Consider the following 72089-nt stretch of genomic DNA (forward strand, 5'->3'; position numbering starts at 1 on the left):
TACCAGGATGCCTTTGGTGCATGCACAGATATGAAAGGACGTGGTCCAGGCAAGCTGTTACAGGGTGCAGCTCATGAGGGATGGATACCTCTGGTTATACACTGGGACATGTTAATCATCTTAACAGCACGTGGCACTGAGTACTGCCTCCCATCCACATCGCTCTCTGAATCTCTGTGCCATTAGCTAATTGAGTTTTGTAGGAATATCTCAGCAACAGTGTCATTGGCAGGCACATTTTTCAAACAAGCAAATACAGATTTGGAAAGGCTACATGTCCTGCCTGGTCAGTGGTCATCAGTGGGATCTGCAAGCCCTTAGATGGCAGGAGGCAGTGAGACCTTCAGATAGTGGTGGTGGTGGTGCCTGGGCTCACCAGGGCCACATGGGAGGCTACTGCTGGGCTTTGTCCCAGAGAGTCTCATGAACAGAGTTTAGAAACTTAGAAAAGAGGTCTGAAATTTAGACTTAGTTGGCACTTGTCCAACCATCCCCGGCCCATGTCTGTGTTGGCAAGGGACATGGCTGGCAATGGTGAACTCCACTGCCCAAAGCAGGAGGGGGACGAGAGGGGATACAAGGTTCTTGCACTGGACTAGTTTGGGGTCACCTGGGCTCTGGAGCCTCCACTAGGCACGGTGTACATACCCCTGCAGCAGGCAGGAGCACTTGTAGGGACTACTCCCCTTGGTCATGGCCAGGGCTGGCCTTCCTGCAACGCTGGCTGAGCAGTGGTAGTGACAGGCAGGTCCTCACTGAAGCAGCCCCTGCCATGGCACTTGGTGGGAAGTGCAGGGGCTTCTGTGGGGTCACAGGATGCCATGTACTGGAGCCACTGCTTGGGAGGCAATGCCCAACTTGCTGGGCTTGGGATTCACCTCACCTGGTTACAGAAGAACATGGTGCTACATTTCTGAGAGTGGCAGGTGTACAGTTAGTGAAGGCGATTTGGGACTTTTAGGTGGTGAGTCATCTAACCCATTTTAGCTATCTCCTTTAACCTGGGGTGCCCCAGACCTGCTTCTTCCCACTGTCTCAGGAGGCATGACTGGCTAACTCAGGCATAGGCATCTGCTAGAGGAAGATGTGAACCACCTCCGATGGCTCAAAAATCCTTGATGAACATCTAAATCAGCCTTGATCAGATTTTGAAGACAGAAAAGTCCAAGACCAGGAAAATGTGGATGTGGGATCCAAAGCTTTGAAGCAAGCCTGCATTATTTATCTTGTGACCCAGAAGAGCAGGGACTTCAGTCTGTTTTGCTGGGTCATTTAGATACAGCCCTCCACCTCTTCATTGCCCAGGCCCTTCTCCATGGGGGAGGCAGGAGCAGAATTACCTGGTTCAGCAGGGATTGTCTGCACACTCAGAAGCTGCTCGCACTTTCATGTGAGCACAGCAAGTCTATCTCATTCCTGCTACCTGTCTGTCCTTGGCACATCTCCGTCCATATGTCTCTGTGCCCTTTTGAAAGCAGTTGGACAAAAAAAAAACCAAAACCAAAACCCATTGTGACCCTGGCAGGCTCCTAGGGAGGCCCCCAGCATCCTGATTACAAACCAACACTGGACCTGAGAGCACACTAAGGAGATTAAAGGGTGACAATGGCGCTACCGCCACTCTGAGATGCTGACTGCCGCTTCCCTCAGTGGAGTGCAGCTCTGGGAGCGAAACACCATCCCACAGAACATGACCAGAGACAACCTCTCAGGCAGGCTCCCTGGCAAATGTGAAACTCTCCAGCCCTTAAAACCTGCTCATAATTAGAGGCTGCCTCTAAACAAGCTGCTGTCTGGGCTGTCAGCAGGAGAAAGAGCCTCCTCAATCCATCACTACTGGCTTCTGGTGCTTTTCCTCTCCAACATAAGGCGACTGAGGCGGCTATGATCCATCCACCTCCCATCTCAGTATGGCCTGGGGCAGCAGGACTCTCTGTTGGGCGCTGTGTTAGGCTGGCGATTGAAAGCAATACGTCCTTATGGTAATGTGGGCACCAGGCAGCCACTATGAATAGGAGATTATGGCAGTTACTTTATCTAGTAACAGCATGAAAATGTAAAGTGTCTTTATTGAGCTGCTGGCTTGCTGGTGAGAGTTAAAGGAGATCCTCTCCCGGGTATAACATTTGTGGAAAGAAGTGGCATGAGATATTGCCATAAACTCTCCCATTAATAAGCAAGCAGAGGAAGGGAGAGCATACCAAATGCAGCAATGTGAAGGCACGAAATTAAGAAGGTGGAGACAGCAACCTTTTTCCCCAGGCAGCAGATGTCCCCCAAGGAGAAATGAAGAATTCACCTCTTGACCTAGTGACTAGGAAACTCTTGTAGTGCTAATAATAATGTAGGAAGGATGGCTCTGAAAGGAATAAAAGAAAAACACTACTTGGCATATTAGTGTCCTTCAATACCGGAGGGAAATGTAAGTTTCTGCCGAAGGCAGATTAAAAGAAAAAGCCCAGCTCAGCAGCTGTGCATTGACAATGCTCTGCAGGTGGCCGGGGGCAGAAATGACTTTTACCCTGTGGTGGAGGGGGGAGATGTGGCCCAAGCGTGCAAATGATGGCCATGTGCATCCCCAGTTATTCGGGCAATGGTGTTGGATGTGCAGAGTTGCAAAGTAGCTCTGGGGGCAGTGACCATGCATGGTTGAAGGTCAGCTGCCCAGAGAGAGGAGGAAGGCAGCACTGTGGAAATGTTGGGAAGAACCTCAGAAATTGGTTCCAGTTCAGAAATTCCATTTTCTCCCTAGTTTTGTAAGATTATCTGTGGCATTTATCACTGATATCTTAATTGGCATGTTATTTAACTGTTTTAAAGACTGCTTTTGACAGTTTTTGCTCAATAAAAGCTGTCCTTTTGAGAAAATGAAAATTATTGAGAGGTTTAAGATCGGTTTCTGCTTAGGGCATCTGCACGATTCCAATGCAGCTATTGCTTATATTGCTGCATGGAGCCAAAACAGATTTTTGAAAACATGCTTGGCAAAATAATTCACCACAAATAAAACACTTTGATAAACACAACAACTTTTGGTAGTGCTTTGCTTTTGAAAAAAAGTAGATTGTTTTTTAAAAGAGGAAAAAAAGATTTGCTGATGTTCTCACTTCTCATCACTGTAGACATGAGAGAAGATGACAGGAGGGTGTGCCTCCGTGCATTTTCCAAGGAGGTTTGCAGTTCTCCTCCCTGCCTGCAGGCAGCTCTGGCTCCCACGTGGCTGTGCTGAAGTGGTGTGAAATCTGCCCTGCAAGTGAAGAGAAGGTGTGGGAACAGGAACGCAAGAGTGGACGTGTCACGCCTGTAACCTGTGCACCATGATGCTGTGGGCCAAATGGGTCATTATGCTTCTGCACTCATCAGGCTCAAGAAGAGAGGAAGAGGAGGTAGAGAAAATGTGTAGAGAAGCTGCAAGAGCGACCATGATCTTGGGCAAGAAAGGTGCTTTGCAAAGGAAACACTGTCTGTCTGTTGGGTTTGCTGAAAGAGATTTTAGGTAAAAACTGTGTCTTCACATGGAGAAAGCCTGGGATGGCAGAGGCTGCCCCAGCTCAGCAAGGGAAAACACAATGACTTTCTGCAGGCAGAAGCTTATGCAGGAAAATAATTCAGACTGGAAATATGATTAAAAATGCTAGTGGTGAAGATAAATAACCTTTGGAAGAACTTACCAGGAGGTGCCACCGGTCGCCTTCACAGGAAACTTCAAAGTCGGCTTTTAGGAAAGGATGTGCTCCAACCAAAGCACAAAGCAGTCAGTATGAATGGACATGTGCTTTATAGGGGGCAGGTTGGAGGGCTATAACTCTCCTCCCAGCTTCCCTAGGGGTGTGCCCTCCAATGCCCCAATACAACAGTTGTAGGTGTTGAGAATGGACAGCAGGTGGTGGCCCCTGCCTATGAGGCAGCTCGAAAAACTGTCTTCTGTAGTCACTGCTGAGGAGGGGGTGCTGGAGGAACCGTTGCACTGGGCTAGTAAGACATTTCTTGTGTTCTTGCTTAAAAGGGCTGGTGGACTACAGCAGAAAATGGCAACTAACAGTGCAAACACCTCTCCTCAAAACCTGCCATGAGACCCAGGAGAGCAGATGAAGCTTCATACATTAAGTTTGCATCCAAAAGATGTAGAAAACTGCCTGATGTCCCAGCCAGGTCAGGGGAAATGTATCCTCAACACGCCCCATTCCCCCAGGACTACAAAAGCAGCTGGGCTGATGCACTCAGATGCAGATGCTCACAGGAGAGGTGCCATATTGGCATGGATCCTTCTCCTCCAGCCCCTAGCCAGGCAGAAAATGGGCTGCTAGGAGGTGGCAGAGACCTGTTTAAATAGCCAACTATCATTCCTAGAAGGCAGGGCTGAGGGTGCAAAAGGGGTCCTTCCCTGCCCCAGGGAAATATAAGTATCAGAGACAGAGTATGTCCCAGATCAGCCAGCACTGCCAGAAATCCTACCAGCAGTCAGCAATGGTGCCGCGGAAGCAGGCTGGTAAGCTACCCAAACGGATACTAGCAATGCCCTGAACAGAGTCTGCATCTCCCATCCTTGGAATAAAGACTAGTGCTGGTTTTGTCCAAGGCAGGTGAGGTCTCCCCTACGGCTGTTGGTAATGGAAAGCAGCCTGGTGCCATCTGCGTGGGAGTCATCCCATGGATGTCAGAGAGAGGTGCTCACCCAGGTTTATGCAAGTGGGGATGATAAGGGATTTGGGTTCACTGTGGTATCTGGTGGGGCAGGAAAGGAGAGAGAGCAGCATGTAAGAAGGTCACCCCGAAAAGTGCCTGGTCAGAAAGACAAAAGAAATCCGATTGAAACCCAAGCCCTGCAATTTAATGTTGGGTTTGGACTGAGAGATGCATCTCCCAGGCTGTTGTCCTGCCAAGTCGCACAGTGCCTGGAAACCCTTGGTTTCCCATGAGCATTTCCCTTTCACCTTGGCAGCTCGGACTGAAAGCAAACTAGAAAGCTAGCATCACTGCGGCCAGTTTTTATGTCTAGCTGATCCTATTATCCTGCTAACTTGATGCAGCCGCACCAGCAGCTGAGCTGTGAGAGCATTATAATCCCGTGAGTATTATGGTGATGCCACTAGAACTACTAATTTAGCAAAATCTGATTCCTAACGAAGATTTAGCCTATGGCCTTTTGCCATGTAACATTTGCATGTTACAGAATTAACTATCTTGGAAACAGCAGCTACAGTCACCAGAAATTTGCAACCAGCAGTTAAATGTGATTCATCAAGTGTCCCTTGCACATGGACTTGTTCCTCCTCTCTCTGGCTGCATCCATGCAGCTAAATAACTCTGTCAAGGACCGCTAGATGGTTTGAGGCAAGGTAGGGCAGCAGACCTTGCATCCCCAAGCCAGGATGGGACCACCATGAACTCAAATTAATGGAGTTACACTGGTCAAGAGCCTCTGTGTGCAAATGCAGAAGACCTGGATCCATATTTACGCACCTGACCATGCTGCTGAGTTTTTGTTTGCGAGCGAAGCTGCATGCACAGCTAACTGCCACAGCTCAGTGGATGTACGGTCCCTTGTCAAGCTGGTGCTAAGTCATGTGTTGAAATGCAGTATGTGGGTCCTGGGACATGAACAATACGGGTGATAAAACATTTTCCAAAAGTGTCGCCATGAATGTGAACTCATGCACTGAGGAGTTACCTTCAGATGCACTGAGCGCTTGTTTTTGTCCTTTTCCACAAATTTTGCTGGCAGGGAGATGCTCCTCAGAACACCACATGTAGAAAGCACGATGGGCACAGATACATGCGGGGATTTGGGCACTGCAAAGGTTCCTGGCCCATCTTTGAAGACAGTCTTTTCTTAACAAGAACAACAACCCTTTTTGTATACCAGCCCAGTGGCCAGGATGGACATTTAGCTTTGAAGATGTCCCTGTGCACGTGGGACTCAGGGTGCTGCACTGCCAGAGCCCCCAGGCTAGTTGGACAACAGGGATGAGGGGGTGCCATCTGCTGCCCATGGATGTGATTGTGCCCCCCAAGCCTAGGCATTCAGTTGAGTCCATCAGTCAAACAGAAATAATCTCAGGGGATTTAGGTGGTGGTAACTTAGATAAATAGCAAGGACCTTTTCCTTGCTTAAGGTTTTGATGGCACAATACTTGCACTGATAACTTGCAGACTGAAATTTGGTGGTTTAAAATGTTTGTGCAGCTACTGACTACACATCAGGAAGAAATAAATAATAAATAGCTGGATGATCACAGTTACTTTGGGAATGGAGAAAAGGATACATTTAAGCAAATCAATTCACTCACTTGTCCTCAAGTCTGTCTGAAAATATTCTCAAAGTGTCTGTCAGCGCTGCAAAAATTATCTCCTGTTCTCATTTACAAGCAAATGTTAAGGACTGAGAGATACATATTCCTCCTGTCTTTAATTTTTTTTTTTGGGTTGGGGCGGGGGGGGGTGGCCGGGGGACGTGTCATCAGCTGTTCCAACATTCACGATTTTCCCACTTGTTTATCTACTCAGGCCTCCTTTTTTATTTTTTTTTACGCATAGGCTCTCTGCAGTCTGGCAGAGCCAGTATTGCAGTATTGATTTAGGAAGAGGCAGTTGTGACAATCTGGTCCCAGGATGAAGCCCACGCCGTATGGGGGCTGCTCTGTCCGGAGCACAAGCCTCACCCCCAGCATGGGGCTCACGTTTAAAAAGAAGCAAAAAAATAAGGAAAGAAAAGCTGCTTTTATTTGTTCTGCTTTGAAGGGAAAAAGGATTACCAAGGCTAAATAAGCCATCTGAGTACTTAGCTAGCAAGCCTAAATAGCACCCTGATAGGAAGTTCTGGCAGAGAGCTAATTAAATTAACCCTCTTTGATTTATTAACAAGCAGAGCAACATATCACACAGGATTGTCCCATGAAATGAATGTGCTTTCTGATTCCCTTGGCTGCTTCAGCGCAGTCACCTCCTGGAAAACCCGGTTATGGGGACTCAAGTTTAATGAGACTCAATGGCTCGAAAAGGATCCCTGCCCACCAGCAGAGATACGCACTGCTAATAATACGCAAAAGCATGTTATTTTCCTTGCACTTCCCTAATTCCTTTTTAATGCCTAGAAGGATCTAATGGCTAATTTGTAATTTCCTGCCCACCGATATGCAGATGAATGACAAGCAAAAGCCTTCTGCATGTTTAATTATTCTGTTGATTTAGAAGCGACTTTTCCCTCAGTGCAAGTTTCTCTCTGTGTGTGCTCTCATGCATCATGTATTTCATTATTTTTAGAAGCATGCTCCATGCCTTTTTATGCTCTCATAGTTCCAGCATCCAGTAATTGCCATGTTTTGTGTCCAACACGCCTGTAGTGTACACTTACCAGCAAGTGTAAATCAGGAAAACATCGCTGACTTTAAATGGAGTTATTCCAAGTTACACCAGACCTGAGACATGACCTCTCCTATTTTTAGTGGTGGTGGGAAACGGTATTTGTGTGCTGGGACCCTTATGGAGTAAGAGAATATAAAATTTAGAAAACTCCAGAGTGGTGAAAATCCAAATTGAAACCTGCAAATGCACAGACGTGAATCTATTTATATAGTGATCTCTACTTCTACTTAACCCCTGCAAGGAACTGTAACTCTCTTGGCATATTTGATTTTTCTTCCTCAGTACAACATAGTCTACTTAATCTATTTTTGATACTTTCTAACAGTTTAACTGGTGGGCTTCTTCCCTACACCTTACATTTAGCTTTAGTACCCAAGCGCTCTTTTGTTAAATTAAGGCAATTAATAAATGGAGACGTTAAGCAATCAATTCTGCCTGCATATCTCCACAGCCTTACGTATGACTGGCTGTAATCACAAGATAAATGCAATGTGCTGATGTATGGTAATGTTCAATAATACATTCTCCACCAGGCTCAATTCATCAGGGAGTTTCTGGAGGGGAGGCATTCGTTATTGGCTGTCTCCGGACCTCAAGGATAACATTTCTGTCCTTTCCATTGGCCGCCCCGCTGCTGCAAGCCTCTTCCCGTCTTATTTTGATGATGAATATGAAGGCATGCTAAGCTGTGCCGGAGCGTAGCTCTCGCCGACTGCACTCCCTCCCCGGGCTCAAGGACTTAGGGGCTCCCTCGCTGCTTCCCCTGCCCACCGCCAGCAGCAGCAGCAGCAGCAGCAGCAACGCCAAAAGTTGTGATGCTTTTCTTCACCCAGTGCTTTGGGGCTGTGTTAGATCTTATTCACCTGCGGTTTCAGCACTACAAGGCAAAGAGGGTTTTCTCAGCTGCCGGGCAACTTGTCTGCGTCGTCAACCCAACACACAGCCTAAAGGTGAGTTAAAAATATTTTTTCTCTTCTGACATCTTCTTGTCTTCCTCACCTCCAGCGTTTCTCCGCAGGGAATGAAATGATGCTCTGGCAGCATCGGGAGAGTGCTGTTAACACATTGCAGCCCTGGCAGAGAGGGTGTTTGCATTGTCTGGCTGCATGACTCCCTTCAGAGCAAAGGAGAAGCAACCCGCTGCTCCAGGCGATCAAGGGAAGTCGCTGCTCCCCCTCCCCAAAGTTTCCTCATCCTTTTCACCCATGTAATGAACACACATGTTGCAAGCATCTGGAAAAAATGATTGGAAAAGTTAGTTGGATGAATTAATGTCCCTTTTTGGTGGAAGGATGCTGGGTGGTGTCCCAGGATGGGACCCAAGCACAGTGGGATGCTGCCAGGCAATGGGGAGCAGGGGGAGGGGGGGTGTCAGCAAAGGCATCTCTGGCTGCTAGTCTTGTTTTCTTTCTCAGGGGGAAAAGGGCTCTTTCTATCTCATGACGGGAGTCTGAAGGCGTTCCTCTGGCACTGAAACTGTCCTTATGCTGTTTGCAAGGTGAATCTATTTTAGGCGGGAGAATACATTTGCCTTAATGCAAAACTATTTATAGTCCCCGTAAAACATTTTTCTTACTCGCATGGTTCTGGATTTTCACTGACAAAGTGTCAACAGCTCCATCTATGCCAGAGCCCTGATGTTTGTACATAGAGAAGAAGCAGCAGGGGGAGAAGGCAACTGGGAGGCTTTAATTACTTTATCACAGTAGTGAATGACCAACTTCAACGAAACGGCTCCTGTTTTGCAGGAAGTCCTTGCAGACCTGACTTGTGCTGCCACTCCACTAGCCCAATGCAAGCTCATAAACGAATTTAATTCAGGACAACTTATCTTTCACTCTGCTGGTGTCCCTGCGAGGAACTCAGAGGGGTTGCGGAGAGCATCCTTCCCAAGCTGCAGGTTGCTGGGAGGTCCACTGATGGGGTAAATCCCTCTTCAGAGCAGCATCCCCACCAAAAAAAGGCAGATTTCCCAGAGGTATATTTCCAGTCTCAGGCTGTGCTTAAGCAGGGAGAGATCATTTCTAGCAGGGCGTCAGCTCCTGGAGGATTTCCTTGCAAGGCTGTGCTCAGCCTGGCTAGCACTGCTGGCCGGGGCAGGCACTCCCAGGGGACAGACTGCTCGGTGTGGACTCGCCTCTCCCGGCATCGCGCTTCTCCGCAGACACAAGCTATTTAAAAAACCCACAGCCCTGTCATTATCTGAAAGGATCTGGCCATCCAAATAGATAAAAGAAATAGCCACGTTCCTAAGTGCATGGGGAGATTTTATAAATGAATGGTTCTGTGCTCAACTTCTTTTATGTGACTGTCTCCTGCTACTTTAATTTATAATTTTAATTATTAAAAGAAAAAATTGAGCAGGAAAAAGGTTATTGAAGGTCACAATACAATTTCAGTGCCAGTGGCACTGTCTGATGAGGTCCCATAAGCACACAGAGGGGTGTCCACTGACTGCTTCACTGGTATCTAGGACTAGACCTGAATTTATCAGTTCAGGTCCTCTCAAGCTGCAGATTTGCTGTCTTAGGAGCTGCAGCATTTTACCTTTGAGCACACCAAAGAGAGTTGATGTTTCTGTTCCTTTCTGTTAAACACATAGAACATTTCAGTCTATCAAAATCCCCCAGAGCCGAGCTCTTCAGTGCTTAGACCCAAAGCTTGGTAGAGAGACGAGCAACCTCGGTACCGTCTTGGCAGCTCTTGAAAGTAGGAACTGGATGTAAAACTCTCTTGGAAACAAATGGAAACCTCTAGGAAAAGGTCTGATGTGTAAGTGAAGCCCTGGTGAGAGTTGTCTTGACCTGGGTGGGAATCATTCCTACGATAGGGTTGCAGTGGGAACCAATTGCAAGTGCTTCCCACACAGGCCTGTTCTGACAGCAGGTAGATGGGACAAGATAACAAGAAACCTCCCTGCTCTGGAAAAAAACCCTCTGACTGTAAATTGAAATATGCGTTGAAGGTTCTCCCGAGTTACCCAGCTCACATCCAGCTGGGTAAATACGGTGGGCTTTAGCTCTGATCCGTTCTCACAGTGTTCAGTCCTGTAAGGAACGCGCAGCTGCTTTGTGCCAGCACCCAGAAGAGATGGGTGGGTCGAACCCCTTTGTGCCCAGTGAGAAGTAGGAGCCTGTGGGCCAATGCCAGCTGTCTCCAAGAGAGATGTCTTGCCCCATCTGCTCTTGCCTGGTGGTGGAGAGGTGGTCACCTCCAGCAGGCAAGGCATCTTGTCCAAATACTGGTGTCAGAGACAAACCAGATAAACCTGCTTCTTGTGGTGCCTATTTCTCCCCTGGGGATGCACAGGGAGGCTGTGGTTGCTCCTTTCAGCAATGTGGTGCAGAGACTTCTGAAGCTGGGACAGGTAAAGCCCCCTGAAACTGTCCTGTATGCCAAACAACACCTAGGGGACCACTGGAAATGAAAGGGCCAAATGTATTCCTCTGTGGTGGTTTACAGTATTGTGACTACTTTGATGTTTCATGGTCTATTATTTTTAGCTGGGTCATTTCAACGATAACATTTTGTTGACAGCCCCCAGATCTATCTTAACAATTGACAAGTGGAGCGAAAACTGTATTACGGTTCGCAGCTGATGAATACAAGCCTGCTAGGAAACAAGGGCTAGGAGCAGTGTAATTTCTCTCTTTTCCCTTCAAGGATTGAATGTTCGTGCTTACTCCAAAATTGTAAGCTCTTTGCAAAGGGTTTATTTTATTTCATATCTCCACAGCACCCAGGTGACGGGGCTCCTGGCTGACTGGTGCAAATAATAAATGACAGGCATCATGTTCTGGTGTGATCATGCACGTTGACATCCCTCACATAGGTCAGGTCCTCAATCAGTGCCGACACACATAACCCCATTAAAGTCAAATTGCAGCAGGACCTCCATTCTTGCTCCTTCCATCCAGGCAAATGCTCAGGGGTAGTGGTGGGATCCAGCCCAGCCCGAGGATCCATTGTTGGTGATCACATACGTGTGTCAGAGATTTGGCATCACATAAAGCACACGGTGAGCAGAAGAGGCCAGAGAAAGCCTGGCATCCTCCAGGGAAAAGTTGCACCAGCTTCTGCTGTCACAGACCCATAGCTAGACTAAGGGGGGGGCCTCCAGTAAAGTTATGTCAGCATGCTATCACTGCAATCACAGCCTGGACCTCTGGCTGTGACTGGAGCCTGTCACTTACCTCTTCCTTTAGGAGAGGTCCAGAGGTTGGCAAAGAAGCACGTGCTTAGAAAGAAACCCGTGTCTTTCTTCCCACTGAAAGGTTCATTAGCTGGGAAGGCTGATGAGCGATTCAGTGTATCTTAAAGGAAGGGACGATAAGAGTGTCAGCGCAGACACCTCTATTGATCTCCTGCTATTTTCTCTGTGCACAACAGGCTGACACAGGTGGCTCTAAACAAGGAAAGACAGTTTTACAACTGTCCCCCTCCGTTTCGCCTGTTTGACAGGGGTATCAATAGGGTGGGGGTGTTGTTTCAGACCCTCTTTGTCCTTCTCGCTGCATTCTGCTCTTTGTCCTCCCATGGGCTTTCCCAGGCATGGCAGCAGCACCTTATGATGCAGTGCTACATTTGGATCAAAATTCACTTGCCAAGCAGAGAAAAACCACATATTTACTGCACTTGTGTAGGTCACCTTCATTCTCGATCATATGATATGCATTACCTTGTAACCTGTCTTCCTTCAAGCGCACGGTTGCCCTGATGTCTCCCCTTGGAGAGGCACAGCCAGGCAACGGAGCTCCCCAGCCAAGTGGATGCTCCCTCCAAGGCCATATTAATTAGAGAAGAACCGCTTATGCTGCTGGCTGCAGGCCCCAGAGTGCGGGGAAAGTTTTAAGGTGTTCCACGTGCGTGGAGAAACAAGCAGGTTTTGCTGGTCCTGCGGAGATGAGGCTCAGTGAATTCCTCTGCGTTTTCCCACTGTTAATAGCAATCCTCCCCAGCACTGCTAATGGCACTCTGGGGAGAAGGTGAATGTGGGAAGTGTGTCCTCGCTCCTTAGCTGGCATCAGTCCCTGCCCTAAAATCCAGCCATACACCGTGGGGGACTGCAGTGCAATCACAGCCCAGCTAGGTGATGATGCTTTGTGAGGTGCTGTGTATGGCTGGGTAAAACAGATCTTCATTCAAGGAGTTACTAGCTTTTTACATGCAACTTTAACTTTTTGGAGAGTGTGAAAAATGTTCTTGTAAAGAGTAAAAAAGTCTGTTTACAATGCTCATGTAAAAACCACCCGTCTCCATCTCTGCAGTACTTTAAGGAACTCATTGAATTAGAAAAAGAAGCATATTTAAAGGAGGGCATAAATAGTTAACTTTTACATTCAAAAAGGGTCATAGCATGGTTTATGGGGCCAAGCTTCTTCTAGCTATTTTTTAAACCAACAAGCAAATCTGCTCTGAGTTAGGGAAGGGATTTGAATCCTGTTATAACAGTTTGGCTCTGCATACAGTGGCCAGCCAAATAGCGTTGTAATCCACTTTATCCCCAGCAGGATTTAAGTGCTACAGTGCATTACACTGTCATGAGATTTATTTATTTATTTATTTATTTGGTGCAACAGAGGAGAAGGACTCTGTTAACAACCCTCCTCGACACCGTCTCAGCCCAGACACCCTCAAATCTCCTTTGCAGGGCTGCGATTTGGGGACCCCAAGTGGCATTTGGCCCCAATGTCCAGCAAGATAGTGACAACCACAGTGAGAGGGGCTGCAAAACACTCTGCTGCCTGCAAATCCAAGTTCTTGGCAAGGTGCCTGAGTCCCATCCCAGCTGTGGGCCAGGGCTGTGTGAGCACTGGGCACCTCAGACTTTCAATCCTTTCGTAGGGATGTGGATGGCAGCAGGCAGTGCTGCTTTGCCACCTCTCCTTCAGCCCTGCCTCTGTTTGAAGGGGTTTTAGTGGGCAAAACTGGAAACCACATTGACTGTGAGCACCCCGAGAGTCTCCGTCTGTGTGCCCACAGCCGCCTGCAGACGTGACCGTCATGGTGCTCTGCAGAAGCGAGGCAGAGCACGCTCCAGCAGTTCTCCCCAGGGGCTCCCCATCCACCAACGCTGCTGCCTGGCCCCAGGAGCTCCTCTCTCCCATAACCCATTAACCTTGAGCCCACAGACCAACACACCTCCACAACCCAGGGGGCTACGGCACAGGGCTGCACAGGCTTCACTCCAAGTGCACTGCAAAGCAGGGCAGCTCCGAGCTTCAGCATGGTTTCCCAGAATAATAATCTCCTTGGCAGAGGGAGAGGGAGGGGAAGAGCTGCTGTCTCAGAAGTTTCTGTGTTAATATGCTCTGGCTTCCTTCTCCCCACCTTCCACCCCAAACCCACTGTGGAAAATTAATTATGGCTATTAACTGGCTCAGCCTGTTTGATTTTGAGGGTGAATTTCAATAATAAATCTGACATGGTTGCAGGACATTTCAAGTCAGATGTTACCAGTGGAAGATGGTGCTATTTTTTTAATATTACAGAAATGCCTCTCCCCTCCACAGGGTGTTTGACAGCAGGGTGCAGAGTAGCCATCAAACACCAACACATATCGCTTTGTAATCTATCTGCTCTGATACGGCTCAGTATAGCAAGAATTTCTCAGTGCAGCCCTGTGGGTTAGACATAACAGCCCAGATACTTCCCTCAGGAGAAATACTGCCCCAAAGCAATTGCTGTGGCTACCACAAGGGGTGTGGAGGAAAGAGGGATGTTTTAATATAAGCTTTGATTACATGAGATGAGTGGTGAGGCCTCAGTCTGTTTCTCAGCAGATATAAGTCACCCCTGGACATCCCCACAACTGACATTAATTATCACATATTGCTGCCTGCCTCAGGAGAGAAGCCGAGCACGAAGCATTGTCCTACAAGGTTCGTATGCTAAAAAGTCCCAGACCAGGTTTCCAAGCATTGTGATTTTTGCCTCAAATTCAGAATTTACAGAGTATGAATTCTTGTTTAATCATTAAGATGCTCTCCCAGTATCGAAGACCTCCCAGCACACCTAGCTGGGAGCACTTAGAAACTTCCGTTTTTTTTCTCAGCGACAATCTGAGGTTCTTAAGTAATCCAAGAAATCGAGTCTAAAGGAAGCACAGCATATCCCAAGGCCTAAAGCGAGGGAAAGGAGCTGCTCTGGCTGTGCCCTGTCTCCCCAGGCCTTCAGTGCTTCCTATGCTGTAGAAAGCCCATAATCATTGTCCTGACTGGCTCAGAGCTGAGATGTTGGGTCCCTCCCAGCACCCCCAAAGCCTTCCCATCACAACAGGCAATCAGCATCTCTCAGCTGGGTACAGAATGGGGAAAAACTGAATCCTGAAATAATTTCACAGGGTGGTGAGGGGGGAGGACAGTCTTTATCCAGCTTTACCAGGGACTAAGTAAGGCAATGAGGAGCATGGAAGGACACAGACGCGCTCTTCTGGCTGCATGAGCCTGGAGTGGTGAGGATTGCTGCTCCCCTGGAATGGTGGGAGCAATGACCATGGGAACGATGCCCATGGGAACGATGCCCATGATGGGCTGCCCTCAGCACAGTGACATTGCCACTGGCACACATGGCACAGCAAGGCAAGCACGGTGTAGAGCCATTGTCCTCCTTGAAGCTGCTGGAGGTGGGTGCCAGGAGGCACAAGAACCATCAAAAAGAAGATAATTCCTTTGGAGATCTGAACAAGATTTAGGTAATATGCTGGACCTACTTTTGGTGCTATTTTTGCAACAGAGGCAATCAGAACTGAATTACCATGTTCAGCTCATCTGGGTCCAGCTTCTGATGGAGCTAGGGAGAGCCTGGGCCTGAAGACTCCACTTGGGTCTGGCTGAATGTGGTGGCAACTTCCCAGCCCACCCCTGTATGCTCATGCTGTATTTAGAAACGAAAAGCAGGAATGTCAAGACATTAAACACCTTATCAGACTGTATTATTTTTCTTTCTTTCCATAGCTTGTCTCTTTTCATTAAGTACCTTTTCTTCTGTGCTATTATTCCTCCTCATCCAGCCCATTCCCTGCTATACTAAAGCCTTAAAGCAAAAGATTCTCCTCATCTGTCACTCAATAACCTAATTTTGGCCTTTTTTTTTCCTCCTGCTGAAAGGAAAGCATCATGAATTTAACTGCAACTTTGGATCTCTTATTTTCCTCTAAGCTCTTTCAGAAGAAATCACAATCATTCAGTCATCAGCTTGTTCAGTGCCACCAATTTACCTATTGACAGATGAAGTCCCACTTTAAAATGATTGCCAGCAAGATGAGAAGAGCTACAAAAAGCAGTGATGTGTTGCTGTCACGACCTGCTGATGCAGCTGGTGAGGAAGCCAAGTGCCTTACATACTGGCAAAACCTAATTGCCATCGTGCACTGGATCAGGGCTTGAGCAGGCAGGTCTGGCTGGAGGTGCCACAAATGCTTGTTGTCTACCCAGTGCAATGAGCCATGATCACGATCCACTCACCAGTGCTGGCAAAAGAGAGTATCTTCCCTCTGCTTTGGTGTGGTGGTGCAGATCCACTTTCAGGAGGGATTTAAGTTGGTGTGTGCACTGCTGAAGCAGGCACACATCCCTTCTGCTTCCATGGTGCAGGAGCAAGCAGCTGGGCAGGGCAGTGGCCTGAGCTGATTTTCACAACCTCCCACGAAGCTCTTACCATTAGGAATTATTGAGGGCTGTGCTGAATGGCAAAATTTCAGTTGTGCATGGAGATCTGAAAATTGCTCTGGGTGACCTGCTGCTAATAGCCACCTGCAATACTCCTGCTCAGCTCTCCCACAGCATTCTCCTCCAAAGAGGGAAGAGCATCTCAGTGCTGCCGATGAATTGCCTGACACGTACACAGTGTACAATTTGAAGCACTTTTATTTATTTAGAAGCATTTCTGTGCATCTTATATAACATTAATGGATTTATCTTTAGCTCTCCCCTTTAGTCTCAGCAACAACATGAAAGTGTCACTGGGAGACAATGGCTCTGAGTACTTTGCATCTTTAACTTGGTGTACTTTTTTTAAAAGGTAGAAATGTCTGAAACAACTTTGGAAAGGAATTGATCAGTTATTTCCATAGCAGATCTAGTGCTTTCGGTTCTAGTCTTTTCTTCTAGAACAATTTCATTCTGAGCTGATCCAAACTGAAACCCCTTTTCCTTCCAGATTGGCCTCCCCAGTAAAAAATAAATCATCTGCACAGCTTTAGTGATGTTAACAGTCTTTTACACATGGAAATATTAAGCTCCAGAGTGGCTGGCGAATTGCCCATCAGCCCCTGGGAAATGTGTAGTGGAGAAGAGGCATGGGTCCTTGTGAATATCTTAAATACAAGATCACACACTCTCTCACATCAAGTGCCAGCTGAAATGGAAAAAGAAACAGAGAAATGGAGCATAAATGAGACAGAAAAAGATGAAATCAGTAACGTCCCCTTGTGCAGAAAACAAACACCATAGATAAGCAAGGATGCAGCTGCTATGGAGAAGAAAACCACATCAGCAGAGGATGAAAATGTTCTTCCACTTTTAGGGACTGTCATGTGGAAAATAAGCAAAGCAATAAGTGTGAAAATGGAGTAAATAACTGCCACACAAGGACTACGTAGGGCAGCTGGTGTAAGAGGACAGTTAAGGTCACCTTCAGGCTTTGCAGGAACGAGAGGCTGAAATGGAAACAGCAGGATGGTGGCAAGTGGGGTGATCACAGTAGTGTCCTGAACTCAGCAAGATCACTCAGGGGTTCAGTGCCAAGCATGTACACAGATTCAAAAATACGTATGTTTTGCAGGATCAGACCTTACTCACACATATTTAATTTAAAATTTAGAAAACTTGCTCCAGCAAAAGACCATATGAAAAACCTGCTGGAGTCAAATAAACTTATCCATCTCTTTCGAAGAGCACAGGGCAGATTGAAGACATCTTCCTCTCTAATATGGAAGTGAGCCTGGATGTCTCGCTGCTGCATTGCAGCTTCCACTCAGATGAAGATGCCTGGTTGCAGGCAGGGATGTGTTATTTCTGCGGGTTGGACTCCTATAGTATGACAAAGCACATTACAGACCAGTGGGCCAGGCTTTGTTTGTGGGGCAGCACTGTGAGTTCCCTACATGTACTACCTGAGAGCTGAGGACATCTCTGAGAAGCAACATCTTTTGGAGTCTAGGGTCAGTGGGATGAATTCTCCTCAAAGAAAGACTGTCTTTCTTGTCACTGATGATCAAGGAAGCCAGAAGACTAGCTTGGGATGGATGTGTCATTTTCATCTAGCTGAAGTCAGATGAAATGAACCTCACAAATATCCTATGACTCCTTTGACTTATGCAAAAGAAAATCCAATCAGAATAGTTGACTCCTTAAGATAAATCCAGAAAGTTTGGGCACAGTAACAACGAGTATTATATTCTCTAATATTTTACACAGGTTCAGATAAGACAATCTTCTTTCCATTCCCCAAAAGCAAATTTTGAGGGAGATTTCAGATATAGCAAAAAAGGTTTGGCAACACAACTACAGGGTAAGACCTTTCAATTTATTTCTACTAGAAGGAAGTTCTCATCAAGAAAAAGGTAGGGAATAACTTTTTGGACTGACAACAGAGAATTTCAGGCAAAGCAAGTAAACAGACCATGGATGCTGTCACCATTGCCAGGCAAGGCAGAGGGATAAAGGTAAATGTAGGGTCATGTATCAGGGACAGAATAACCCCATGCAACAGGGCAGGCTGGAGGCTGAGTGGATAGCAAGAAGCTTTGCAGGAAAGGCCTTAGGGGTCCTGGCTGACAAGCTTAAAGTGAGCTAGCAATGTGCCCTTATGGCAAAGGACAACCTCATCCAGGACTGTGTTAGCAGGAGTGTAACTGGCAGGTCCAGGTGAATGATCATTACCTTCTGCTTTGCACTTGTGAGACCACATCCAGAGTCTCGAGTCCCATTTGGGGTTCCCCACCACAAGAAAGGCATTGACACAGAGGAGCAAGGCCAGTGGGGGGCACCAAACTGGTCAGGAAGCTGGAGCAGAGCATGGAGAAGGAGAGGCAGAGGTCTGTGCTTGCTCAGCCTGGAGAAGAGAAGGGAATTGCTGCTTACAATTAACTAATGGGATGTATAGAGAAAACAGAGCTGGACTCATCCCAGAGATGCAGACTGGTAGAATAGGAAGGACATAAGCCAAAACAAGGGATATTTTGATCCTAGATATGAGGCAAAAAGTCCTTCTCATGGAAGTGGTGAGGCACTAGCACAGACTTCCCAGAGAGGCCCTGCCACCTGAATCCTTGGAGATTTTAAAGACTTGATGGCACCCTGAACCACCTGACCTATATTGACAGTTGACTGTCCTTTGAGCAGGGGTTGGACAACACGATGTCCAGAGGTCCTTTCTCACTTGAATTGTTCTGACCCTGCAATCCTACATAAAAACAGATCTTGGTGTGCAAGGAGGGGTGCAGCAGTATAAGGGTCTCAAGAGCAATCATCAAACATTTGCATCAGCAACGACCAAGCCAAAGTCATATCTGAAAGATATATCTGAAAAGAGCAAAGAAGGTGGACAGACAGACATGTGGGATACACTCAGGATTCCAAGGATCAGCACAGACTGACACCAGTGAAAAAGTATGGAGCTATACAGGTTACACAAGTATCTGATAATTTAAACTCATCAGCAATGCAAATCCTTATAGTATTCCAGAGCCCAGGGATATTACCAGCTAATGAAATCAGTCCGGATTGGAAAGGAGGTCACTATGGCAGATGAGGGATGGCAAAAGAAAGCAAGACATACTTCAAAATATGCTTTGGGATGTGCATCCTTATTGGTAATTACAAGCAATATGAAATAAATTCTGAAGGGGAGAGGATAGATTGTTCAACATCTATTGGAGAAGAGTGCACTGTGGCACAAGGGTAAACACGTTCCTAAAGAGCACTGAGTGGAGCAAATAACATGGAGCAAGTCACATGGAGTAAATAATCCACTTGGACAAATCTGCCTTTCCTTCTCCTTATGAGATGGCTGCCAGCAGAACAAACTTTCCCCTGGTTTATTCAATTAACTGCTTCATGGTTACTTTCCCCCTGCAGCAGGATCCCTAATGCTTCAGACCCACTTTTTGGCATGTGAGCTGTTTTAATTAGCTATGCAAAGAGGTACAAAGCAGAGAGGCTACTTAGTGTTGTTTCTGTTCCCTGCCTGGATTCTGAGTCTGCTCCCATACTCACTGGAGTCTGTTTCTGTTTACATTTATCAGCGAAAGCCAGAGGTGCTACACAGATTTTGGTGATTTAGGATGAGACAGCATCACTAGAAGTGAGGAAATGCTGATTTACCCAGCCTTTTTAGGCCAGCTCATGGTTTGCTGTATGGAAGTCTGTGGGTGATCTGTATTTTGTTGAAGCAGCTTAAAACACTGTCATCCCACATGACTTTGTTGGTCCATTAAAAGCTGTCATTGCCCTGGTGCAGGGGCAGCGGAGGGGGAGACAATGCTTGGTCGTCATGCCACCCCCAGCCCATTTCACTGTCTTTGTGGGTTTATTAAAAGAGTTTGCATTAGTATGCCAGACTGAAGAGGCAGCTGAAATGTGGGGACACGCTCCTCTTTGCTGCCTTGGCTGTGGGACTGTGTCTCCTGGCAGTGGCCATGAAGGCACTGGGATCAGGAATGTCGTAGGCCTCCGTAGCAAGTTTCACCAGAGGATATCTGACAGGAGCCTGGGGCATCAGTCCTTGAAAAACGTTTTGCTGGTGTTTAAGGTTTGTTGGCTTGCGGGAGATGTTTGCATTTCATTTTCTCTCCTCGTATTCCTACAAAAGATTTGTGATGTGGCCAGGTGCTTCTCTGGCTCATTTAGCTTCCTGTCTGCTATCATGCTGGCTAACATTTTTTTGGGGACCTCTTTACCCCTGTAGAACCAAGCAGTACCCCACATCAAGCTGTATCCCACATAAATATTTACCTCAAGATGTGTATCCAAGTTTAGACTTCTCATTATCTGTGTTTTTGTAAGTGGGTGAAAAGACATGTTTTCCACAGCCACATGCCAGTCTCGGCAGAATGCAAACTCAGAGAAGGCAGCAACGCAGCAGGAGCACGTTCCTTACTAATAGGAGTGTGTTTACTTGCAGACAATTTTTGGCTATGCCCAGATCAAGATTTAAAGATTAAAAACAGACACAAATGCTTGCAATAATTCACCGTCGCATCATCTGGTTTCTCCCTCACAGCCAAATTAGGATCTTTCATCCAATTACAATTCATGCCTGGAATCTCAAGGGTCTAAATCATATGGGAAATAATATAACTTTAAAAATAAAACAAAACTTTTACTGTTTTTTTTTTCTGCCATATAAAATATTTCAAAAAAGAGATTCAAAATTGTTAAGGTCATGCAAGGTTGCACAAACATAAGCACTGGTTTGTAAATAACTGATTATAAAGACTGAATTTTCTTTCAGGCTGTTGGTAAAAGATGAAGGCACTATCAGAAAACAGATCTGAAACCAGCTTAATCTCCAGGAGCTTCACAAGGAAACTGGAGATAATTTAGTGTTGCAGCTAAACATGAGCTTACTGGTGAGGTATCTCTTAATAATTTTTAAGCTTTTAATGATTTTTTAATAATAAGCCAGTGATTAGAAAACATCTCAGTTCGCAGACAAATCCAGGCTGCGTCTGGGTATTTTGCTTATTTGCTGCTTTAACTAAAGCAACTCTAATTTGCCAAAGGCAAATCAACAGCCTATAGCAAGAGACTTTAGTCTGATGAAGCAGATGTTGGGGAAGGGAAGACCTTTTCTTTACGCACTCATAGGGAAAATTAATTGATGCCAGAAGCAGCCTTTCAGCATTTTTTGTAACAGTAACTTTTGCTTCTTGACTTTTACAACATAGAAGAAACCTGCAAGTCAAGTAGCTACTGAGTTGTTTTTCATAGCAGAGGACCCTGATGCTCTCTGCAGGCAAGTCATGCAGTGGGGCTGCAGCCAGCTCCAGTCCTGGCTGACCTGTAATTACAGCTGGTGTTTGCAAATAGCTGAATGTTAAAAGATGAACAAGAATCTAGTTCCGCTCTCTGCAGTCGAGAAGTCCTAGAGCACAAGTCCAGTTTTGCAGATAAGTTGTTTCCCTGGTGGGGAACAACCCTACCTCTTGGTGGGTATCTCCAGGTTTCACCAAGACCCATCCAATGAGCACCTGTTCCTGAGATCACGGGCAAAATCAAGCTGAGCTCCTTGGAGAGCACTCAGTGATGACTGACATAATGCTCTGAGCCCAGGCTACAGCTAACGGTGACAGAGAATTTGCTGTGCTTACCTCTGTACCCAAACCTGCTTTTCCCCTATGTACAAACACAGCCTTTGAGCTCACCAACAGCACTGGCAGGCTGCCTGTCTCCTGCCTCACTCGCCCCAGGAGTTGGGATGCAAGAAAGAATGGAGAGGAGATGCAGCAGAGGCTGTATGCAAGCCAGGTTGAGCCTAGCAGATAAGTAGCTGCATTAGGCGGGTGCTGTGCCTGAACTAATAGGTCCTGCAGGATACAGGATCTGTTTACTGCAGCAGCCTGCCAAGGTGTTGTGGTTTATCTGCCTCCAAACCTGATGGGCACATCCACGTGCTGCAGTGGTCCATCATGCTGCCAGAGCTGCAGTGAGGATCAGCTAGTTGGGGTGCTCTGCAGGTGTCTACACCTTTGGTTTGTCTCTCTGTAAATTAGGTGTGGGACAATGTTCTCCAACATCAGTTAGGTGATGTGGGATGGAGGCCAAAACTGCTAAATCTCCTGCTGTGGATTAAGCTGCTGTATGTATGCGAGGGACCCATCCACAAAACAAGTCTTGTTGCCATAAATAGTGAAGCTGACAGTCCTTTTGGTGTCAATAAGGCTGGGAGGCTATGCTCTTCCGATCTCACAGTCGGGCTGTAAATATGTAAGATTCAAAATGAGGATGCTGAAGCTTAATTGTAGCCACCTAAGTTTATACTTTTTTTACCTTATTCCCTTAATGATGATTATACCGTAAGTAGAAAATATAAAGCATTTTAGGAGCATTAAGTAATACTTAGAGGGCTCATTAATCCACAGTTAATATGCAGCCACCACTGAGAGGGAATGAAGCAATCATGCCGCCTCAGCATTAAGCAGCACGCCATCCCCACCTGCCTTCAGGAGGGAAGCAGAGGATGCCTGCTCCTCCTGGGTCTATGGGAGGAGGTGGATATGGACAGAAAACAATCGTCTGAGGTAGACACCATGAGGCATGCGCAGCCCCCTAACCTCCCTTGTCACTGTGCATTGGAGTTTTGAGGCAGATCTGCACCAACATCTTGACTTTTTCCCTAACAAAGACAGTAAAATTGGCACATTTTACTTTCAGCTTCCAAGCAGAGTAAAATTCAGCTGCCTAGGTCAAGGTTGAAGGTAGTGCTTTGGAAAAGTGTGTGTCAGTGCAGCAACCTCTGCTTTTCCCTGGCAAAGGCAAAACCCTTGGGAGGTCAATCATAAATCATCTAGGCTGCACCACACCAGTGACCCAATAAAAAAATAAATGTGTGGGAGTATTCGTCAGCCTTATCTTCACTGATAAACAAAAATGCTCTTCATCACATTGGGTTTTCTTGGTGGCTCCCCGTGCAGAACAGCAATTGGATGGTGCCCTATTCAGTCACAAGCATGATGAGTTCCCAGCACTGAAGCAGAGTCAGAAACCTCAGTGTCTTCACTACAGCCATCCAGCCTCTGGGCTTTAATTCCAGGGGCGGTTTAATTCTTGTAGAAAATGTTTTAATGTCACATGGCAAATAAAAAACTTGTCAGGTCAGTGATCTTCAGGAGGTTCTTAACTGGCAGAAAATTCAAGGAGGTACTGTGCAGTGCCTTAGGACAGGGTAAAACGAGAATGGAGCATGTCAGGCAATAAGAGATGAACATGTATGATGTGGTCAAAGGCCAGGTCTGCCTTCGTCCTGCCAGGGAACTTAATTTTCTAGATACCTGCCACCGTAAGAAATGAGTACTGGGGCAGTGACAATTCAGATCGGATTTTTTTCATGTATTGTCTTCACTTCCAGTCTGCGAGATAAGGCTAAGGCCACTCACATGCTGGCCAGGCTACACGACCAGCTGTATTGCATCTTGGATGCAACACAGTGTCAGGGCCAAATCTCCAAAAATGCACAAATCCCATCTACCCCGGGGTGGCTGCTCTAGTTGCAAAGTAAAGAGAGGAGCAAGAGCAGGAAGCCTGCCTTTCTGGTGTGCTTGCCTCTCAAACCCATCCCCAAAGCTGAAGAAGAAAAGAAATGCATGTGCTCAAGGGGGTAAATTCTTCTCTGGACAGGAGTGGCAGGGGTGCAGGGCTCCCCAAGGTCCCATGGCTGCAGCTGTGCCCTGCAGCTCACACGTGGGTGCTACTCTGGTGGGAAGCAACCTGTGGCGTACATGTAGCATAGGCAGCCACCCCAGACTTCATGGCCAGGAAACAGGGGCTGTGAACGGGTCATCCTCAAAATATAACAGCTTGCTGAAAATCAGCCCTCTCCTTCCTGCTCCGTGCTGCCCTCGCTGCTAATGTGGACATATCCTCTGAGCCTCCTCTAACCCAGAAGCTATGCTTGGGGAAGCAATAAATGCCATACCATGATGTGATGCTCCTGATTTTCCAGAATTTTTATCTGAGCATAATCCATTGATGTTATTTAATTACCATAAAGCAGCTGCCTTATAACATCCAAAATACATCTATTTGCCTTAATTTTACGGTATGGTAATTAACTGCCAACGACTTATTTAAAACATATTTACAGAGGGAAATGTCAGAGATGCATCACTTTTTCATGCCCAGTAAATACATCCACAATAACCAAATTGATATTTAATTAGCTTGCTTATGAGCTCACCTCTGAGAAAAATTATTTCAGAGAACACGTTAGCTATGATGCTTAAGCAGGTTCTCAGTGAGAGGATGCACCAGCTGCAGGTCAGCAATAATTTTTTGCTTTATTATTGCAGGGTGTTTTGCTGTTCATAGAGGCTTCATGTAGTTATGGCCTTCACATCATTTTTAAGTTAAACTATTAACCACACAGAAAATCAATATGCAATAGAACAACGTTCATTAAGTGAACCATAAATCAACTCTTCTGTAGACACAGCAGGTACCAAAGACTTTCATAAAACTCCTGGCCTGTCATGATCAAAGAAGACAAGACTGTTACCATGAACAACACATTTCTGTGTATCAGATCTGGGCTAAGTGATATATACGTGCTAACAAATATTAATTGGGAAGGGAATTTGTGTCTGTCAGGGCCTGGAAACAGTGTGGTCCTTCAAGGATTCCTTCTGCTGTCACTCCCTGGACAAGATGGGAATTGCACAATTTAATGGCATCATGCTTACTGATTTAGTTCTCCTGGGAAGTGCAGTGCTGGTCCCTCAAATGAGGGTTATATTCCTGTCCCATGGGGTCCCTGAGCTGACTCTTAGCCACCAACGCCAGGAACCACAGGGCATCACGCTCATGTCTTCTTTGGCCTAAATGAAGTGCAAGTCACAAGGCTGAGGATTTTCCACTGCTCCTCACTGACTTTGTGTACTCAACATGTTCATCCCTTACTGAGGACAAGCACCTGGAGAGAGCCTGCGAAGCTGGTGGCAGGGGCAGGCAAAAGGAGGGATCCCATTTTGAAACTTCACTGGCATAACACAGGATGAAGCTTTGGTGAGGGTACAGTGAAATTTTCTTGCTTCTCAGGTATAAATTTACATCCTTTAAAGCTAGAAGAGACTCTTATGGTAACCTAACCAGGCCAGCTGCACAAATCCAAAGCTAAGATTGTTTCTCAGGAGCATAAGGCCATTAACTTCATCTCCCTGATATCTTTTAGAAAGACCTCTAGTTTAGACACAATGACTTTCATCAATAGACATCACATGTCTATGGGCAACATATGATATTTTTAGAAATGGTACTGTCAGCAGAAAAAAGCGCTACATTTGATTGCCTTGGAAGGCTTTGGGGAAGCTGGGAAAATGTTGTTCAGTGTTTTCCTTTTCCTGAATGTTAACGAAATAGCAGCAACTTGAGATCCCCCACAAAAGCCTGGAAATTCAGTATCCCCTCCCTCTTGCTCAGGAGAACTTTGATAATCCCACAGAGACACTGCGTCTGTTGTAAAAAACAGAGTAACTTTGCTGGGGGTTAGAGGGGAAGCAACGAAATAACCCCAGAAAAATCAATTACAGCTGATTGACAGTAGAGGTTTGTATTGATTTGTTGAGACCCCTCTTCCTCAGGATAGTTTTGCAATTGCCTTACATTCCCTGGATGCCCACCACATCAGCCTGTTCCCTCCATGGCCGCTTCTCCCTGTCCTCCTCTCTCCACCAGCTTTTGCAGGTGCGGTTACAGCTTATCTAGACTGCTGCATCAGCGCTTTTTGCTCTCTAAGGCTTCGTGAAAGTCACCCCAGCTTGCAAAACCACTGACTTGGTGCTTCAGCACTCTGTAAAAGCCACTGATGTCTGCACACACCAATTACCCCTCACAGCAGAGTTCCAGCTCTCTCCACTGCTTTCCCACAGTAGCTGCAGCATTCTCCCCCTGCCCCATTTTGCCAGATCGCTCCTTTACTTTTCCCCCAGTCACAACCTGACCCATCCAGCTGTTTACCCCATCCAGGAGCGGGCAGAGAGCACTCTCCCTGCAGCGCATCTGCTCTTGGGGGCTCCTGAAGCAGCCCTGGTCATCCCACATCAGGGAGATCAGCTGTGGGCTTTCTGCTCCCTCAGCCTTAGGGGTACCAGCCTGGCAGTGTTACAATGCTTTAATGCCCCACTTCTACTCTAATTAAATATCGAAACTCCTGTTTCAGGGGACTGGATCTCCTTGTACTTTTTTTTTTTTTTTTTCCTGCAGTAGAGAGTCTATGGCTCATTGGTCTGGAAAATATCATGCTTGTCTTTGGCAAATAGCCAGGCTTCCATAAAATATTCCTCAAGTAGAAAGTCCCAGTCTGCTTATAAATACCATCACCTACGTTTTAAAGCTGGAAAAAACAAGGCCTTTCTGAGGTTAAAGCAAGATCTGCGAAGCAGAAAGGAGAAAGCCCCAGTCTCCTCTCTTTTCATTAAGAAGGCTTTCTCAGTAATTCTGTGGAACAAGAGATGAAACCTCTTCTGAAGTCAGGGAGAGTCTCAGGGGCTCAGCACTTACAGGTTCACTCGTCCCATCAGCAGAAAGAAGGGGCTTTTTTTGAAGTTGATCAAAATAAATTTGATTTTGAAGTTACAAAAAGCCATTAATTATGCTGTTTTCGGAGATAATCAGTCCAGGCACCTGCTACGTACAACAAACAGAAATACAGTGCTAAATAAAAAAGAACGGTAAATGTAAGCTGATGGCATTTATAGTCCAGAAAAGGTGTCTGTTGAAGGACAGACACTATTCCCTATCTCACCTCACAGTACATGAACCAGGAGTTTTGTGAGGACATTTCAGGTCGGGGCAGGGCTGTTGTGCCAGCCCCAGCAGTCTAGAAAATATTTTAAGAAAGTTACTTCCAAGTCTGTGCTGCATCGTCTCAAGATTATATTAAACTTATTATCCAAACCATAGAAAAAATGAAGACGTTGTTGAGTCACCAGGGGCACAAGTGCAAATTTCACGCAAGATGCCTTTTGTTTGTCCCTGAGGGCAGTGCCTGGGCATTGTCTGTGAGATGCTGCCTTCCAGTTATGCCTCTGCTGGTGATGGTCTTGGAGAGGAGAGCTACAGCAAATGCCTTCTGCTGGTTATTTACGAGAAAAAGGGAAGTTTTGATTGACTTAAATATGTGACAGAATTTACTTAGGACTACATTGCAGCTAAGTTTTATGTCCCTTTTTCACAACAGGAAGTGCATTGTGCTCATTTCCTTGAGATTTTATCCACCTTTGAACCAGAACTGAAGAACGGACAGTGGAAGTGGGAGGTGGTTCCAATGCCAAAAAAGGGAGATCGGTTTTGGCCCCTTCCCTTTGGATGGGTATAGTCATCTACCCTCGGGGCAGGCACAACCCTGGGCAGGAGAGGTGCGCGAGGGCACTCTGGTGTCAGCAGCTCTGAAGCTCAGCCAGAGTCTTTGGCCATTCTGCAAACTGAGGTCCCTGGAGAGTGATGGGGTAATTGTCCTGCAAGTGGTTGAATCTGCATTTTTCTGATCACTCGAATTCACTGCAAAACTGATGATAGTGCGGGGCTTGTACTTTTCTCCTGTCTTTTTCTTCCCCTTAATATAGCAAAGTGGTCCACTATTAATGGACATGCATTAAACTGCTTGGCACAGCATGTTCAGCACTGAGAGCAGGTAATGATCATTCCAGGGCCACTGCTAAGAAAACCTGTTTAAATGTCTTGGGGCAGAGTGAAAATCTAGTACTTGGACATTAATTATCTGGAATTTAATGAGGCCAAAAGCCAGGTAGCAATTAAATTTCTGAATATGGAGAAGGTAGTTTCGTAATAGACTTCAGTGGTGAGGCTGGCTTAAAAAGTTTTTGCTCTCTCATCTCAGTCTATCACCAGTATTACCATTTTTGGTGCTGTGATGTGAACCAGATTGCTGAAGTGATCTGTGTTGCAAAGTCTTTTGGGGGATTATATTTGATCTGGGACATTTCAAAACTAGGCTCAGATTTCTGCCAAACTGGAGCAACGAAGACATAGGTATGTGCATGCATGCACGTGTGCATTTATACACATCAATATAAATGCATTACAGAAGTGATGTTTGCACAGAGAAAGTACAGTATCAAAGTCCAAGATTGATGGGTTATGCCTATACTGCTAAATGAAAGAGAGATGAGAGGCAATCTCTTGCCTGAAGCTAAATGCCAATGACTTCTTCAACTGGTTAGGGTTAGCCCTTGCTATACCAATTTCACCTTGGAGAGATATAGCTGGAGTGTGCAAACAGAGCCAGGGAGTGAGCTGATAATTTGGGTATGTGGATGATCAGGAGTCCAGTGATCGGTTCACTACTTGATCTTCTTTTGCTGGACATAGCCATATACTCCTCTGCACTGAACACACCCAGCTCCAGATACTGGCTTCGTGTTGTGGGCACATCTGTCTGGTGTAATCAAGTTCAGAATATTTTGGTTTGATTTTTGACCTTCTTAGTTTTATTTATATATGTAAATATATAAACAAAATGAGGATGGGGTTTTTTCACAGTAAATTACATTTTGATTAACTCAACAGGAAGTCCTATTTTTTACTGATTTTTGTTATGAAATATGTAAATTGTTCCTATTTAGTACTTCTAAGAAAAACATGTTGCATGGTAAAACTTCTGACGACTGTATCATCTGTTGTATAGATGTCTACTTTGCATTAGCCAAAATCCAATCTTATCCTGTATTTCATCCAGTCCAGTTTTTCTGCAGAGTTCATGTTTCTCTCTGAGTACAATAACCATATCACTTCAGTTATTGCTGTCAGAGCAAGGAGATCAGACACGCTCACTGGTTTCTCCATACAATATACCAACCCTGGTTATGTAAAATATTGCAATAAATTACTACATCAAACAGGATGCAGACAACAGGATTAAAACACTATGGCATGGCATGTATAATATGAAATTACAGGTATACTACCTGACTAGGTATATGTGTATATATTAGCTTGCATATGGGCCCTAAGAAAATATTTGAGGAATTTGAGATAATTTTATTTTTTAAATCAAGAATCAGAATATAATCACTCTGGGCTTGAGCAAAGCCCCTTTTCTTGCCTCTTACAAAAAGACTGATGGTTTTCTTATAGACATGGACCAGCTCTCCATCACATGTTTTGTTTTTTAAAGCTATAATGAGATCAGCCATAGCTCAGCTTTCCATAGCTCTCTACGGGCTTGTATCAACGCAGATGTTCATGAAGAAGAGATAATGGTTTAAAAGCTCTAATTTTGTTACCCTCTCTGCTATCTAAGCTGATCCTAATGTGATTAGGAAAGTCCTTTCTTACTTAGACAGGGTCAATTTGTCTCAGAGGATGTAGGGAAAGGAGACACTGAGGGTGCCAGTGCTGGCTCCATGCTCAGAAATGTTACTGTGGCAGCTAGGAGACTTGTTAATGCAGTGCCCTTCATCACATCCAAAGGCAGGGGAGAGCAACTCACTTAAGTCATCCCTTCTTTAATTTGCATTTATCTGGAAGCAACAGGCTGCCACGTTCCCACAAGCGCACTTTATAGAAAAAAGATGCTCCCAAACCTGGTTGTTATTGCACCAGATCAGGTTCTGTTCACCACTTCTGATTTATCACACAGCTTTACCTCAGCATGGTGGAGGACCACAAGAAACACAGTGCGTTGAGCAGCAAGCTGCCAAAGTGTTGACACAATAGGTTTGGCTGCCAGACCTCATAAGCATTTCCTATCATACACAACCAGGCACAAAGAAGTTAGTGCAGTCATAAGGAAATATAGTTTAAGGTCAGAAAATACCAGGATGCTCCCCAACCATCAGGAGCTCTTGTGAAAGAATAATAGTAACTGAGACAGGAAGGAAGCCCTATGGACATGTTGCTGCAGCGTTGGCCAGTGGGCCAATATTTGGCTGTCAGCACAGGGAACATCACAGGCAGTGGGTTGCAGACTGGAGGGTCAGGGTGGCCTGTGGCGGTCATGCTGTTTTCAGAGCTACGCACAACCAGAATGGGGCATGAGCAGCAGGGAAGGAAGGGCAGAGCTGTCGGATGAAGCTCATCGGAGGAGAGACACTCGATATAAGTGATGCTGAATGTGGCTGTGGTCGGGCCACGTCGGTGCTGTGTTTTGAGACAGCTTCACACCAAGGAGGTGTATGGAAAGGTTAAAGAGATGATCCCTTTTCTTCTGCGTTCACCCAGAGCAGTCTTGGGTGGAGAGAAACACCAGTGAGCTTTTGTATTGACACTCTTCTCTGGCCACAGGGTGTAAATTACCACTTCCCTCCACTGGAGTTCTCCATCAGAGGTCACAAACAAACCAATTTTTAAAAGATGGTGTTACCCTATTCCTACAGCACCTGCTCATCCCTTGCCTTCGCCATCACACTTGAAACATGAGCAGGCTACCACAGTGTGGCTTAACCTTCATCTGCAAAGGCTGAAGACTGTGTGTCCAGTCTTCCCTACCAGCTCAGCCCGTTTCCTTGGGGGACACCTCTGACAAAGCTAGCATGCAAGTCTTGGCCTCATGCTCATATGTTGTCCTGCCCTCTCATTTCTTACGCACTTATTTTCTGATCATCCTGATGCAAATCACAAAATTGCCCTGGCAATTCTAGCTGCTGGTGCTCCACACTGCTTGCTGTCGACGTGGTTCATCCACTGCAGGTGACTGGTGTGTGGTGTGCAGCTCTTCAAACTGCATGGGCAAACGTTTCCTACTATCTTTTCCCTATAGGTCTTTCTAGCATAGGCCTGAGGGCTCTCATTTGGGCTGATTGTACACTCTGGGTTTTCTCTGCGTCGTGGTGGTGGATGCCACAGACTGGCTCATTTGCTGTTTGTCTCTTTTACCTTATCTCAGCATTGTATTGCAAGGTCTTTCCCCACTACCGGATTAAGTGCAGAGATGGCTCAGCGCTGTGGACTATCTTTTCCATAAATGGCACAAACTCAGGTTTGATTCCAAATGTGTCATTCTTGGTATTTCAAAATTTTTCATTTCCTGCTTTCTCAGTCTTAGCTTTGGGTCATGTTTCATCTTCGTTTGCTGAAATGCTCTTTCATTAAGTGTGGGTGCCCCTGCAGCTGGCATTGTTCAAACAGGATTTTCAGGATTACAGTAGTAATATTGCCAAGACCCTATGCAAAGTGGGAAGGTTTTTTTTATATGTGTGATGCAACCAGATATTATAAACAACCAGTAAAATGGCTGCTTTCAGGCTGTGGCTCCTTGCCTGCTCTGTGGCAGCAGAGCCCTGGAAGTGCTCTTCCCATTTCCTTTATGTTTCAGCGATGCTGCCACATTGGTACAGTTTGGTTTATTTCATGCAAATGTCCATTTTCTGGTTCTTTTCCTTTCAATCTTCACTAACATTTCTTGCCCTTTTGCCCTTTGTGTTGAGTTAACTCTGTCCGGCAACTAAGCACTGACCATCTGCTCACTCACTCCCTACCAGCAGGATGGGAGAAAGAACTGGAGGAGCAATAGTAAGAAAAACTCGTGAGTTAAGATAAAGATAGTTTAATAAGTGAAGGAAAGAGAGAAAACAAAGAATAAGTGATGCAAATGCAGCCACTTGCTACCTCCCACCAGCAGATTGATGTCCCACTGATCTCCAAGCAAAGACTGCGTTGGAAAGCCTACCCCCACCTAATTTACTGCTGAGCATAACATTATGGAATATACCTTTGATCAGTTGGGGTAATCTGTCCTGGCTGTGTCCCCTCCCAAATTCTCACCCACCCACAGTCAACTTGCTGTGGGGCAGAATAAGAAACAGAGACCTCGATGCTGTGCAAGCACTTCTCTAGCATCTGTGTGTTAACCATCCTGTTCTGGTCACAAATCCAAAGTCCAGCACCATATGGGCTGCTGTGAAGAAAAGTAACTTCATCCCAGCCAGACCCAGTGCTCTTTATTTTGATTTCACTCTACACCCTCAGTGACTCCTCCCTTCTTGCACACTGCTCATTTCAGATGCCAAATATAAAAGGTACCTGACTAAATGGAGGGTCCTTTTTTACCCAGTGGAGGGAAATAGGCGTGCCCAGAGCAGATGCAAAAGCAAATCAGGAAGTGAGCCCAGAGGACTACGGTATTTACTTTGACAGTTAGCACAGCCTATGTTGACTAGATCACATGCAGATGCCTGTGATGTCAGGTAAGATGTATCACACTTTTTCTCTGAGTTGTTTTTGAAAACTTTCAGTGAACTCAAAACTTTGAAACACAGAGCATAAAGCTTTAATCAGGTTTCTCTTTTTGAGATGGCAGATGCTCTAGCCCAGCAAACTGTCACTTTCCACTGTCTAAAGGGTCTACATAGTCAAAGGTATTTTATTCTGGGACTCTTACTAAAATCTGAATTTTTGTCCTTAAAAAGAGTCAACACCATGACATACTACATACATCACTTTCCACTTGTGCACAAGTGGAAATATAACTCTGGCTGTGTTTTCTACCCCATGCCTTTGTGGTAACCCCCAACACCAAGAAATCACGATGAAAGAGTTTTGTTTTCATTCGCTGGAGGGACAATAAAGATTAAAAGGAAGAACAAGAACAAAGAAACTAGGTTTTCTTCTATTGGTCATGCTGGCTTTCTATGCTGGAGAGAGGAAATTGCAACCCTCCTTTTCTAGGTCACTTTGTTCAGGCACCTTTCACTATGCACAAAGAGATTCTGTAAGCAGGATATACACAACTTTGAAGTATAACACAGTTATTTATTGGCTGACATAGACAGGAGATATCTGGAATTTACTGTGCTACCAGGCTAAGCATTAGTATGCTCAGTGTTCCTGACAAGACACCTGAAGAGTCCTTGCTAGCCAGGCAGTCAGCCATCAGGTGGGGAAAGGTTGATTTCTACTCCACTTGTGACATGTTCTCAAGCATTGCTGAGTTTCCAGTTTCCAGCTCTCTGTGTTGCCACCTAGGATTTTATATCTTCCCATGCTGGATTTTTTTCAAGCTCAATTTTGGTGTCACAGGGCAGAGTGACTCTTCTGGAGTTGATAGACTGAGATACCCAAGGTTTTCAGCGGTCACCCAGTATATAGCGGATCGGTAAGTTCCCATGATGGATGGTGTCTTAGCCAGTGTAGAGGCAGATTGTGGTTTTCCTTTACCTGTCAAAGAACATGATCTGTTTGGGACACAAGGCAAGATCCAGCTCCTCAAATATGCTTAGATGCTATTTGGTCTCTAATTCCAAAAGAGTCACCTGATGACTTAGACACTGTAAGAGCACCTGTACACCGAAGCTGGCACTGAAAATGTGTTAATGTGCCTAGTGTGCCTCCTCGCCTGCAAAGGGCTGACATCTTAGGACGCAATCTTACTCAACTCAGTGCCTCCCACTTGTACATCTCTTGGTGCAAAGTCAGGCAGTCCCATGCTCTCTGAGGGACTAGATCCTGTGTTTAATTTGAGAATGTACCCAACACAGAGTGACAGTGTAGAGGGCAGGAGAAGACGCAACTCCCTCGCAGCAGCTTTCAATCTGCATTTCATTCACTGCTTGCAGAGCAATCTAGAAGCTTGAAGTCTCTACCATAGTGGGGAAGCTGCATCTCCTGCTTCCCACAAGAGTGCCCTAATAAATAGTGGAAGGGATTGGGGCAGAGATCACCCTCCACTCCTTCCGTTGAAGCAAGGTCATCATGCAGTCAAGAACACAAGCATCTTGGGCTAGAAGAAATATGACCTATGTCTTGTAGAAACGGTAAACTGCAGCCTGGTTTCTTTTAGCTGCTGTCTCCTGTAAAACAAAATCCACAGAAACTGGGACTGAATCCTAAATTTATCTTCCCTCACGTCAGCACCCGTACTGTGAAAGCCTCTGCTGTCCCTGTGTCTCCCTGCTCCTAGCAGCACAGCTCTGTAGCAGAGGTGCAATAGCTACAAGTGGAGTTGTGCTGGCTTTGTTCGGCTAGGAATTTGTGTTTGTAGCAGTTCACCCTTTCTGTATAGTCCTTTTACAAGGTATCTGTTTTTCTCAGTGCTAGAGAAATAACAATAGCAGAAATAATAAGGGTGGCACAACGATAAAGCAGCCAAGTGAGAAATGCACCACTCCAGCACAAATGAGACCTGTTCTGGCCAGTCAGCATCTGCTCTTCTCCCTGGAGCTACAGCTCCTCTATCAGTGTTGTCACAAAAACCTTGAGGTCCCTCCACTGAAACATGATGTCACCTGCACACAGCCAAGCATGTTCAACTGAATGTGACCCTTCTTCAGGTGTCTGTAGTTGTGCTGATGGGATTTGGATGTATAATGAGAAGCCAAATTTACCTGAGATACCCTTGCTTCAGAGTGCCATTATCAGGAAACAAATGACATAAAAGGAAAGTAATGCACCCCTGTGCCCATACTATACACTTAAAATTAATTCCCTGTAACTGAAACTGATTGTTCGCATAAATCTCACCCTGCTTTTAAGCTAGGACATAACCTCAGCTTAATTGGTATTCGTGCTTGAAGACAAAGAAATCAATTTAGCACGTCTAAAGAGCCTTTAGGTTTTTCACAGAGAAAGACTTTCCCTGGTAAACGAGCTTGTCTTTTTATAGGCTCATGTTTGCGAACACAGAAGATATGCCTTCAATTGTTATACATGTAGATGTAGCTCTCCTTGGTGGGCTTGGAAACAAAAGCATCTCCTGGATCCATCCTTACCGTGGTCTCCTTGGCTTTCAAAAGCCTGGGTGCATGAAAACTTGCACAGATAGTTCCCATTCTTTCCCTCACTCTCTCACTGTTCCAGGGTAAGGTGCCCATTTATAATTATTTAGCAGCACGTACACTATCAAGCTCTGTGGAAACACGCACTGAAATGTGAGTATGCCACTTCCATTCGTGTTTTATTGTTCTGTAACCACTGCCCACCCAATAACATCTCAGATTCAGACAGAAGTGCACAAATTAGGTGGGAAAGCTCATTTTACCATCGAGTCTTCAGTGTGGGCATATCAGCATAAAAAAAATTATGTGTGAGAAAGCTCAGTCCCATGTCTGGCTGACTGGAGTTTGGACTGGGTTCACTGCACACCCTCCCTTAAAGCTCTGAACCAAGCAGGCAGAAGAGAGAGGAGTCTGTGCTAGATTTTTGAAATGAGCTTGTACAGTTTGTACAGCAGGTTCACTGCATGCTTATCATGCCTTGTAACATGCACTGCCTCCATGTCCTACAATTTATGTACTGAATATTTCTAATATAGCATCCACATTGATTTCAAGGGCAGTTTGCAGAGCAGTGTGACTCTTCAGCTGACAGGGAAGGTAAAGCCTGAATGCCCTCTTCTAGCCATAGAAGAGCTGCAGTATGGCTGAGGAGTTGAAATTGGTCCAAAAGAGATGCTGACACGATGTACACTTGAAGGAAGAGATGTTTTTTACATAGTGCCTTAGGAAAACAAACACGTACCTGACATGTAACTGCATCTTGACACAAGATGCCAAAAGAAAAAGCCTTCCACAGGAAAGCACTTATTATTTTCCCTTCCAAATGACCGAGTGCTTAGGAAAGGTGCCAAAAGGTGTCCCTGGAGGCTGACAGTCTCTATGCAACCATTAACCTTCAAGGGCTTGGGAAGCAGCACATGAACTCGCCTGGTGTGAATTTCTGCCTCTCGCCTATGCAAGCTGAGCTATCTCTGGATGTGGGAAATACGGGTACAGCTGTATCCACCAAGTCACAGCAGGGCATGACCACAGCACCAACTTGCAATCCTCCATGCTGTGTGATGGCCAGCACTCTCCCCAGGTTTGCCCTCTGCCAGCAAATGCTCTCCTTAATGGGCTCGAAGGGACCAGGGGCTGTTCCCACCATGCACGATGCAGAGGCCACGCTGTGTGAGAGGTGAATTGAACCACATGGACACAAGATGTGATGCTTGTCCTCAGGGCCAGGGAATGGCTCCTGGCCTGTTTATTGGCCTGTATAAAGGTAGCCTAGTCTATAAATTAGAGATGAAGTCTGGGTTTGAGGTCTGGACCTTGACCACATGCACTACTTTTTCCTTGGCACAGGCTGCCTTGTCTCCCCTCAACAAAGGTACGTCTGTAAGCCAGGTTGTGTCATCTGAGCTTGGCACCAGGGATCTGTCCCTAGACCTCCTCCTTTATTTGGCAGTTTTGGCCTGGCACACAAGACCTGTGTATCATTGTCCTTTAAAGGCTGCAAGCCGTGGTGAAAACAGGGGTGCTTGCTTTGTGACAAAGCAAGGGATCTTTCACATGAGAGCCCACTTGGTATAGAGTTTATCAGCTAGATGGTCAGTGTCAAGGCAGATCTTCACATGGCAAAGAGAGGGCACAGAGGTGCAGAAAGCAGTCTAAGTTTGGAGGGGGATGTTGACAGTCCTGTCTCATGGCTCAGTTAGGGCAGCATTTAGGGAAGAGCAGAGATGTTACTAGGAGAGCCTAAATTCATAAAAGCACTGACCTGAAGGAAGACATGGAGACAACAAGGGGACCATGTTTGAGGCAACATGGGGACAAACCAGTGTGTAGGGCCAGGCAGACGGATCAGGAAGAGATAGAATTAAAGGGCTTGAAGGTGACCAGGAAGCTCAGGAGCCAAGGCAGGAGCAGGGTGGGATTTGTCTCACCTGAGTGTAGGAGCTGAAAGCCAGATGTCTGCACCTGAGATCAGCTTAGTGACACTCAACTCCCCTTACAGACAGTGGAGAGAAACAGCCAAGTGATGCCAGAATCAGGACAATGTCAGACTGAACTGGGAAGGAAGTTTAGCTATAATTAAGGCCAGTAGCAAGGAACTCCAGCAAAAGGGTATTTGCAAGTCGGTTTAGGTTGATACTGCTGTCACTGATGTTCATTTTCATATCTGACTCTTTAGAAAGAGTGGTAGTTTACCTTGCTCCATATCTTAGTGAAAATTTGCTGCTTAAAACACTTTTTTACCTCAAATTATCATCCTGACACATTCACTTTCCTCTCATCTCCTGCCAGTGTCACCTTAATATCCATCACCTGGAGCTGTGACTGTGTCTCCCCTTTCCTGCTCTCTTACTCTCCGTTCTACTTCACCACCTGAGTTGCAAGGCTTGAAAAATAGTAGCCAGCCATCACTGCCACCGGGGCTTGGCACTTTCTAAGTACAAAAGGAAATAAAATATTGAGTGATAATAAGTGAAAATTAGACACGGAGCAGTATGACAGATCACCACAATGCTGGGTTCTTGAATCAATGGTTTCCCTTGAACCATTCTTGTTTCATAAGATCATCTATGTAACTACTCTAACCAAGAGCAGTACTAGGCCCACAGCTATTTAACGCAACATCGAGTTTTCTCCATAACCTATTAATTTGGATGATCTCTGGCCAGTTTAAGCCGCAGCTGATTCAGATCCTATATATCTCTGCTGCTGCTGATTGCCATTCTGATAAACAGCAACAGAGGGAAAGAAGAAAGCAGCATGGACCTGCTGCTCCATTTACTTAATGTATCCTCAATAGCATTGCCCTGTAATATATCTGTTACCAGTCAATACTTGATATAACTTTAGCGAGTGGTGCTGGAGCAAGCCCAAAAGCTAAAGCAGATCTTCATGTAAAGCAGGCAGCAGGAATAAATGAGGAGAAAGCTCATGTGGGAAGAAAAATGGAGATGTGATTTGCAGGTCTGACTTTGCAATGCTGACCTCTCAACCTCAGGTCCACCAGAAAGACAAAGCAGCTCTGGGTAAAGAGCATTCGTGATGCATGAGTTGGGACTGCAGCAATAGAGAGGGAGTGGAAGGTTTCTCACTATAACGGCATCAACACTGCTGTGGAAACAGGTTCTCCACTGCCTGCCCTGAAGTTAGCTGCTCTCGCCAGTGCTGACAAGACCCCAAGCAAGGATGAGGTTAATGCTCAGCATCCTAAGCTGGTGTGTACTGGGTCTGCTCAGGTTTGCAGCAGTGGAGGAGCTGTGTTCATACAGCCCTGTTCTGTGCTGGAGTGCACTGGCCTAAGTGGCTGCAGATGGAGGAAAGCAGTGAAGTTATTAAGTCCTTCATTGATCTTTTAGCTTCTGGGCTACGGTCTAAATCTGAAGCAGGTCTTGCCATAGAGCATCACACCACAAGTTTGCAGAGCCTCCTGTTTGTGCTTCCCTGAGGGCAGTCAGCTCTGCTGCTTTACTGTAGAAGAGAGAGTTATAGCTCTGGTTTCCTGCCATCCAGTTGAAAACCCAACGTGGAGAGGAAAGACATAACTCAACTCCACAAAATAAGGGTAGGATTCTGCTCCGAGTACTTTCTCTGCCTGTGGATGCACTAAACAGACCTCTATGAACTAAGGGCAATGGGACGGTTTTCCATCTCGTGCTAGGCTGGAAAAAGGAACAACTAGTCAGCTAAAGACTATCTAGTAGTTGATTAAGTGGAAGCCAATTCTTTCAGTTTTCTTTCCTTCAATACATGAGACAATGCCAGAGCACTGTGTCACACGATGGGAAAAGCCTGGTGAGTCAGGATAGGTTGCAGGGAGGAGCAACGCTGCTAGATCGAAATGGTTGGCAGATTTGAGGGTCCAGGGTGCAGCTGGAGCACAGGCACAGACCAGGACAGGCGCTGTGGTGCTGAGCTACATGTGCATGATATACACCCCCCACAGTCTAGGGGCAGGAGGGTCTGAGCAGAAGCCAGATACGTATGTCTTGAGCTTGAGCCTCTTCAGGACTGCTAGGGTCTAATTTTGCCTTCACACAGCTCAGAGTCGGCTTATCCATGGCATTCTTCAGTATTTCCCCTGAAACTTGAAAGCTCTTTATTTCCCAGCACTGAGGACGCTTTTGAAGGAGACCAGCTTTGTTACCTGGCAGCAGGGACTGATCTGCAATCAGCATCAGGCTAAGAGCATAGGAGTCTGCCATGGCAGCTGTTGTTGGGAGCAAATTGTCCTATTCACTTACGCCCTATTGATTCAAAACCTCTTTGGTGGGCAATTTAGCTGTGGGCAGTGGTGGAGGTAAAAGGGCCAAACAAGTACATGACTAGCTGCTCCTTTGTCTGTATGAAGTCCAACGTGAGGCAGCTAGATTGCACTTCCAGGTAGCAATGGGAGGAAGCCAGTGCAAGTGGAAAGTCGTGCTGGGCTCTGTAATTCAGGCCCATCGCTCCAGGTCCTGTCATAGCTGAGCTTTTCCTGCATGTAATTCTAGAAAGAGCCTCTGGTAAATGCAGCGTTCATCTCATTACCAATTCAATTTTTGTGGCAGCCCTGCTAGGGCTTTTAATTTCTTGTGTTAAAACAACAAATGAGATGACCCAACTGCAATCTCTAATAGGTATCATGGGTCAGTAATCATTCATTTGTTATAGTGCCTCACCCGAAGGACAGGGATGAAAATTTGTCCTCCTAATGGCAAGAGCTGTAAATTAGTTTTATTTCACTGTTAAATCTAGAGGCCTGAAAATTAAGATGACCAGCCCTTAGCTGGGAAAAAAATGTGTCAGCTCAAGGGATTTTCTGCATTAGGCAAATAGGCAGCTCATAATCACCCATTGAACAGTCACAGCGGCTGTCTCCTGACACACTTTGCTACTCTGAGTTCTGACTTTCCTGCTGCACTGAATGTGGTGAAGATTTCAAGTCAGTGTCCAACTCTGGTCCAGTGACCTCAGCTTCACTTCTGGCCAAGTAAGAGAAGTGAACATCTCCTGCAGGTGTTGCACTATAGTTTCACCTTTCCCTGAAGATGGGCATGTTCAAAATAGGGATGATGAATTACTCTGTGGAAGTTCATCTTAGCTCCATTATTAAGGGAGCTTCAGGTGAGTAGCTCAAATTTGAACATGTCTATCTTTCAGACAAGACATATCCCACCCAACATTTATCCCTTTGTTTGTCACAGGTGTTTCATCTGCTAAGTAATGCTACCCTTCTCCTTGAAGTCTTTGCAAATCCCATATGTCTAAAAGACGTTATTCTGAGTTAGCATGGACTCACTGTGGATTTGGAAATTGCAGGGTAAGCCATCACTGCATGCTCATAGGGTGGAAAGGAGGGAAATGAAGGGTTTTAAAGACAGATGGAAGGTATGTTGACAGGGACATGAAGGTGCCTAACAGGCTTCACTGAGAAAGTAGCTGCTGGTGAAGTCTCAGAAACACTTGAGTGACTCCTGGCAGTGTGGGTGTCTCTGTTGAAGTAACTATACACGCGATTCATGTCTTTGGCCTGACAGGCTGCACAAGACGCCACATGGCCATTCCCGCTTGTTAAGCCTGGTCCCAGAGGTCTGCCCCATGCTCTCGTAGCCCCAGAAGGGGGTCTAATGCCCACCCTGACTGACTCAGGTTGTCACAGGGTTGTGCAGCTCCTTTCAGCAAAGCCACGCTGTTCACCCGAGTCACATCCTGACAGGGAGCAGGGACTGCGTTTGGGAGCTCAGCGGCCTGAGCCCTGGGCGATGGAACCATGCCCTCTCTCACATGTGTGCACACAGGCCCAGGGAACAGGTAGGCAGCACTGTGTCATGAGAGATAGAGAATAGATCTTCCCTCGGTGTCCAATCCCTGAGTTGCCATGCTTCCTCCCTACAGCCCTGGAAGCCCTTCGGGAAGAAGGAGAGAGGTTTGTCCTGGGAAAGAAAGGGTGAAATGCCTTTGATGTAATGAAATGAGTGATCTGTCATCTTGTTCAACAACATGTCACATAGAAAGATCTATAAAAAGCTCTCTATAGAAAGCTGAAAGTACAAAAAAAAAAAAAAAGTCCACCCCAACTCTCAAATACTCAAAACCCATTAAGTGTATAAGAATAGTTGTACAATTACTCACTTTTATGATGTGCAAGGTGTGGGGTATTGTAGCCAGACAAGTTTATAAGAACATGTATTAGGCTGCCTCCATGGGGAGGACTTGGCTGAAGTTAAAACATAAAACCTTCCCACAAGACAAGTGAGAGTGTGAGAAGGGACATTAAAGTGCAAGAATGGCTTTAAATAAGAAATGTGGCCCCTCTGCCCCCTTTCTGTAATACTACACTTGCACTGAAATAGGAAATTTTAGGATGGAGAGCCAGAGGGACCACAACCAATAGAAAGAGCCTGTGGTGTTGCAGCCAGATATGCACAGCCTGTGTCAATGGATTTCTAGCAAGAGCCTCTCCAACTTTAAAAACAACTAGACTCCAGGAGCTATGGCTCTGCTGAGTGATGGGTCTGTCACCTCCAGATTGTTCCCAGTTTCCCCATGAAAAACGTCGTCATCCACTGGTGACATCTGACCAGTCAGCCTCACCTCAGTGCCTGGTAAGGAGCATGAAGCAGATCATGATGGAAGAGGTTGAAACATGTGGAAGACAGGGCTGTGATTAGAGACAGACAGCATGGGTTCACCAAAGACAAATCGTGGCTGGCTAATCTAGTGGCCTTCTACAATGAAGTGACTGCATCAATGGACAAGGGAAGAGCTACAGATGTTATCTACCTGGACTTCTATAATGCCTTTGGTACGGTCCCCCACAACAGTCTTACCACTAAATTGGAGAGAGGTGGGTTTGATGGAATGATAAGGAATTGACAGGATGTCAGCATCTGAAGAATTACAGTCAATGGCTCAATATCCAAGTGTAAACAATAATGAGTGGTGCCCCACAAGGGTCCATACTGGGATGAATACTATTTAATATCTTCATCAATGACACAGATAGTGAGATTAAGTGCACCTGCAGCAAGTTTGCAGAGGACACCAAGCTGAGCAGTGCAGTTGATTTGCTGGAGGGAAGGGATGCCATCCAAAGGGACCTTGGCAGGCTCGAGGAATGGGACCTTGCGAATCTCATGAAGTTCACAAGGCCAAGTGCAGGGTCCTGCAACTGGGTCAGGGTAACCCCCTGTATCAATACAGGCTGGGTGGTAAATGGATTGGGAGCAGCCTTCTGAAGAAGGACTTGGGGGTACTGGTGGATGAAAAATCAGATATGACTGAGCAATGTGCACTCACAGCCCAGAAAGCCAACCATATCCTGGGCTGCATCAAAAGAAGTGTGGCCAGCAGGTCGAGGGAGGTGATTCTGCCCCTCTATTCCACTCTGGTGAGACCGCACCTGGAGTGCTGTGCCCAGCTCTGGAGTCCTCAGGGCAAGAAAGACATGGACCTGTTGGAGCAGGTCCAGAGGAGGGCCATAAAAAATATCAGAGGGCTGGAGCACCTCTCCTGTGAGGGCAGGCTGAGAGAGTTGGGGTTGTTCAGCCTGGAGAAGTGAGACCATATTGCGGCCTTTCAATATGTAAAGGGGACTGACAAAAAAGATGAGAGACACTTTTTACCAGGGTCTGTGGTAACAGGACAAGGGGCAAGAGTTTGAAACTCAAAGAAGGTATGTTTAGATTGGACATAAGGAAAAAAAATGTTTATGATGAGGGTGGTGAGGCACTGGAACAAGTTGTTCAGAGAAGCTGTGGCTGCCCCCTCCCTGGCAGTGTTCAAGGCCAGACTGGATGGGACTTTGAGCAATCTGGTCTGGTAGAAGGTGTCCCTGCCCATGGCAGGGGGGTTGGACTAGATGATCTTCAAAGGTCCCTTCCATCCCAAATCATTCTGTGATTCTGCGATTCTATGCTCCTTGCTGGTGGCACATGAGGTCAGAGTAGAGGCTAGGCTCCAGCAAGCTAGCAGATGACAGGGGATTCCCTCTCCGAAAGAGCAGTGCTGCAGGAGGGACGGCATTGAGACTGATTCAACCTCTCCTGGCTAGGGAAGACCATTTGTCTCAGACATGAGGCATTTTGACAGGAATGTAAAAAAAATTAACAGCACTGTTCTCTGTGCTCTGCTCTTTCTGCAGGCAGAATACTGCAAACTTGGAGGCTGTCAATACAGTACATTTCCATAAGCATGAATGCTAACTTAGAAGGTTGCTGTTTGCATTTTTTTTCTTCAACAAAACCCTTTAAACTTTCACTCTATTAATAGAGATAATTTCCTTGCTCTAGGCGGAACATTGTCTTCTCTGGTTAAGCAGACCCTCCCTTTCTGTTCTTTCTTTGCACCTGCATCCTCCCCATGTGAAAAAAACTTCTAGAAGAACTATTCTTCAAGAATTTGAGGGGGAGGAAGAAGAAGGAACAGGCTATGATTTGCACAAAATTAAAAGAAGTAATTGTGACACAAGCCAAATGTTCCCACAGAAATGTCCCTTTCCTTACTGCAAAGAATATATTAATGAAGCATCAGCGTTACACAAATGAAAAAGTTTTCCCCAGATTTGCAGTTCAATTTTCATGCCCAAAGCTAATGGCTCACATTGGTTTTCTGAATTGTTTTGCATTTTTTCCCTTTTCTTAAGACTGACTGCACAAACTCAAGACACACTTTCAGCTGACAGTGGAATAATGATGAATTTTGGGTTGTCTTGTAACAGGGAGACATTTTGATTCAATGCCCCACTCACATTGCAGGTACCCAGAGGGAGGACAAGCTTAAAACTCAGGGCTAAGTCACTAGTCACAGACTCACAGGATCACAGAATGGCAGGGGTTGGAAGGGGCCTCTGGAGATCATGTAGTCCAACCCCCCTGCTAAAGCAGGTTCACCTAGAACAGATCGCACAGGATCATGTCGATGCGGGGTTTGAATCTCTCCAGTGAAGGAGAATCCACAACCTCCCTAGGCAGCCTGTTCCAGTGCTCTGTCACCCTTAATGTAAAGAAGCTTTTCCTCATGTTGAGGCGGAACTTCCTGTATGCCAGTTTGTGTCCTCTGCCCCTTGTCCTGTCACTGGGCACCGCTAAAAAGAGTCTTGCCCCCAATCTCTTGACAGCCACCCTTTAGATCAGTCTTATCTTCTCCAGGCTAAAGAGCCCCAGGTCTCTCAGTCTTTCCTTGTAGGAGAGAGCTCCAGTCCCCTCATCATCTTAGTAGCCCTCCTCTGGGCTCTCTTCCAGTAGTTCCCTGTCCTTGAACTGTGGAGCCCAGAACTGAACACAGCACTTCAGATGGGGCCTCACCAGGGCAGAGTAGAGAGGGAGGAGAAGCTCCCTCAACCTGCTGGCCACACTATTCTTAATGCACCCCAAGACACCATTGGCTTTCTCGGCCACAAGGGCACATTGCTGGCTCATGGTCAACTTGTTGTCCACCAGAACTCCCAGGTCCTTCTCTGCAGAGCTACTCTCCAGCAGGTCGACCCCCAGCTTGTACTGGTGCATGGGGTTATTCCTCCCCAGGTGCAGGACCCTACACTTGCCCTTGTTGAACCTCATTATGTTCCTCCCTGCCCAGCTCTCCAGCCTGTCCAGGTCTCACTGAATGGCAGCACAGCCTTCTGGTGTGTCAGCCACTCCTCCCAGTTTTGTGTCATCAGCAAACTTGCTGAGGGTGCAATCTGTCCCTTCATCCAGGTTGTTGATCAATATGTTGAATAAGACCCTTGGGGAACACGGATAGTCACAGGCTCCAACTAGACTCCGTACCACTGATCACAACTCTCTGAGCTCTGTCCTTCAGCCAGTTCTCAATTCACCTCACTGTCCACTCTATCCCACACTTCCTAAGCTTACCTATGAGGATGTGGTGGGAGGCAGTGTCAAAACCTTTGCGAGGAAGTCGAGGAAGTCAACATCCACTGCTTTCCCGTCGTCCACCCAGCCAGTCATGCCATCATAGAAGGATATCAGGTTGGTCAGGCATGATTTCCCTTGGTGAATCCATGCTGACTACTCCTGATAACCTTCTTTTCCTCCACCTGTTTAGAGATGACAGCCAGAATGAGCTGTTCCAGCTGAGGCTGACTGGCCTGTAGTTTCCTGGACCCTCCTTCTTGCACATTTTGAAGACTGGAGTGACATTGGATTTCCTCCAGTCCTCAGGCACCTCTCCTGTCCTCCATGACCTGTCAAAGATGATGGAGAGCCGCTTAGTGGAGAGGGGCAGAGATGTGTAGTGGAAAAGAGAGTTGCTCTGAGCCCAGCACAATTTATTTTCCCTTCTTCTCTTCCTAATGCTCCTGAAACCTGAACATAACTTTCGCCACACCAGACCATTATGGATGGGTTTGAGATGCCTGTCACCCACTGGTACCTGCGGTGCCTCAGTAGGAGGGAGACAGGCATAACTTTGAGCCACTCCTGCATTTCCCCAGACACAGGTCTCAGGAGAAAGTCTTAACGAAAAATGAGGAGTGTCTTAAGGCTCATACATTGCACAACGACTACTACAGAGATGTAGGCACAAGGCATAGCCTATGAGACAGAACAGGGAGCCGGTGTAGAGAGCATTGAATGCCCTGTGCTCTCTCTCTGCTCCACACACACGGCCCCAGCCCAGGGTCTGAACTCAGCTGTGATCTGCCTGGCATAGGTTTAGTTGTGCATTACCCTATGACAGTTACAGGAGCAATGTGACATAGACCATAGAACAAATCCTTGGCCAGGAGCTGTGTGTGGATGGGATTGGAGACATCGGTCCCACCAAGAGAGGTTACAGGCTTCCTCAACAATCACCACATCATCCCTTCTCTCCTTCCTACAGACCAGTAATGTTTGTGCCATCCTTTGGCACTCCCAGGGTGCATTTCTGAAAGAGCAGTTAGTGGATTTAAATGTCATATAATTGTGATAGCTGGAGGTTGCCTGATGGAAGGGAAGCATTTCAATTGTCACGGGGTGTCTTGGTCTAATTATCTCAGACGACACCAGCAAATCTGCTCCTCTTGGAGACATGCTGTTACTGTAGTAACTTGTAAATGAGTATTGGTTGATGAGTTATTAGAGCCAGTCTGAACTGGTAAGTTTATGAGCACAGTGGGCAATCATTTCTTCTTTTTCTTTTTTTATTTTTTTAAATTCTTTTCCATATTAATCTCTTTTTAATGTGAATGTAAAGCACAAAATCGACAGGTCAGATATAGAGCTCTTGTGAACTCTGCCTCCCCTATCAGACAGAGCAGATGCAGCTTGGAACTACTTTATCTATAGGCTTTTGATTAAAGCCTATAATGGTTTTGCACTTTGTTAGCAGGCTTTATCCAAAATACAAAGTGCATAAAGGATGAAGTGAATCTTCAGATAGTTCTACATTTTGGATTATCTCTTTTTACGTATGCGGGCTCTTCACTACATCACCCAGAGCCACAACCAGCATTGCCTCATAAGATATCTGGTGATAAACAGTGGTTACACCCTGCCCTTTTGGAGCAAAACCTGATAACGTGTGCCTTGGCTTTGGATACTTGCCTCGTGTGGCCAAAGGGGACGGCGTTTAGAGGCGTTATGCTTGCTTAGAATAAGGTATAAAATCTTCTTCCAGTCCAAAGAGAAGAGGATAAAGGTGTCCATGACCCAGTGCACCAGCAGCTGCAAAGCAACATCAAATACTCTGCAGTACGGCTTGTTGTCACTGCATTGTGCTCAGTCCTAAAAGGCAGCAAAGAGAATTCAAGTTGCAAATCAGGTCCCAAGGGCAAGTCCCACCCTCCAGCTTGGCCTCTTCCTAATCCATAATGGCTCTAGCCCTTCTGTGAGGCTGGACAATCTGCCAGGAGGAGGTTCAGGGTCTCCCAGAACTGAACCAGAGAAGGAAATGGTCAGATTATCTCTAAACTACCAGCAGAGGAGGAAAACAGTGTTTCTGACCTGCAGCTGCCCACCCTTTCCACTTCTATTGCTGACGGTAGCTGTAGCTCAGGATCCAGGATCTGTATTCACCCCCAGTAGCCATCTGCACTTCAGGGAAGCTCATGACAGAGGCAGAGTCCGTCTCCACTCCCTCCATGGTCACAGCTCCACCAAAACAGCCTCAGTTCAGCCCCTCTCAGGTGCCTCTGCAAAGGTCTTAAATGGTACTGGCAAGAGCACTCTCGTGGGCTTCTCCTTGAGGAACAGGAGCAGTTTATTGCCTTCTTCTATTGTTCCCCTTGGTTTTAAAAGCCCCTCAAGGGCTTTTCCAGGAAGCCACTGTTTCTGTCAGGGTGTCCCAAACTCAGGCAACAGAGAGAAGAAAGGCAACATGGGTGAGGATAGTGAGCACGGGTGTAGGATAAACCTGCACTGAATAAGGATGCTCTGGGCATTATGAGCATATCTGGTCCTATTTGTTCCCACAGTCATGGTCTCATACTCCGTTTACTCAAAGCTGGGATGCCTTTTTTCTGTTGTTACAGATTTAAAATCTAAGATTCATCCTTGGTTAAGCCCTTGGAGCAGGCACACAAGGATTACCCCAGAGCAGTGATGTATATCAACTTGCCAACCTGCCAGACCTCCACAGGTCTAGATGCTTCCACTTCATCCATTTCATTTCCACGCTTTTCCTTTATCTTGGCTAGCAAACAACTGTGCCAGATGCTCCACAGGAATTCCCTGTGTGCATGGTTATGCTTGTACCTACTCCATGTATTTTATTCCTCAAAGAAAGCACAGAAAGTTATCTCAGCTAAGACACAGTAGACATAGTAGCTAAACCAGGATCATTTGTCTAGGTGTCCATGACCCATCTGCAGCTTTGGCTGAGGGTCAGCAAGGTGGTGCAACTGCCTTCAGCCTGAAACACAGGAAGTTATGTGTCCTCCCACCTGGGTTTGGAATGGCCCATCAAACTTGGTTTTAAAGCGGGAAAGCTGGACAGCACGACATTGCTCCATCCTGCCATCAGCTGTGAGATTGAAATGCTTTAGTATAGATCCTGTTTATATTTAATTATAATTATGTTATTTTCAATATATTGAAGAATGACAATTTTCTTGATTTTTTTGGGCTTGCATTTCAAGTCTGCATAACAGTTTATGCTGAAAAAAATGATTTTTGAAAAGCGATCAATGGGTTTTGAGAATAATGTCTTTCTTTCCATCTGGGGTAAATTTAAAACATATTCTTGGTACACCTAACACAAAAACAGTTTGGTTTTTTTTCCAAAACACCCCTAAAAATACGTGGCCTCATCTAAAATTCAGGGTCCTCTTATACAGAGAAGTGTGGTTCTACGCTATGGACACGTACTAAAGGAGCATTTTCTCTGCATATTCAGAGGTGTGTGATTAGCATGAGGACAGACATTAACACATCCCATGTGCTGTGTCACCAAGTCGCACCTGATTATGTTGCAAAGTCAGGTTAGCAAAATGAGCTTGAAGTTGTCCTCTCGCTGCCATTTGATAGTAGGGAAAACAAATCCTTCCACTGCCAAAGCTGCGACTAATATTCAGTACTCAAGAAATTCAACTGATGCATTCATAATGAATAGGATTTAGTGTAATTAAAATTGTAAATAAATCCCCAACATGAGCCATGACTTGGACTTCTTAATTTCAGATTTAGAAGTACAGCTGTTGACAAAATATGTTGAGGGGTAGTTGGGTTTTTTTCCTTCTCTTTTCTTTCATCTGAGATATTTACAAAATCTCATTAGCATAGTAAAAAATAGCAGAAGATAAATTAAATGAAGATCAGGATTAAAAGACTCACTACTTTCTTCATGCAACCTTTGTAGTTCTTTTGAGCATCTGTCCCTGAGTGGTGGGTGTAAGTAACGTGGAGGTGGATGTTCGTGGGTGGCAAAGCTTTTATGAGGCAGAAAGAAGCTGAGAATTAGAAAATTATTTGAAGCAGTTTCCATACAGATGAGAAGGAGCAATCAGACTCTGAGAAGCCGAGGAAGAGGAGGAAGATGGTAAGAAAACTGAAAAAAATGGTACATTTCACTTTCAAAAAAATGCAAATTTGTTTCAAAAGAAAACCTGAAAGTTGCCATGGAGCTCTCGCTCAACGCATCCCACAGCTGCAGGCCTAGGTCCTTCCTTCTCTGCAGAAATCTTTAGGTCAAAGCAAAAGAATCCACCAAGTTCTTATGGCACGTTTCCAGGTTGCTCGCCTACCTACAGTGTGACTGCATCCTGTGTCACACGTAGCATAGTGGAGGAGATAAGTGACGGCACATTAGCAAGGAGGTCCTGTAGCTGCAAGGAAGACCACATTGCCTTGGAGAATTGGACTTCACTCATGCCTTTAGATGAAAAGCCCTGGGTGATACTGGCGAGTCCTTTACAGCAAGCTGTTCATGGATGGCTTCTAGTCAGTTGATCTCTGCTCCTGACTTGCTCAACCTAAAGTCTTAGACCTGATTTGCGGAGGATAGTTTAATCACTTGTAGCTGCGTCTGAGGTTAGTGGAGGCTGGATTTTGAAAACATCAAGTGCTCTACGAGGCAATCGTACTATGAAAAAAATCAGGGGTTGTGTGATATAAGCTGGAAAAATTATATGGTCAATACGCTTTCATCTTTAATCTCTCTGTGCCTAAATTCCTTGATCCTAAACTGGGAACGAATACTGCTGTGGTACTTTAGCTCAACATCATAGGAATCAGCTGACAGATGCCTGTGATGCACAGAGACAGTCACAGCAATGAGCCTTATAGAAGAAAAAACAAGTGACAAAATTAACTCTTCTCAGAGGCAGTTTTCAAAAAAATACGCAGTCTCAAATCTATGACTATTTTCACAATGACAGAAAAATAAGCTCGTCATCAAAATGCGTGGGCTTCCATTCCCCCAGGTCCCACCATTTTTTAAATAAAAAAGGTATCAGAATGGTTTAACGTGGACAAAAATGTGGTTTTCCCCACTGCATTGTTCTCAGAAACATTTGTAACAGACCTGTAAGTGTTATGAGTCTATGTATAAATGTGTGCGTATTTATGTAAGTGTATATATAATTTAATATACACTTTAAAGACAGCCTAAATCAGGTGTTATCCCAAATCACATAAGTTATACAAAGTTGTAGACAATAGGAAACTGGATCTCAGAGTGGGGTCAGCCATAGCAGGAGGCAGCATTAGCCCAGGTGGTGGCTTTGTAACAGGGAGTGTGAGCACAGCCCCTCTCAACCCCTGGCTCCCACTGAAGGTCACAGCTGCCATGAATATACACAGCTCCTACCAAATCTCCTGTAATCCAGCCAAGAAAGCTGTGGCTGAGGAGGAAAGAGTTTGGATTCATAGGAGCAGATACAAGGTCCTTCTTGGAAGGAGGATTAGGTTGCGATGTCTCAGGGTGTGCTAAAGCTGGGCCAGGGTAGAGAGGGAGCACTGTCTGCTGGTTTGGGTTGGCTGGTGTGTCCAATGGCTTTATTTTTGTCTCTGCTGTTTTCTGCACGACCCTGTTCAGAAGCCACACCGCCATAGCCTTCAGACTACACCACTGACTTCCCCAAGCAAATAGCCCAGCCCATGGGTGAATGAATTAGTGAGTGTTTGCAAAGTTGTGTGTGCTCACTGGATAAAATGCGGTTGGACAGGTGTGAAGTGTCTGGAAAAGGATGATGATTCACAGCACCTGCTTTGCTCTCAGAAAACCTTGTTGACTGGGCAGCAAAAGAGTCCTTGTCCTCACTCTTGGAGATGTTCTCAATAGGCACTGACGCTGTTCATAGGCATGTGAAAGGCTGATTTTTTGCACATCATGTGCATTACTGTAAGTAAAAGTATGAATGAGGCATCCAGGCTCCCAGTATAACACTGGGGAACACTGGAAAGTGACAAAAAGTGACATTAAATCTTCACCCTGAAGACCTGAACAGTGTTTATTCTTCTACAATGCAGTGGTGCTACTCACCTTCCTTTTATTCCACATCATCAAGGTTTGGGTCCTTTCCCATGGGGTGGGACGACTGGATTAAAACCTCCCTCACCCAGAGGGATTTGCATTGATCAAATTCCCCATTTGCAAGTCAGAACATTAATTGCAAGGCATTTGGCTGCTCAGGGCAGCAGCCACCGTTGCTCTCAGGTCTGAAGCCATGACAATGTACAGTGGAGAAGCAGGGCTTGAGGTATCACGGTGTAGCCAGTGCCTGCACCCTACAGGGCCAGGAGCTCAGCCAGCAGGGATGCAGTGTGGGTTGCTGCCTTTATTTCCACTATTTTTGCCACAATTGACTTAAAGTCTTTGCTAGTTTAAATACAAAAGGTCTGTCAGAGCATGAGGAGCAATACCAAACCCCTCTGTCCTGGGTGGATGCCTCAGCTTTGCAGCTGCAGTCTCAGAGATGTGCTTCTGTTCTTCTCTACCTCCTGGAGATCTTGGAGATCTCCAGCTCTTGGATCTATCCTTCAACCTTCCCCTGGATGTTCTATCAAATCACTGGTGACTGAAGGTGTAATGGTGGTAGGGAGCCACGGATTTACACTCTTATGTGTACAGGCATCCATTTCTCTCTCAACAAACTGGTTGTCTCCGGTGCCACAGGAGAAGCCCACAGTGGTACAACTCTTTGCTGACTGAAATAGGGGTGTCCTTCTGCTCCTTGTCTAGAAACCAGTAAAACCTCTGAGGGTCTGCCCCAAGGATGGGTTTGGTCCTGGCTGTGTAGAGAGCAGTGTCCAGGGTTGAAGTGGATTCACTCCTGGGCTCTGCGTCTGCTGTAAAAGCACCTGATGTTCTTTAGAGTTAACTACCTTCTCCTCAGACATCAACGTTAGAACAGGTGAGTCACACCTAGAGTGGTTTGTTGCATTTTTAGCAGAAAGTCTGTAGAAAGGCTGGGGCAGGACCCAGAAGCCCTGTGTTCCAGGTCCAAATATAACCTTTTTTTTTTTTTTTCCCATAAGAAAAGCGCTGTGTGTTTATAAATTGTGCTTAGCCAAATGACTTATTCTTAAAAAGAATTACACTGTAATAAGCTGCATCATTAAAAAGAAATTTTTCTGTGGGCGGCAGAGCCTGATTTCCTGAGGTTTGGTGTGTCATGGTGGGACTATCTCACATCTAACGAGGAGTGCTCTGGCTGAAGTCTTTTCTCCTGTTCATAGAGACGCTATCTCATGCGGGTTCTCTGGTATCTATAATACATTTGGGATCAAACTGCTGTTGCTTACATTCTCTCCTATCTGACAATATAATATCACCCACATGGCAAGCTGTTCCTCCCTGGAGAAGTGAAAGGGCCGTACTTCTCTATCCTGCTGCCTCTTCTCACAAAACCAGTTGAAAATTAAAGCCTTTGAGACTTCCATCATGCAGTTAAATTTGACTGAAATTGGCCAACAGGCTAAAAGAGATTTGAGAATAATACTGGACTGACACAATATAATAAACCTAATTTTATTAGGTAATCAGGGAATAAATGATGGAAAGTAAATACTGGAGCAGATTAAACATGGAAAGAAATGTTCATAAATATTTATTCAAGCATTTAAATGCACTCAAGGTGACCATTTCATGCCTGTTTTGCATTTCAATTTTAGAGGTTTGTTTCACAGCCATATGAAGGATCAACAAGGGCACAGGCACCCCAGTAGTTACATTTAGACTTTAAAAGTAAAGGAGAAAAAATAGTTTTCTGTGAGACTTTTTTTTTTCACAGAGACAGGGAGTTTTTAAACATTTCTTTCAGGATATTATAAAATTTAGAATTTAGAAACAGAAATGAGGATAAACCAGATAAATCAGAAACCAGATTTTGAACATTATTCTCACCTGGTCAGAGAATAAAAATAGATCATGTGGTTTGTGCTGGATTTCGAGAATTTTCAATAAACCTGAATTCAACAAAGTCAGACCAAAAATCCTTTGCTGAAGTGATTCATGGACATGTTTAAAAAATGTGACATGTGAAAGGGAATTCTCAATTATTTGCACACACACAAAAAAATCACAAATGAAGGAAAGAAGAAAGATACATTGAATAAATTGTTCATTATAATTTATTTTTCCAGTTTCCAAGCCACAGAAACGTGCTTGTCATAAAGGGATCAAAAATCTTGTATTTTCTTACCTTGGAAACAGTTTAGATGGATGAGCTACCATTGCTTTCCATGCTTATCAAATTAGGAGAATGCATTTCTAAATTCAATTACATCCTCAGTGGAAATGGTTTCTCTGACTCTGGTAATCTTTGGAGAAGAATTTTACACAGTCTATAAAGCTTCACATTTCAAAACCTAATTTCAAATGTTATTCAAGAGGTTAATTTAAGATTCATCTTCCTAAAGAGGAGTTAAATAAAACTGATAGAAGGCTGGAACTTGTCGAGTGGTTGAGAGGTTTATCAGCATGTGAGTATGAGTTCATTAGTTTTAATTAGTATAATCACTAATGTTGCATTAACAGTTTGGTGAGAGAAAGTAATTGCTCACACCCACTGTATTAGATTGGGAGATTAGAATTCATTTTATGAGGCAATTAGCATTTCAGGGATTTTTTAAAAGGCTTTTACGATCTGCCATTGCAGCAGCCTCCTTCACCAAAAAGAGTTTAAATTAACCATAACTTTCATCCTAATGGGATGCAAAAATTAATGTAGAATTAAGTGCGAACCAGCAATCTCCCCGCGATAAGCAGGCGGCTAAAGCCACAAACCTCAATTCGTTTATAATGACCTGTTTTATTTCCCAGACAATGATAGTCATTTATCTGTCCTCAATTCGTTATCTTCTTGGAAAGTTTATATTCTTGAATTTTATACAACAAAACAAATAAAATATGAGGAAGGAAAAAGTTGAACAGTACTACGAAGTAAAAATTCTCCAAAGAAAAAGCTGCAAGGTTCAGTAATACTGCTTAAATAGTCAATTATTCTTCACATTAAATGGCAGAGGAAGAAGAAACAGTTCCCTTTGACACCCGGTGCCTTGGAAAGAACCATGAATTTCACAGCAGTGGCAACCACAACCCTGATCTGCCCATCACATCCCTTGGCAGCTACTGACAAAATGAGAATGGACATCCAGGACTTTGTCATCCTGGTTGGTAAGGAAGCTGAAAGTTAGGGCAGTTGACCCAAGGGATTGCCTTCCAAAACATCCTGGAAAGCAAAAGTGCAAGTTCTCATGGGAAAAGCTGCTTACAGTAAGAATGCTTACTCTTACATCAAGGCTGTATTGAAAGGTATCACAGTACCCATAGACAGATGAGACAATGCACCATTCACAATGTATCTGACACCTACTATATGGGATCATGCTTGACCTCAGTTGAAACAAATCTCTGCTCAAAAATAGCTGAATAAAGCCAAAATCTGCTATGACTTGGATGTGGCATGGAGGAGAAAACTGTTAGATGTTAGAACCATATTGTTGTTCCTGTAGTTTTGGGTACATATGTTAAAATGAGCAGACATGTGGCAGTATTTGGGAAATTACATGATCTTCCTAAAACATGCGTTAAAGCAAAATGTACGTATATATGTATGTACTCTCGATTCTTACACTCCTTATGAGCATCTCCGAAGGAGTTCAGAGAGAGACAAAGTCCTCCCACTTTTAAGTATCTAAAATTTAGGTATAACTAGACAGATTGAATCTCTGCCTTAGTCACTCTCTGATGGCAGTCAGTGACACCTTTAGGAGGTGAAGTATTCCAGCTAAGATCTGAATCCACCACTCCGAAGGGCTGTCTCCCTATATTGACTGCAGAGGCTGTCCAAGGTAACCAGGTTTCTCTCTTGGGTGGCTGAAGTAAATGCTTAAAATTGGGTAGGATGAATCATGACCGGCATGCTTGTGCCTTAGGGTTTGTCTACACACAGAGTTGTTGGAGAAAGACATTACTCTTCCTGAATAGCATTACGTATGAACACACTTTTGGTTGAATAAGACTTACTCATTTCTCTTCAGCAACATCCACTTGACAGAGGCAGAGTGGTTTGCCTACTAGTCCTCACATGGAATCCTTCTACAAGAGCTGGTGCCTTTTAGCTAGCTGCCCTACCTTAATCAAAATTTACTTTAGCATAAAAATGCCCTAAGTTTGCCATTCACCCACCTTTGAGAGCCATTTAAGATCTATGGAGGTAAGCGCACCAATTAAGCAAAAATATATTAACAAAAAAAAAATAATGAAGGCATTGTATACAATAAAACCTGACTTTTATTTCATAAACTATGGGTGTTATAAAGCATATTGTTTCAGGAGAAATGCCTGTATTTGCCAGCATGTTTCATTAAAGAATAATAAAGCCATACATATTTCATTTCCTTGTTCTGAGCTGCAAGAGCCTTAACTATATAAAACGCCCCATGCTGTCCTTGCTTCGTTGGACGCTTTTTTTTTCTTTTTAATCAGATTTTTCCCCCTGAACTAATGAAATTGCTCTTTAAACACATACATCACTTTCATTTGAAGTGACTTATCTTGGCTCAAATTGTTTCTCTCTTCTCTTGGAGAACAAGGCAACTGCCAGCACCTTTTGCCGTGTAGATCCAGGTCTGGATTGCCCCCAGTCTCTGGAGTGGCGAGTTCCTGACGTCCCCACCGGTGCTGTTTTAGGTGGGGTATTAGGTGACTGATGTCTGCGGGGTCTGCACCTTACATATCTGCACCAGTTCATGGTCCACCTGCTATCACATGTCATTTCTTTCTTCTCATAGTATGCACCGACCCGCTGTGCAGCTGCACAGACATCCGTGGAGCAAGGTGTCCTTCCTCCCTGCCATCACCACGAAGCACTGCATGACCCTCAGCTGGTTCCCTGCACATGCCCGCTCTTCTCCTGCCCATGGGAAGGGCATCTGGAGGTGGTGGTGTCCCACCTGAGGCAGACCCACCGCATCAACATCCTTCAAGGGGCAGAAATTGTCTTCCTAGCCACGGACATGCACCTGCCTGCACCCACGGACTGGATCATCATGCACTCTTGCCTCGGCCACCAGTTTTTGCTGGTCCTCAGGAAGCAGGAGAAGTATGAAGGCCACCCCCAGTTCTTCGCCACGATGATGCTGATTGGCACGCCGACCCAAGCCGACAATTTCACCTACCGGCTCGAGCTCAACAGGAACCAGAGGCGCCTTAAGTGGGAGGCGACCCCCAGGTCGGTACTGGAGTGTGTTGACTCTGTCATTTCAGATGGGGATTGCCTTGTGCTGAACACTTCCCTGGCTCAGCTCTTTTCCGACAATGGAAGCCTAGCGATAGGAATTGCAATAACCACCAGCAAAGTTCACAACACCGAAGCTGAAATGTAAGGGGGAAGAGGAAGAGGAGGAGGAACAATGGTGCTCTAGCTGCATTGTGAGCTAGAACTTGTGGACTTTTCGGGGGGGTCTCAGGTCTTTTATGGTATTTAGTACTTGTCCACAGTGGGCATTATGTAAAAATCCTGTGGTTACAGTCTCTGTGTAATGTATTTACCGTTTTGTTAATACAATTTTATGAGAAATTTTAAAGAGGCTAATCAATTTATTGTCGACCTCCAGCAACACTGGAAGCAACATTTCTCTTGGTAAGTGCACCCAGGGTGACTCACAGAAACCTTTTGTCTGAGCACGTTATGCAAATGTGTTTCCTTCATTGTCTGCCTAATTGCCATATTAATGAGGCCCCTGTGCCTGGTAAAAACTAAAGTATTCCACTAAGGGACAAGAGCACCCAGGTTTGCATACCAGCAATAGTGATTTAACTCTTACACTGTGGTCACAAACAAGCCCTGGGGAGTTTGCAGTTTCAGAGCTCCCTTCAGCTTCTGAAGAAACAACCTTCACCACCCAGATAAGGACAGCTTCAGAAGAAAATGTCGGGCCTGGGAAACCTCATCCTGTGTTAAATCAGGGATGACAGCTGGTGGGTGGTCACTGTGAGGGTCGTTAATTGTATCATGATAGGCAGTGAGAGGCTTGCTAGAAGGTCTGGCTCCAGGATGGATATAATCATAACCAGCCATCGGGACATTCACCTTTTTAGTCGCTATTTCCTTAAGCATTCAAAAAGAGATTTTCAGAAAATAAAGTATCAGGACGGTCCTAGGTTGTGTACTGATCTTGCTATTGAATTCTCTGCCCCTTAGACCCACAGCATGTGCTGATAAATATTGATTTAAAACAATGCGACTGGAATGTCTGTTTGCAAATTGGCTATGGGATTCGAAATGCTCTCCTTTAAAGAAAACCTGAATTTTTTTTCTTCCATACACTTGGGGGGTGGTGATGGTCCCTTTCTTCTGCTGAGGGTGTTTCACAGACAGCGGTGGTCACAAGAAGGCACAGGCTTCTCTTAGATCTTCTCCCTTGGATGGCTCCTTATGGAGAGTTGGAGGCAGGTGCTGGCCATCTCCTAACACTCAGTCGCATCTGTAGTCAGGCATGTTTCCTCCATAGCCAACAACAGCAGTGAAATCCCACTGCAGTAGGTGACGTGTTGAAGGAGGGGACTCTACAGTGAGTGTGACACATGAGAAGCATGGGAAATGGTCTTTTCCTGTTTTCCCTTCTGCTGTGGCTTGGCTGCTCCTGAATGTTTTTTTGAGAAACATCTGGTGGATTGGGTCACTTAGTAGCTAGAGAAACTGAGGCTCATTTGCTTGAGTCCCCTGGAAAACCAAGGAAGCAGGGGGGAAGCGAACTAAGAACAGTCCTTCAGTGTTTCAAAAGACATCTCGCTGTAGCTAACTTTGTTAGACAAAAACACTGATGCTAACCTCTCCCACCTGCTGCTCTCCTGGGAATTACTATAAATGATGCGTGAAGTAAAATGAATTGCAATTTTCCTGAGATGAATGTTATGCAGGTAATGCCTTCTGAGTTGCAGATGCACCTCGCCTCCTTACCTGGGCTTTTGTAGCAGATCACTGCTCAGAGAGGAGCTAGGGTCTCTTCAACAGGCTGCTCATGACCACACAAGCTGAGGCCCAAAGAAGAAATCTCAGTCCCTGTAAGAGCATACTGGGGCATACCTTCACAGCTCTCCCACCTCTCAATTTGGGGGGCCAGGGGGGCATGCTGGTTTGCAGTACTTCACTGGAACACACAGGCTTCAGTGTGGCTTGCTTTTTCCTTGCAATGTTAAATATTCAGAACCAGCAACTGCTGCCCTTTCCCTAAATGATAGTAATAAATAAATCATTGGCGTTTTTGTGGACTGAAACTGGCTTCTCCAGCTCCTCTGGCAAATATTCTCCTCCTGAACTAAAACAATGCAAAAGCAGTAAAACACCAGTAAAAACAGTTCCTCTAGCTTAAACTTCCTGAGCTCTTTGTACACTGTGGTAGAGACCTAATACTGCTTTGTTGCCTGATCACAACCGGTTTTGTGAGGGGAAGAATATTCCTTGGGTGTTCACTTGTTACAGACTATCTACTTCTTGCTAGTTGCCACCTTTTGTTCTTGAGGTATCTACAGAAATGAAGAATGCACTGTTGCTGGTTTTGGGCATGTTCCTCGCCAAAGGACCAGTGTGTTTCTGGCAGGATGAGTATGACAGCAACAGTTCTCTGGGATGGGCATCTCCATTCCTTGCCAGAATCCTGATTTTCTGGTTTCAATGGGGCAGGAAGCAGAGTGGAAATATAACCTCCCTGACACAGACCTCCTCACATCCCACATGTCCTTCTCCCAGAGGTTTCTTATGACCACCCCAACAGTTTAGCTTTTCCATTTCCTCCCAGTCCTCCCCTCATCTGATGGTCACCCTTCCCACCCCATTTTCGGGCTCTCAACCTGGATTTCACCCTTTGGCTTGCAGCACCCATGGCACTTCTTGCCTCCTCCTGCTTTTGCTGCTTGGGTGCCGTTGCTTAAATTGTTCTTGCTGCTCTTTGCAGACAAACAAGTAACATCCTTGCCTGGCTCTATCCACAGCTGCAAAGGCCCAGATCTGGCAGGGCTTTCAGAAATCCAAATACATTGGAGTACTGATAAAAATCTGCCCAGTTAAGACTCCCAATACAGAAAAGGAGGACACATTTCAGGGAGAAAGGACATATGGGTGCCTAAAACCAGCCTTCACAAGCATCTCAACACAAAACTAAAATATTTAAGGGTATATTTAAGGACTTTCTACCATGGAAGACATTCTAATTCTGTCATAATTCAAAGCCTATGAGCAATCCTTCACTGCCATAAAGCAAAGGTGAAGAAAATATTCTGCATGGTGGGACATAAATCCTAAAATGCTGTCAAGTAGGATTAACAATGAAATTTGGTTTATATGCACTGTTTCAGTGCCCATAATATAGCACTTTTTACAGCTCTCTACTCATGTTTGAATGGCTTCTTGAATTTGGGACTTCTAGAAATCATTTCGTACTCTAGTATTTCGCATCTTTATAACTTACTATACCCAGTCACTCCAAATTCCTTCAAAAATGTGAAGAACACAGCCTTACATCTCTTTGAAGTAAGGAAATACCCTTCATTTGGTGCAGGAGAAAGTGAAGTCTTGCAGAATTGCTATGCAGCTGTTGCAAAATTCTGTTTTCCTACTAACTGAGAACAGTGTTCCCTCTTTATTTGTTTTGTTTTGTTGTTTTTTTCTTTTACATAGACAAAATGCTGGGATTTGGGGTTTTTTTAGGTTTTTTACATGTCCATCTTCATGGATGGATTTTCTTGTGCCTAGATTAGTAAATTGCAGCAAATTTCATCAGGCTGAGCCAGATGGATTGCTACCAGACCCACTAGAAAACCTACTTTGGTTCTTCTGCACTATCCATCAGACACAGTGTGAATGTTAATGTCAGATCTGCAGTAAAACAGCATTAGTGCTTTCAGCTCAAGCCTATTATGAATTAAGCTCACATCATGTATCTATGACTCCTTATAAATCAGCTGAAGCATTCCAAGTCTCATCATCTTTAAGATGACAAAGGATCTCTCTGTGCCGGTGCCAGCCGGAGGGCTTGCTGAGAAGTAGGGCAGTAGTCCTCTTCCCAGTGGACTCTGATATCACATCTTCCTTTTCATACTATCCTTTATGAATACAGTCCAGTAAGCTACCAAAGAAAGGAGGGATGGTAAATTCTGGAAAATGGAAGGGCTATAACAAAATTAATAGTTTACAATAAATTGATGGATACTGCTGCATGGGTCTTTCTTCTGGGCATCAGAGGAATGAAACCCGATTGGCAGTACTGTAGTATAGGTGATTTATCTACTTTTGTAGCCCATAATACAACTGAAAAACACTTTGATCGGAGAAGAGTCCATCAGAACAGACTCAGATGCACTTCTGCTCCAACTGGATCAGAAACACCTTCTCACGTTGAGGAGCTATAGCTTCTGAACAGTCACAAGCATCAGTTTTTAAGACTTTTTTTTTTTTTTTACTCCTATTAAGTGCATGCTCACACCATCTGAGTGAAGAGCAGAAAACAAAGATTGCCATATGTATCATGACCAGATCTATTCACACAAAAAAATATGATTCATCTTCCACAGAGATAACCCTGCAGAAAACCAGGGGGTTTCACAACAAGGTAGCACAGGGCATCACCTGCAGGCTCTGGAGGCATACACATACAACTGCGGGCAGAGCTCAACCTCCAGACAGAAATATTATTCAACAGAAACCACTGAAAGTGAGGTTGCAGCAGGGGCTGTCAGGAAAATGATCAGACCTCCTGAGAGTGGCAAACCTGTGGGGAGCTGAGGCTCTGCGCAGAGACGTGTCTCTTCACATCAGCACCTTCCACCCGGCAAAAGGGTCTGTTGTCTGCTGGGAGCCTTGTCTTTCGAGCAGTGCAGATGAGAGGATCAGCCCTTGGCACTGTAGGTCTGAGTTCAGATGACCCTGATGCTGCATGGTGAGTGCAGACATCTAGCCTTAATCCTGCCCCACATCTCCTCTGGTTTTGGTGGGTACCCAGCTACCCGCAGCTGCTAGTGGTTCCTCCAAGTCCTGGCACCTGACAGCTTTGTTTGTTGCCTCTCACCTGCATATCTCCCATGAAGACAGGAAAGTATTTGCTGAAAACCACCCAAAAATCCTTGGCAGAATGTCATATTAAAATTATACCTCACACGCTTGGTTAGGACTCATTCTTTCTCTGTTACAGCAATAGACTAATGTATGGCTTTTTTATCTCCCTTTGAGCTCTGCCCCTCCAGAAAATGCATGTGAAGGATTAGCAGGCAGTGATCATCTTCAAGAGAAGGATGAGGACCAACATTCATTGCAAAGATGGCTGTTCTCACAGTACTTTCACAAAGGGATGCCAGGCTCCAAAAAAGAGCCTGACAAACCCTAGTGGCAGGCCAAATGGGAAACACCAATTGCAAAGCCTGCTGTCCTTCAACTAGAATGAGCTTTATATCTTCCAGGTACTGACAATCCTCCTGAGACATTGCCTATCTGAATACATCACTTAATCTTATAGAAAGCTCCAGGACTGAAGGGTTCTTGCTATTAGGAATTGCATCAAGTAACCTTATTGAAGATAAATGGCTTTGAACTTTTATGGCAACAGTGATGAACTACTTCAACATCCATGCGGTGCAGGCTGAAAAAATCTGAGCTTTTAGACAAAGAAATAAACTTATTCCAATGCAAACGTGAGATTTGGGGCAGAGTTGTCAGGTGATCTCAAAAGCACTTTCCTTATTGCTACAGACTCAATGTCTGCATAGCAAGAGTAATTTCTCTGCCAGTCAGGTCCTATTGGCTCAAGTTCAAAAGAAACTCAGATATTCTTCCTTTCTCTACTAAGCAACACCACTTTAAAATGTAAAGCAAACACCATGATATATGAAACAAGTCTGGGAAGGATCTTTCTTTTCAGACTGGACTGCCTGTCCAGCAGACTGTGGGGAGAGCACTACGTTTCCCTCCTGTTCACAGCAAATCCAGTGTTGCAAGCACAACCTACACAGACACTTTCTTCATGTTACAATCCCTTCTTCAACTACTGAAGATAACAGCTGTCAGGCAGCTGGCTCGAAGCCTTTGATGACTTTAAGACTGTTCTCTCAAAACCTACTAATATTGACTTTTAGGCTGAGATGGTTTTAGGGCACGAGACAGCAAGGCTCCACTGAGGCTCTGTGAGGCTCATCGGTGTGTGTGCATGGGAGGGATGCAGGCAAGCCCTACATCTTTGCCTCTGCCTTTCAAAGCAGGAACACTAGATATACCCGCAGGGATCAGCCTGGGTCTCTCCTAATAAACTGTGGCAAATGGCTGGACCACAAAAGTGGATGCCACCGGTTCTAGAGATGTTCAGTCCATCAGCAGACAAAATCAATGTGAATACCTCCCTTAGCTTTGAGAATTCTGATTATTACCCAGAAACATTAGGTCCATTCATACCTCCATCAGATGGCTCCTATTTCAGCATACAGGTTCCTCTCTGGCTTCTGATGATGACAGTAGGCTACAAAACATAGGTAGGTGTTACCACATCTTCCACAGTAGGGTCCTGATACACATAGAGGTCTCTTTGAACTACAGTAATAGAAATGAATAATCATATAATACACTTAATAAAATAATAATGCAGTGAGGCTTTTTAGGGCTGATGATTACGTCTTTAAAAGTAGCAGCTGATACTGATAGGGATCATTGCTCAAAATGATCTTCAGGTCATGCCTGTGCTTTTGCCTTATTGAGAAGTGGAAGAAGATATCCAGAAGAATGCCAATCTCAGGGCTACCCTGATTACTCAAAGAAGTGCTGAACTAAAAAAATATTAGCTTGGAAAGTCCTGAGTCAAGCAGAAATATATTGCTGTTGCCTCTGGGCAGCAGTTTCTTGTGACATGTGTCCTTGGAAAATGTTTTCCAGCAGGCAGAGAGGGTTGAGCTTTGGCATGTCACAGCCCCTGCTCTGTCACTTCCAGAGCTTTTGCAAAGAAACACTTAATCAGGACTGAAAAAAAAAAAAAAAAAAAAAAAAAAAAAAAAAGAGTGCAAATATCCACTGAACAGTGTGACCAGTGTAAGGGCTGCCAAAAAGATTTATCCAGCCTCCTCTGAGTAACCCTCCACGAGGCTCTTCTGCTGGATTGGCAGAAGACAGGGACAGCCCCAGGTTTGAGGAGGACTGGCTGCACTCCTGACAGCCTATAAATTGTTGTTACTGTTGAACAGCTATTGCATATGATAACTCCAGTGTTGAAAACCGGCAGAGATTAAACCTGGGCCTTCCAGCAGTGTACATCTGTACCAGCTGATGTTGACAGCCAGGCTGTGGGTTATGGCAAACTCACCAGCCCTATAGCCCTGTTATGCAGGACTGACATATGTTGACCGGTGATTATGTATACACTGAGAAGTCACGTTGAAAAAAACATTTCTGGGTGAGATATGTTCCTAGTGTACTGCGGGCGAGCACTTAATCATGCTGTCTGTGGCAGATTGCATCTCACTCGTGCCTCCTGATTACTCTTCTTCTCTCAGCTGGAAACCTGGAGGAACCAGAGCTGAGTCAGCAGACATGCAGGTGTCCAGGGCACTGAGGCTAACACAGAAGCACCGCAGGGCTGTCCAGCCTGGAGGGCCCATCGCTGTGCATAGAGAGAAACTCCAGTCAGCACAGGCTCAAATAGTGACAAGTCTTTGAATATAAGGCTTAACTTCAGAGATCCTCCCATCCAGAGGGATACAGAGGATTTCTTTCTGCAAAATGCACCTATCTTCACTCAAGTTGCAACCTAAGTGAAAGTCCTACTATGACTCATGAAGTTTCCCTACGCAGTGATGGTTGCACTTCACTTTCAAACGATGGCTACCAGGTCAAATGGGCCAGACTTTGGGATTTCAGTTCCTCAGTGACTGACGTGACTGCTTTTCTGCATAGGCACAGTGCAGCTCTTCTCCAGACTTGATGATACTCCCCAGGTGCAGGCTTGCTGCAGAAACTCCATCTTCACCATTCAGCCACAAGATCAGAATGATCCTTTCCATCAGTTCCGTTCACACTGTGTTGCCATGAGGTCCATGAAACAACTACAGGTGAGCAGCATAAGCATCAGAAGCCATCCTGCCATAGTAGTCCCACCACTTTACCAGGTTAGGACATTCGCTCAGCCCATGGTGGGTCAGCTGCCCATCCTGGAGCTAGATTAACTGTACAGATTGCAGCCATTTACAAGGCTGAAATACTGTCTGACAAACCCCATTTTCTTCTCCTGATTGCCTTGAGCAGACAAAACAGCCTGTTCTAAAGACAGGTCTGAACCATCACAGCTAATTTAGGACCTATGCTGCAGGTGAAAACTGACCGTGGGACAAAACAGCACCAAAATCTAACTTGGATAGAAAGAGTGGTGGAGTTCAGCAGCAACTGAAAACAAAAAGAAATGGGAGATGCTGATAACAAGAATTATAGCAAAGTGCCCAAATGCAAATATCATAGGAAAAAGACACTCCTAGGCTACAGGTCAACAAGTTTTTCTGGAGCAACCTTTAGTTTTGGTGATAATGCCCTGGCAGAAAGCTGACATAACTTGGCTTTCAGACCTGTTGGTCTGGGAAGCAGCCAAGAACAACATTTATTCATTACATGTAAACTGAGCAAATTGCCCAGGGAAGGGAGTCAATAAACATGGAGCCTTACAGCACCATTTTCACAGAGTGACCTTTCAAAGTATAATTGCATGTTAAAAGACTCCATGGCAGTCCTTTCTGATCAGATAAGCACTAACCGAGCTAGCTTGGGGACTTATTTGTTGTCAAATGGAGTATGTTGGAAAAGGACTGTGTAGTTAGAGGCTGCTTTTGGCTATCTCCCACGCGAGGCTGTGATTAGAAGAGGTCCTTCTGACTCCTCAGTTACACAAAGTTTGGTCTTAGGAACTGTAGGGAAAGGCAGAAATAACAGTGGTGATGTTGGGGAGCATTTTCATTGTCACTAAAATGCCTATGACTTGCTGCTCCCTTTCTCATCCAGTGGTGACACCCACACTTAAATCTCTTCGTCTGGGGAAGATATGGATTTTGGTCATGGTGACACATGATCCTGAGAATGGTCCTCAGTCCCTTGGACCACAGCCTTCAGGCTGCACCTCCAGCTCAAACACTGTCATGGGGTATGGGATCATCATTCCCAAGGCAGAAGAGCTAACTTCCCTGCATCACCCCACCCCAGAGCAGTATCCTTCACTGGCAAACAGTTTTGCCTTCAGCCCAAAGACCCCACAAAACTGTCCTTATTCCTCCACAGCTATCAATCCAATCCCCTTGCAGTGCTTAAAAGCCCTCACTTTAATTCTTCTAAAAAGAACTTTCCAGCTGAAAAAGTGAACCCAAACCACCTCTATGTTATGTCAACATAATTGCACAAGACTTCATATTCCCAAAGGGTTAGGGGATCTTGGCTATCTCTTCAGCGTTGTGTTAGATGCCACATGTCATAACATAGTGTTGTTTCCCAGGACAGACACATTTAACCTTAAGGCAAACTAACGTAACACATTGCAAAGTGCGCAGTAGGCAGAAAACCAGCAAAAGGCAGTGAGACAGGCTTCCAGTTTGAGTTAGTTAGGAAAAAGCACCAAGGAGTTCAAGAATGAGTGCTTGGAGCTTGGCTGGCAAGATGGGCAGCTGTGAAGCTCAGCAGGGGACTATGGAGAACAGTAGTTTCTAGAACATGACTGCTCCATGATTTAATTACAGTTCAGGTCACCTAATCCAAATGCTTAACTTAACCTCTGAGATGCTGAGTGTGTCCATCTGTGAGCATCGATGACAGTATCTTCAAAGGCCCATTTTTTCTTTTTTATTTGAGCAGTATCACTCTGCTAATGCTTCAGGAAAATGAAACCTTTGAAAAACTGAAACTGTTCCTTTTTGGATGAGCAGTATAAGGCTGTGCCACTTGAGATTCTTATGATGGCAGAGCTCCTAGAGCAGCTGCTCATTTAAGGACCAATGCATAGCAATTTCTTCCTAGGACTTCAGTCAGGAGATCTTCACATATGCTTAAGCATTTCAATGGACAATGAAGGACTAAGCACAGACTCAAATCTAGGCACGGATAACCAAACTGAACCCAGGTGAAGTATGCCAGATTGGAATTTAAGTAAAGAAAGTGACATAGGAATAGGTAAGAAATTTACTGTACAGAACCTAAGCAGTGTTTTCTTTGATATACTTGTATTTGTTAGTGTTCATATTGCAGTGTACCCCGCAAATATTTGACATCGACTTAATATATTACATTGTATATATATATATGTATATATATATAAAGCTCTACTTTAACTTGCAATGATACCTCATAGAGAATTTCTTAATCTGAACCAATGTATATAATTTTCTAGAAATCCTCATGATGATGTGTTACATGAAAGAGCACCGATAAACCTTTCTATTGGTATCTGTAAAACATTTCACAATGTCTGCCATGAAAAATGCCATTAAATCCTATTTGGCATTCTCAGCTTGTATCAGCTGCTTGCATTAGAGGGCTACTTTTATGAAGAGAGTAGTGCATCATGACAGGGTAGAAATTAAATATTAGGAAAAAAAGAACATTTGCCAAACTGCACTGCCCGCTAAAGCTTGGCTCACAATTTGTTATTGTCTACCTTTTATCTTCTACAGTCACAACCAGTTTGAAAAGAAAAGTGTCACCATCACCAAAGGCAAAACGCAGATCCCAGTACTCCCAGCTTGGGCTATCCCCAGTTGTCCTCGTGAGCTGGATTCAGCACCACCTGCGTTTGGTGGCAGGACCTTGAAAGCCCACATGGGAATCAGAGCTTTTGTCCTGTGTCTAGCCCAAAGCTGGTCATGTGGGGAAACAAAGAAAGGGGTTCTTGGCATTTTCTACTCTTTCTAATATTTCTAATCTTTTCTAATCGTAATCTTTTATTTGTTTGGTTTTTTTCTTCTGGATAATTAAAAGGCAATATACTTTAGCACTACCACATAAGTTATCAAGGACCTTCACAGATTAATTCTTTCATTTCAAGTTGGTTATTTGCAAGATCAGAATTCGGCAGGATCTCCAACCCTGCTTCCTGTCAATTCCTTTTTACATCAATCATCTTCTTTGCTTTCTTATTGCCAGAACCTGTTTCAGGCGTTCATGAAGCTTGATAGAAATTGCTTGAAAAAAGCTGAGTGATCAAAACTGACCAGACATGCAAGATGAATATTCATGGTTTATTGGAGCAGCCTCCACCCTCTTCTCAGAGCAGGGTACCTTCAGCTGACCTGTTGTCTCTCATACAAATTACTGCCTCATTACCACTCATTCCTCTGGAACCTAGCTGCAAGGGACATCGAGCTCTTCTTAAATAATTCAGCAAAGCAGTGAAAGAAAACTGTATCTGATCCAGAGTAGAGGCACCTGAAATTCCCTGCTGTATGTGCAAATGAAAGTGGACTTGAAGGAACTACAAGAACCAACTTCTCCCCTTGGACATGAAGTATGGATGTTGTCCCCTCTGATTTTAGACATCTGGAAGATACGTGTCTGTGTCTGCACAGGTTACCAACAGTTTCCCTTGTAAAAGATGTGACCGATTTCAGCTACTTAGACACCTAGTTTGGGAGGAAAGGAATAAAGTCATCACATTGCTCACAGCAAGCTCCGCTTTGTTTGGGACTCAAATCTCCAGGAAAACCAAACTGAAATCTACCCAAAACTCCAGGCTAGAAGCAAAGGGTGCCTTGTGCTTGCACTCCTACCATATGCAAACATTGCCAGGGGAGACCATTCATTTACCAGATGGCAATAACAAAACGTTATCAAAGGAACATTCTGGGCTGTGGGTTAGCATCAATCTTCAGTTCAGCAGCAAATGGAGAATTTAGTTTCCACTGTCCTCACTTTCTCTGGCCTGCCAGCACAATCCTAGACTCTGTTTCAACAAGGTCTAAAGAGGAGGCCTCCACCTCTTTCAAGACTAGCAACTTGCTTCATGGCAGACACAAAAAGAAGAGCTGATGATGGAGGAGGGAAATCTGGCGATTTTCCTCCACTTCCCCATGAATAAATATGCTAATGGTTGCAGAGCAGTCGCTAGCTTGCAGAGAAGGATATTGTGCCTTAAAACCCAAGGCAGGAAGGAGCAGAGTGCTTTTTGCGGACCGAAATTATGTTTGGGGAAGGCAATGTGGTACTTCCTTTAATACAGCCAAATTTCATGCGCAGCAAGAACAGGGGCTAAAAATAGACCAAGATGCTAATGAAGGCCTGGTGCACACCGTCTGTACAAGATGATGATTCTTTTTGAAAATGCAATAATTTAGGCGGTCTTTTCATTTTGTTTCTTTCTACTGTTGCAAAGTGTTCAGAAACACGAGGCTGTTTGGATCTTCAATTTTTTCTCCTTAATCTTATGAAAATGAAATGTTAATGGACAAAGGAGAAGATGACTAGAAGCAAGATGTACTTTATTTTTTCCAAGGCTGCTCACACGTGATCAGCAAACAAAGTGGGTCAGAGAGGGCTTTCATAACATTACAGGTGGATTTACACACAGCCCAAGATGGGGGATCAGGGTATTTCTTACACAGAAAAACTTTAATTTCCCCCAATTTGTAGGTGCTGGAGGCTGAAGCATCCACATTCTTTTTATACTAGCCTAAAGCTTAGGCATGTGGCTTGTGCAAGAAATGGACTGTGAGTTCCAGCTGGACCTTTCCACAAGCCCAGGACATTTCTGCAGCGTCATGGCCCTTTCCCAGGCTCTACGCTGGCCCCTGGGAGTGCATGTGTGATGCAGCCTGTCCTCCGTTGCAGGCACCACTGGGAGGTCCCTGTTTTCAGCTTGGTCACCTCTCCTCCTGAAACCCACCTGGCAGCTCCCAGTTAGGCTGGGACACCCACTTTTGTCGGAAACCCAATTCCCTAGCTGTCTATACAGCTCACACATGGATTTTCCCCAGGGACGAGGCACCCCACCACCCTGGGAGAGAGATGGGGCAGAAGGAAGGGCTTGCTTACATCTGTGAGCAGCACAGGCACAGCAGAACTGAAATTCAGCCTTGGATGCAGCTGCTGGTGGTGAGGCTGAGCCGTCCCCAGCTCTGGTGCACCGAGGGAAAATTGCCCAATGGTTTGGGCATGATGAGGACATAGCATGGTGCAGGGCTGCATAACCCACATGTCCAAAGGAAACCACGCTGAAAATCAGAGTAGGAAGCTAGAAGTGTTTATGGAACATATCTTTTTTTCCTGTCAGAGACAGCCAACTGCCTGCCTGTTAGCAGCGTACATCGGTGGATCATAAAGCATGCAGCAGATCAGGAGCTGTTTTCTTGCACGCACACCCTTGTCTCCTATAAATACTACTCCGGGAGGGAATAAACCAGGTATTGTCTCTTAATGCTCCCATTAAACAGAGCCACACAGATGTTAATTAATGCATTATGACATGACTAAATTGTAAGAAGAAATTGCTGCAACAAGAAGTCACCACAAGAACAGCAGGATTCAGATTAGTGTTCATTTTGAGATCGACTCCTTCTTCTTTGCTTGAAGAGCTAGGGACCAGCTATTCCACATTATGAAAGATTTATTTGTCTGCTTTCCTGAGTTTCGGGTCACAATGGAGCTTTGTTATCTTTAATAGATTCATGTACTCCTTCCCTAGTGCTTTGTCAAATAATAGTACTTACAAGGCAATAAAAGGAAAAAGAAAACACAAAGAAAAGAACCACCCCCTGTGTCATAAGTTCCGAGTAGGTGAATGCATGTGTGCATTTGTGTCCGTGTGTATATAGGAGAGGGGTTGTTTATTGCACCGTCCAGTACAGAATGAAATAATTTATGTACCATCTACATGCAAATGTATCTTTCATTTAGATAATAAACTGCACCCTTGTATAATTTACCCAAACAATGGAGCTGTGAGGACACCGCTACTAATCTTCAAAAATCAACTGTGCCTTTTCAAAAGGGATTTTTGTCTTTCTATGAATTGATCAAACTTGACAAGTAATTTCAACCTAATGTTCACGGCTATCCTCCTCTCTCCTCACCATCTGTAGGTGAGAAATCCTATTTTCTGGAAGTGACAGGGTAATGCAGGAGGCTGCAGACATCTGTAAAAAAAAAAGATGTGGTTTTCCCACAGCTACAGGCAAAACAAGGGTGGATTCAGGAAGGATACGAGTATTTTTGAACAAATGGTAAATTCTTCATGCCTGCAGCTATCCACATGGAGTCACATTTTTTAAGCCACTAAGTTTAATGAGAACAACCGAGATATTAATATGTCTCTGTATTTAAAATACTATGGTAGAAATGTTCCGATGGAATAGCCTTGCTCTTGTTAACAAATATAGTAAAGACTCTCAGAAGAAATTCATTCTGCAAACTTATTGCATCAATGAAGACTGCATTACAGACAAAGAAACTGAATGTAAACTCAATTGGCTTCCAGATTTATTTATAAAAATATCAGCTTTGACTGAAAGCTGATCAGTCCTACATTAAGCAATACAGGAGAAACTGGAAAAAGGCCAGTTAATCACCCCACCAGGATCACTGACATGACTGAGATTAATCCAAAACAATTTGCTCAGCTACAAGAGAATCACAAGCCTGGAAAGTGCAAATTTTGGGGTTTATCCCAGGAAGTACGATGCCAGCTCCTTAGGCTTCTTTTCATCTGTATCAGGACACTTCAGGAGCAGCCCCCATGCACCAGTGGGTGGAGATTCTTCTATTCACGTGCTTTCCCACTTTCTGGATCACTACTGCTCCTGCTATTTTTCCCAACAAGTAAAAGGTCTCATGTGGGACACCAGGTGCCCTCACACCCAGCCCAAGGTGAAAGTGTGGGTTTTTTCACCATGCCTACACCTAGATAACTGGACCTAGGAGTGTCCTCAGCTGCTGGATCCTGCTGCACATCTGCATCTGTCCTGCCTCCAAGAGCTCCAAGCCAGGCTCTTTCCCACACACACTCTACTTCCCGCCCAGAGGGATGCCCTACCTCCTCTCTTCAACCCTCTTCTGGGGCTGCTTATTGTCATCTTTGGGACAGTCCTGCTAAACATAATCTAAAGTACTCATTTCATGAGGATGAGGGGGTTAAATCATGGCCAGCAGATGAGCTATGACTCAAGGCCAGCTGCAGGTCAGGCTGAAGCACCTGGGTGTGCAAGGCATGAGGGACGACTGGAGGATGGCAATGCACTTTGGTGTCACGAGGATTTCTGAAGTTCTGAAATCTGCTTTAGTTTTACCATTAGAAAAAAATCCCATAGCTTCTGACAGCTTTCACAGCAAAGGATTATGTCAAAACAGATTGAAAAGGTCCTTTGGAAGATTGAAAAGGTCAGGACTTTCAGGTTTTTCTGTACTTCTCCCCCTTTGTCTCCCTCCCTCAAGGATATAACCAGACAGTCCACCTCAAACTTCACTAAAGCAGAATGGGAAAATACAGTCAAAATCAATATATGACCACAAAATATCTTCTTTGGGAAAAAAAATGAAATAGAAGCTAGCAAAAAAATAATTTTTTAAAATAAAAACATTCTCTCTGCAATTTGCCTAAGCGAATTTTCTTCCCAGACATTCCAGCCGAAATAAAAATCAAGCTTCTTTTTGTTGTCATGTAGGTGGACACTGGGTTAGCACCTCAACCAAGAAGATTATCTTCGTCTCAAAGTCTTTTCATTGCTGGTTAACGCATGTCATGGGGTTTTCTGATTGCACAAACAAGAGCTGATCCCTTAGATTTGCTCCATGAGGGCACTCACAGCAATAACTTAGTGAGCAGTGTCAGGTTGGCTACACAAAGACAGAGACAAGATTTATTTAGTCACAGAACTCACCAGAATGGGATTTCTGAGCCAGGAAAACGCTGTGTATGTTTCTATGTCACTAAGGGGAATGGGATTTCATCTCCATTGTGTGTAAATAAATAGTGGTTTGCCAAAATACATTGGCCCTTACTAACAACTTTACACTTGTAGGCAAAATTAAACAAAACAAATCCTCAATAATCATTCATCAATTTCTTGAATCATCCAGTCCAGAAGAATGGTATTTTTTTCCCCCCCTTAAACCTTTGGGCTTCCTGAGGTTGTGAGCTTAAACCCATGGTGAGTTCAGAGACACAGACTCCTCCTCCTCTCCTCTCCTCTCCTCTCCTCTCCTCTCCTCTCCTCTCCTCTCCTCTCCTCTCCTCTCCTCTCCTCTCCTCTCCTCTCCTCTCCTCTCCTCTCCTCTCCTCTCCTCTCCTCTCCTCTCCTCTCCTCTCCTCTCCTCTCCTCTCCTCTCCTCTCCTCTTTAACTGCTGCTCTGAGTCATCTGTCAACCATCGCTCACATCAGGCAGGACTGGACCTGCTGTTCCCACCACCAATAGAAAAAAATTCATTAAGTTCTTCAGATCATTTGGGTCATTGAAGGGAGCAGGGTGAGAACTCAATGCCAACAAAACCTTAATTTTTTTCTG

The 72089-nt window shown here is 45.0% G+C and overlaps 1 protein-coding gene across 1 annotated transcript; it reads left to right on the plus strand.

The window, feature by feature from the left end:
- Positions 1 to 8180: 8180 nt before the first annotated feature.
- Positions 8181 to 55983, plus strand: SIAH3 (siah E3 ubiquitin protein ligase family member 3). The gene is made up of 2 exons (XM_009949926.2): positions 8181 to 8315; positions 55390 to 55983. The coding sequence occupies exons 1-2, from the start codon at positions 8181 to 8183 to the stop codon at positions 55981 to 55983; spliced, it is 729 nt and encodes a 242-aa protein (XP_009948228.1).
- Positions 55984 to 72089: the final 16106 nt, after the last annotated feature.

The sequence above is a fragment of the Leptosomus discolor genome, chromosome 1 (assembly GCF_034619465.1).
Source record: "Leptosomus discolor isolate bLepDis1 chromosome 1, bLepDis1.hap2, whole genome shotgun sequence".
Taxonomy (NCBI): domain Eukaryota; kingdom Metazoa; phylum Chordata; class Aves; order Leptosomiformes; family Leptosomidae; genus Leptosomus; species Leptosomus discolor.

Excerpts from the sequence above, each read along its gene's own strand:
- SIAH3 (XM_009949926.2), top strand. The coding sequence starts at position 8,181 with ATGCTTTTCTTCACCCAGTGCTTTGGGGCTGTGTTAGATCTTATTCAC. Across the intron at positions 8,316-55,389 it reads ACCCAACACACAGCCTAAAG|TATGCACCGACCCGCTGTGC; the intron begins GTGAGTTAAAAA and ends TTCTTCTCATAG.